This window comes from Tinamus guttatus, unplaced genomic scaffold, assembly GCF_059628265.1.
Source record: "Tinamus guttatus ecotype Peru unplaced genomic scaffold, ASM5962826v1 Tinamus_guttatus_pri_ptg000172l, whole genome shotgun sequence".
Classification (NCBI taxonomy): domain Eukaryota; kingdom Metazoa; phylum Chordata; class Aves; order Tinamiformes; family Tinamidae; genus Tinamus; species Tinamus guttatus.
The window spans coordinates 1581586-1653674 of record NW_028288706.1 but is presented as its reverse complement, the minus strand read 5'-3'; the positions used below and the strand labels follow the sequence as shown (position 1 = coordinate 1653674).

At 41.8% G+C, this 72089-nt stretch overlaps 1 protein-coding gene across 1 annotated transcript; it reads right to left on the bottom strand.

Moving 5' to 3' along the window:
- Positions 1 to 55649: 55649 nt before the first annotated feature.
- On the bottom strand, positions 55650 to 68423 carry TMEM114 (transmembrane protein 114). The gene is made up of 4 exons (XM_088523246.1): positions 68240 to 68423; positions 67270 to 67350; positions 58672 to 58809; positions 55650 to 55883 (listed from the first exon to the last, which is right to left on the bottom strand). Exons 1-4 carry the CDS (start codon positions 68421 to 68423, stop codon positions 55651 to 55653), a joined length of 636 nt encoding a protein of 211 aa, XP_088379372.1. The 3' UTR covers position 55650.
- Between the last annotated feature and the right edge of the window lie 3666 nt (positions 68424 to 72089).

The following is a 72089-nucleotide window of genomic DNA, read 5'->3' as shown; positions in this document are numbered from 1 at the left end:
AAAGTGATAACTATTCAAGCATAGCCCTTGACTAATGCAGTTGCTCTTGCACATCAAATAATGTCAGAAATGCCACACTTCATAAGAAAGGGCTATAAAACTTCATTGTGATCCCTCAGCTCAGAAATCCATACTCAAAGAACTAAAAAGTGTTTAAAACTGCTGGAAATGGACGCAGGAATGGAAGATATTCCAGGTCACCTGCACTACCTCAAAAAAATGTGTTTCCCGTGATCAGTGTTTTTCCAATACCATGTCCATGCACAGTAGTTTTTATCTCTACACCGCAGTCTCTGCGCTCCCACACGAGGCGGCTGAGGCTCCTGGAGGGCAGCCAGCAGAGCAGGGGTTCAGCGCAGCAGCGCTGCCGCTCGCCACGGTCTGACGCGTTTGCTCCAAGGAAACCATCCTGCAGCAGCGAATCGGAGCCATCACGAGCGGAGCCCTGTTGGCAGCTGAGATAGGAGCAGCTGAAGAAAATGCAAACACAAGCACTTTCTGCGCAGCAGAGGAACAGGACACCAGAATGAGTCCTCAGAATCCTGGGAGCAGAAAAAAAAAATGCTTTTGTTGTACTTTCTGTGATAAGTGTATGGTATATATTATGTAACAGAAATGGTCATTAAAGGGAAAATAAATCCCAGGCCTGGGCACACTAACATATATGTTTGTCCTGTATGTAAGGACAAGCACCTGTACAAAGCCCCAGTTGTAACTTGCCCTAGACTAGTGTGAAACAAAGCAGCTCCTTGCTTTTGTCTCTGACTGGGACAACTGCTTTAGAGGCTCTGTTGACTAGTCAGTGAGTTAAATAAGAAATTATTCATATTAATTCGCTGTTCTGTTAATCCTCTATTCCAAACAAATGTTGTTGAATGCACTGAGACTGCAGGAAGGGGCTTTCTATCTTTGCTAATTGCTGTTGTCAAAGCACTGGTTGTTCAGGTGGATTCTAGTGCCTGCCAAAGCTCAGAGGTGACTCACAGTGTAACAAACAGAGCCTGCACCCATCAGTGAGGGCAGGCAAGCCCTTGCCATCACACAAGCAGTGCTCCCCTAAGGGATGCAGCACATTTTCCATGCTGAGTTGGGGGCTTCCAGGCCCTGGTGAGCTGCAAGCTGGGTGCTGCTACAGTGGCTGTTTCTAAACTGCCCTAATTTCACATGCCTCTTAAATGTCCAGTTTTCCTGTTTGGAAAATGGAATTGACTAGTTCCCGCTCTGCCATAATGCCTGATTTGGAGTTTGCTCATGCCTTGCCTTTCATTTTGTTCATGCTTCTTGGCCAGCGGAGAGCTGGTAGGGTCAAAATCTTATTTCTTTACAGTGACATTCCCCCCAAAAAGACATTTTGTACTGATTAAAAAAAAATGCAATGAATTCCATTTGCTCCTGTCACAGAATGAGTTGGGGGGACAGTGAGTGACACAATGCACTTCACTTTTGTGAAAGAAATAGATGGGCAGTGGTTTCACAAGATTCTGTGGGAAGTTCACATTATTTACTGCATGGCTGTTCAAGATATATACACAGGATTACCAAGGACACCCTCCCATTGAGTCACTGGGTTCAGATTTGACGCCCTTGCTTTCCAAACTCTTCCTGGGAGGAGTCTGGGTGCATCTGGATCCAATCCTAGTTCCAGACCTGGTCAGTGGTTTATGACTGAGGGATTTCGTGCACAGTGACGTCAGGAAAGTTCAAAAAGGGAGCACTATCATCACTTACCATGAATCTGTCAGGAGCTGGCAAGGATCTCTCAACACCGAGGAGTCTCCTTGAGAGGCCTCCCTGCTCAAGGGGAGATCCTGGCATGCAGGCCTCTGCCGTGCAAGGAGAGCTCAGTGGGCTCTCCAGCTGGCCTCATATTTATGGGATAAGAATAACTTCTAGATATTCTTTCATTTCAGAGGGCTTTTGGCTGATGGATTTACAATTAGCCTTGTCTCCCCGTCAGGATGCAGCCATCAGGGCTGTTGCTGATGGTTAATATCTGAGTGGGGGAAGGAGTCAGGGAGGCAGCCACCAGGATAAGATAATGTTGGTGGTTGACACCTGAATGGGGCTAGGTGTGAAAAGTCAGGTTGGGAAGGAGCACACCCGTCACAGCTCCTCTGGGCAGGCTGTCTACCACAAATAAACCTTAAATCTCCTCTCCCCAAGCAGGTAGCTCCAGTATTACTGTGGCTCTGGTGCCCGCTATCAGCAATAAACAGCCACGTCCACATTGTGCTTCTCTGGAGCCTACCCAATGCAGAGGCAACTCTCCGCTCCCAGCTTTATTGCCCTGGGTTGTTCTCTGCTGTAAGAACAGCTAAATTGCAAAGTCATCTGCTGGATTATGTATGGAGATGCAGGTTGGATACCAAAATGTTCTGGGCAAGGTTTCAAAGCAATGGCAAGGCTTCCTGATGGCAGCAAAGTAAAGGCAGCTTCTCTCTTTATTCCATCATGCAGAAGTAATTTTGATTTTTTTTTCATTAATAATATAAAGGAAAGCTTTATTTTATCACAACAAGTTATCATGAAGTAAATTAAAAGTGATATCTTTGGAAGATTATTCTTTCTTGACAGAGGCACTTTGGTGTCTGAAGTTCACATTGCTCCAAGGCTCCTTGTAGACAACCTGAACCTCATTGCTGCAGGAGCAGAGCTCTGCTACAGCATTGCATTGTACATTTACATGTACAGCTACCTATACATGTAAACTTAGCAAAGCCTCATGAGTGAAACAGGGCCAGGCATTTGATACAAGCTGAAAGCAGGAACATCATTTCAGACTTTCTCTTTAGGCTAGTAGGTTACAATTACCTACATGGTCACGTCCTGGATATTGGTATATTTTTTTTCATCTGAAGGTCTGCTAAGCTACAAAACAGGGTTTACATCTCCTGAAAGGTCTACCTTTTGAACACTGTTTTTTATTAGGACTAGTTTCTTTTATCATTGTTATTGTCCTGGCATGTAAGAGGTATCATCACAGACCAGGGTCCTGCTGGGGAAAATTGCTCTGCAAATGCAGATAGTGCCACAGCCACTGACCCGGCTTGACTCTGGCATCACATTTCTGAGCTAACACAAACCTACTACCAAGGATGGGGAGCCAGAGAAAAGTGAGCGAAAGAGAAAAAAAAAAAAAATCTTTAAGCCTAAAGGACCATGTTGTGTAATATTAACTCTTGAAAACCTTGTGAGGGAAAAACTAAGAGTAGAAAATATCCAGCAGGGAACAGAGAGGCTTCCAAAGCGCCCAATGATGGAAAATTGGTGATTGGAAAATTAATGTTCTTTTACCCTATGAGAAAACTAGCAATGTAAAGTCTTTTTAAATAGCGTTAAATATCTACGCATTTGCCAAAAATTAGTGTGCGTCTATGTAGACATTTACTGAATGGTTTATTGTAAGAAAAAAAATCTTTCCAGACAGTTACTGGACTCTGTTCAGTCATTAAACATTGTACATTGATAGCTTATTGTTCACTTATGTGATAATTTTACTTCCAATTATATCTGGGTAATGAATAAAGACAGTTAAGACTTTAACCTATTTTCAGAAACCAGAGTTCTATCAACATGCAGTTATTTATGCTAATGAAAATAATGATCTTTTTATAGTGCTTGTCACTGAAATGGAATGATGTCCTGCCAACTGTGCATGTTTGCCAGTGGCTACAAATTAATCAGCTAAACTGGAGTGGTAATTGGAGTAAAGACAAGTCAAGGGGCAGCAAGGCCAGCTTTGGCAGAAATGCTTTTGAAGAAAAATGCCCTGTTCAGCCAGCAAAACAAAGGAACATGTTTATATAGTGCTGTTGTTTAATTAAGTCTAAGTAGCTGTTTCATCAAGGGGTCTTTGCCAAGTAAAAACAGGAGGTGATGGGCAGGAGAATCAAAACGTGATGACAGTTGTGTTATGCTGGATTACAGAGCACTAACCCCGCATCAGCCTGATGAAACCGTTTCTAGATGAGTTCATGGGGTTCCAGATAAGAAAATACAGAGGACACCTGAGTGTCCCCCCTGCCATGACTCTGAACAGCCACAGGGCCAGGGAGCACACTGGCAGATGTTGGGTTTAGAGGTTGGTGTTGAGACCCCTGAGCTGCAGGTATGCCACATGCTACCTCGGCTGTCCATGATAGATGTCCATGGGTTCACACACCATCTGTGTAGAGGGCTGGTGTCCTCAGTGCCATCTTCCTTCCTTCCTGTGGTTCGTTTAGTCTCCTCATTGTAGACTAGACAGGAAGGGCAAGCCATGGGAGATGATTGCCCCTAACTTTACTTGAACATCCCCTTTTTTTTTCAGCTGGCATTTTCTTCATCATCTTGACTTCTTGCTATTTGTTCTGCAAGGGCTGTTTGTTTTACTTTGTAGGCACAACTAGTAATTTATTGGAGCAAAACCATGTAACTCCCTAGTCCTTACTAGTCATTTCTTTCTCAGCAGGAGCAGATTCTTCTGATGAACAACCTCTCTCCTGTGAAAGTTGTCTTCTCGTGGAACAAGGGCAGGACTGACTGTGTCTCCTTTATCCTGGGACTCTTCCAATATCTGATGTTTTTGAAAGCCTAATTTCAACAGTAAAATATATAACATACTCTTCACCTCCATGATTGCAAAGCAAAAATTGGAAAATATGACCCCAATGTACTATAAAGGTTCAGAAACCATAAGGCAGAGAAAAGAATATCAGAAAACCTTTGTCATCTTCTTTTTTTCCCCCAGTCTTTCCATGATTTTTACATTGACTTTGTGCTGACAGAAAATTTGGAATTTATCCCACAAAAGAGCTTGGAATCGAGGTTTCTTGGTTATTTTGGTCCAGTCTACTGCAGCTCAGATTTCATCAGTAATTTCAATATTCCTGCTTTGACCTGGGAGAGAGACACAGAGAGGAAAAGGCAAAGAGCTTCGCTGACACATTGGTCCCTGCAGGATCTGACACATATTTCTTGTACATGTTCAGTAAGTGTTTTGAAAAGAATTTTCCTATGCCCGTTAATAAAAGAGACACATTCTGTTGAAGGGTATGTTTTGAAATGATGAGCTCCTTGAGTATTTCTGCTATATAAATAATTAAAAATTGACCCTTTCACAAGGGCTTTTCATTTCATTTTCATTTTCACAAGGGTATTTCATTTGGACTTCCTCCTTTTATTTTGTTCAAACTTGAACAAAATACTTGAAGAGCATTTCCTCAATGATAGAGCAGAAAACATTTTGTTGGAGCTGAGAAACAAATTTCCAAATTTTAGTTTCCCACCCAACTGTATTAAAAGCAAAGCACTTCCTGTGAACGAAGGAAACTTCCCGTTTTCCTTGCAGAAACACAAGATGCTGCTGTGGTCCCACCACACACTTGGCGAGTGCTTTGTTTGTTCTTCATACCTATTTAAGACCTTTCCATAGCCCATGCGGAGGGGCTATACACACACCTGCTGCTGTGTGCTGGTAAAGGCAGGCCCTGCTGCATCTCAGAAGACACGGCAGGTCATTCTCTTGTGAATGTCTTTCATCCTTTCTTTAATAGGTCAACAGTTTCGATCCAGGCTGCATGGGAACAAGCGAAGGAACAAGCAAGCCCAATTTGAAGATTGTTTAACATGGTATCAGGAAGATACTTATCATCAAGTGTCTTTGCGCTGCTAGAACTCAAATCCTATTTCTCCCACAAGATCACCTCCAGTCCAGAGGTGTTTTGTGATGTTGAAATGCAATTGCTGCTCTTGGGCACCTCAGGACCGAGCCTCTTTGTCAGCCTTGTGCTCAGCAGTGGTAGGTGCAATTCTGCTGTCCTCTGTGGTGATGAAGGTGAACTTGTGTAGGATCAGGTCTTATTTGAGTAAAGCAGTGTACCGTATCATATTAAATTGGCACCCCTGACTGCTTTTGTGAGCTTGGTCCTGCAGAGTTCTCAATAAAATGTGGGTAATTATTTTATAAGGTGTATAAAGAGCTTATTCAAGGCACACACTCATTAAGATCTTTCAGTCATCATTAACATCAACCCCTAAAGGACAACAATGGTAATAATGCGATATGGGGCTGAAAACTGTGGCATTTAATAAAAGAGCATTGTGGAGTGATTTAAAAGTACTAAGCATCTCTAGCAGCCTTCCACTCAGGCTAGGAGAATGCAAATGTTTGGAATGAGTTAATGCTCCTTCCATTACATTTGCACTGATTTGGATGCTCATTATTTACTTGGAATGAATTTCACATTCCAGATCAATTGTACAGTGATACATGAGAATGAGTAGCCATTCCAGATCAAAATTAAAATGCAAGGTGATACGTGATCCTTGCTTCCAGCAGCAGAATAGTGACCGCCACACAAAGGGCCTCGGGTGGCTCTTAAGCACCAGTGGGGTGACAAAAGGTCCTGTGTGGGCAGATGTGTGGGGAGATTTAACACAGTGAGCAAGCAAGGGCCACCGCCCGGAGAAGATTGATGTGTGCCCGTTCATTCTTCACAGTGATGCAGGAATAGCTTGGATTAAAGCTTGGGGCTTGGATGGGCTCTTCTGGATTTACACTGCAGTGACTGGGATGAGATCCTGCCCCTTAGCCCAGGGACCATCTCCCAGAGCCTGTGTGAAATGGTCCCCATCCACCGCAGCCAGTCGGAGAGCTCCTCTTGGGCCTCTCCAAGGGGCTGCTACAAACGAGATCGTAGCCCTGAAGCAAGGGACTGGACTCATAACAAAGCTGGGAATAAAACATATGCTTTCCTCGGCTCTTGCAGTGCTGCTAAGCCTTCTTCTGTGACGGATAGGTCTTGTCCAGAAAGTCCTGCTGGAATCCAGATGGGAAAGCAGCACTAGTTCCCCAACCACCTCCTCTTGCGCTCCAGTCTCAACTACCCTCCCAGCAGAGACACTGAATGAAAGGCACTAATTAAGCAAAAACACCAGCCTGCATTGCCAGAGCAGGGGCTGGCAAGAATTATGTAAAGAAAATTAAATTTAGCAATAGGAAGAAGAAAGTAATGAGGGTTAGAAGTTGAGCTGATGGGTATCCAACCATTTGGCTACTCCTTGTTTAGCTTCTCTTTTCTGCTTCCAGTGGTGTATCTTTAATATCCTTCTTCCTCCCCTATACAAATCATTGATGCCCACTCGGGAACACGGCTCCTGCAAGATTTTAGAATAGGGCTGAAGGCTACAACGTTACTGAACAACAAGCAGAATCTGCTTTATTGCAAAGCAGTTAATATCCTGTTTCTAGCAGAAGAGACTTAGAGGAAAAGTGTGTTGTGAGCCTTCTCCCAACACATCCACTGTGCAAAGGAGGAGAGAAACAGAGTTGGGCACAGAGACATCGAGCAAAATGGCTCTTGTACTAATACCTATCTGGAATAAATCTGCTCTTGAAAAGCTCCTCAGTCAAAAAAAGTCAAAAAAAGAAAAGCATCTATTTTCTCAGTAATGTCTCTTTCTCCCACTCCTATCACTTGCTCATTAGTTGTGTAAATCCAATATTGCATGGGAAGTGCAATATGACAAAGAGCTAGTCTTACAATTGTTCAGCAAATGCCTAAGAATTTGGACCATAATATAAAAAAACATAACTAAAATATTGTGGGAATTGAGATATTTCAAATTTGTAAGAACTTTTTTTTTTCAACATCTGATACTAATTTTCAAGATATTTTTCAAGATATATTTTATTAAATCCTTTGGTCAAAAACCTAATTTTCATATGTAAATTGATCACTGTGAGCTGAGAACATTTTATCCAGCTTTCAGGAAGGTCTTTTGCTTGGGGTCCTCAAAATAGAAGTCATGTTGTCCAAACATTACTTGTAATTCTCATACAGATCGGATGAGCGTAAGCCTGAAAGACGGGTTGCCCTGTGTATTCAGCGCAGCTCACGGGTAGCTCCGTGCTACATCCTGTCATGACCACAAAGATGCATCTTGTTGGCATCGCAGCATTGAGAACAGCAGTTTGCAAGGGCCTGAGCAAGGCGCTGCTGTGCTGGGGAGCGCGTGGCTCAAGGCACGGCTGTGGCGGCTGGTGCCACCACTCATGGTGGAGCGATGCCGCTCGCTCCATCCCTGCACTGCCGCATCCGGTGGGGATCCAGCACCTCATTTTCCAGAGATCTGCATCCTTCTCATCATCATTCTCCAAGCTATTTCCCCATGAGCAGGGATCTGATATGGCTCTGGTTCAACAAGGCATTTAGCCATCTGCCAAGCTCATCAGTTCCCTTGCTGGAATTGCTGCAGTGAAAACCAGACGCGTCTCTCACTGTACCCCATAACGAGCCAGATGAAGCTTTCCCCAACAAGAAGATGCCCTTGAGCAAGCCCTGGGGTGCCTGTCCCCAGCAGCAGCACCAGCTCCACTAGGTTCCACTGCAGAATAAGATTTAGTCCTGGAAAGCCACCGTTCCCAGTGTCAACTGGGACGATGGTCCCTGCTGCCACAGGAAAAGCTACTGGGTTGCAGCCTGTCCCCATCCCCACCACTGCTCATTTGGGTGTTTTACTACAGCTGAAAAAGCAGCCAGCCTGGGACAAGCTCTCAACTGACAGCCAAAAGGAATATGCTCAAGGAGTTCGTTGTAGCTAAAGGATGAAGGCTTTTTATTACCAATACAGGAGAGGACTTGCCCTCTCCCGTACTCAAGGAGTTCATTTTTGGATGGGCCATTATGTGCTATATTAAGCAGTAAAGGTGAATGTGAAATATATATATATATTTTAAAGTAAAATGGGGTGAAATTTATTTACCTAGAGAAACATTTATGTGGCCATAGATCGACAGAACCAGGGAGATCATAATACCTCAGGGTGCACTTGCATGTATGAAAAGGTATGCATGAATAAAAATAGAAAGGGCTGAATAACATATATATATATATGCATGCATATAAATCCATGAAATGAAGATGTTCATGCATGAAAATAATGAGTGTATTTTTGCTTAAAGTTATATGGCACTTGGAAAAGACTATAAAAAAAAGTGATGACTAAAGACATGCAGGTGTATGTGTTTACGCACACCTGCATTCAAGACTGATGGCAAAATGTCACAAACTGACTTTACTGCTAACGAAAAATCTTTACATACTTAATGCTGAGCAGTTTTATTGCCCTTTGTCGAACACATCTTTTTATGCTTGTAAAAGCACTTTAGCCATCTCACTCGCTAACAGGCATCTGTAAAACGGGGCCAGTGTTTCTCCTGGAAACATTTTGAAATCTGCAGAGACAGCTGTCATGGGGAGGGATGCTCTGTAATAGCTGCATTCAGACTTCAGATAATTTTCTTAGATACTAAGCTCTTCCAAAATCAGATCATACTGTATGTCTTAACATTAAGACTCAGCCAGACCCTGAGGCTGAATGCACAAGTAACCCCATAAAGAGCTGGAGAGAACTGTTACAGATGCTTTTAGTGAACAAATTACTAAACTGTGCCACGGATGAGCAACTGCGATTTATTGCTGTCTGCGGCAGTGAAACTGTTCTTAAAACAGCAGGAGCACTGCAGGGGTTAAGAGTCCTGAGCTGCAGTCATGCACCCGAGCACGTCCAGCCAAGGGGTAACCTATGCAGCTGAGAGAGCAAAGCCTGTGAGAAATGCCCAGGAAACAGCACAAGGACTAGGTAAAGTCACCCGTATTAACTGATTGCTTTTCTGAGAGCATCTGAGTTTTCCACCTCTGGCAAGGCAATGCCAGTGGCTCCAGGTAGACCATCCCGGGCAACTTGGAAAGGGCAGATGATCGTGAAACGCAGGCACTCCAGTGAGCCCCTCGGCTCTGCAGCACCACTACTGACTTAGCATTAAAACTGAATAACACCTTGCAAATTGTAATCAATGCCACACTTTTTCCCCTTGTTTGAGGATACCTCTGTTTTCTCAACCCACTTTTAACCTGATGGAACCTAATGGTTCAGAGAACAAGCAATTAGCTTTTACTTACCAATGTAAGTCAATAAATAGCACTTTTCAAATTATTGCTTCTTTCCCACCAAAATCAGAAGTCTTTTCTGAGGCTGTAAATCCCTTGGACTTGGACTTCCTTGAGGTTTTCACAGGAAACTCACTACCAGCTCAGTGCACAGTGCAGCACGGGCACTTCCAGCTGCTCTAAGGGCACACAGAGGTATCACAAGGTAACACAAAATACTTCTGCGAGATGGAATGTGTCTCTCTTCCCTTCCTTGTGAAGCCCCTAAACAAAACAAGCACAGCTCGGAAATCAAATACATATCTTAGCCCTTAGCTTCTATTAATTATGTAGTAAAGAAATGCCTGGCCTGGCCCATTTGCACAAAGTAAATTAAGGAAACATAAAATGTTTCTGCTTTTGTGTTAGAAATGGTCCTGGAAAAAACAGACCCCCTACCACAAGAAAGTCCGTGTCATACATGATGTGGCAACACACTGTTCACTTACAGATATAAATAATTATCTAGAAGCCCTCCTTGCTGGCAGAAATATTCGTATTTGGCCATTCTTAAGCAGAGTTTAGTCCAGCTCACCATGGCAGATGAAAGATCCTGAGGGGGTTCTAGGGACTATTGGGTCAGGTTTCTTTTAGGCTTGGGCATCCTAATTTAATTCTTGCTAATGCCAAATATATGAATAATTCATTAGTATTTCTCAGTTTGGAAGTAAACTTCTCAGAATTTAGCAAGTGTGAATGCTGCTGCAGTAAACATATGCTGATTATTTTTTTAGAAGCTAGAAAATGAGGTTACTCCCAAAAAAGTGGGTAAAATAATTAAAATGTAAATTGAAATAAATTATTCACACTACCAAATTTAAATAAATGACTCAAACACCTAAACTCAATTAAGGCATGTTGTAGTTAGAATACCCAGCATTGTATAGCAGATGTACAAAGCCAAGAACTGGCACCAAAAAAGGGTTCACTGTGCATGAATGTTTTATAGGTAACAGAGTGTATATCCTAAGGGCCTTGAATATTACATTAAATTATACATTTCTAATAAAGAAAATATAAATGAATATGGAACAAATGCTGACTTTCAGCTTAAAACACCAAATACTTCTTTTAGGAAAGAGTTTTAACATTGCATAACAGTTGCAATATTATCTTGTTTAATGGCTTAAACACTATTGTCAGCTAAATAGTTCTGTGTGTATGAAAAGGCATTAGTGCCATTGGCAACTCTTGTATAGTGTTATGGAAACCATTCTAAAAAAAGACTACGCTTTATTGTCACTTCAAACCCTTTTGAAATTTTAATAGAAATAACATATTCAGCAGAGTTATTAATTTGTTGTAACTTTTCTTTCTTTTTTTATGGCTCACTTGCTATCTCAAAAGCAGACTAACATGAACACTGAGAGCATTCCCAGCTCTGCAATAGGTGCCTAGTGAGAGGAGGAGGACAGAGGAGGAGAAATTTGGCATGCCCTCAATATATTTTTATTGCTATGGTTTTATAAAATACAACATTGCATGTAAGAGTTTTCTATATGTATCATATTTAAACTTACAGTCTTTAAATCTAAGGTCTTTACAATCTAAATCTACAGTCTTTAAAGATTTAAAGCAGAAAGAATTCTTTGCACTTGTTTTGGATGAGGATTGGGAAGAGCATCTCTACAGAGACCCTGGTAACTTATTGGTCACACTTGGGTGCATGGTTTGACATAGGCGTTATTTGGGAAGGGAAATTTCAATACAAGAGGCTCTTCTGGACTGCCAGCTCCAGCAATTACACCCTCTGTCACATCACATGGGCCGGAGCCACAACTCACCCTCCCTGCAAGTCCCAAGCATCACATCCTCCAAACCCAGCCTGGCCCAGGGAGGTGGTGGCACCAGAACCCTGCTGAGGTCACTTGGTGGCACATTGGGTGACTTACCAGCCCATTGCAGAGCACAAGCCTTCTCCTCATGAGCATGTTTTGCTGTTGCTGGCTATTTTGCTTGCAAACATCATTGATAAAGATGCTTTTGAGGGCAGAGGAGCTGCACTGGCAAGGAGTTACTGAAAAAGGTTTTTTCCCTATGTGGGTTTCAAGATAAGATGTGAGCCAGTTTTGGTCCCCTGCAAGCTGCATAACAGATATTGAACTCAGACCTAATTGCTTCTGCTAAGAACTTAATGAAACCACTGCATGTTAACCATTTTCAATTAAAATATCTAGGAGGAAAAGATTCAAACGCAAGCGCAAGTGAGAAAACACAGTGTGCAGACATTATTGTCCAGGGAAGCGAACTAAATAGGGGTAGTTTCCAAAGTGTAACACTGGGCTTTGGAGAAAGGCAGGAGCAGGGAATATCAGCCCTCAGCTGAAACAGTGAGCAGTCCAAACCTGCACACGCAGACACGTAGAGCATCGTGTCCTCTCAGCCTGCAGGGTCCAAACAAAATCACTGCAGAAACCTGCAGAGCAAGATCTGCTGAGCAGCCAGGCTCAGATCTTCCATCGCCAGAACTACCCCAGACCTCAGGTCAGCCCAGTGTCAGAGCAGCCTTTGTCAGAACCCCCAGGGCCTGAACAATTCCTGTGCAATTCCTACAGACCCCTCCAGACGTGCAATAAGAGGGTTAATATTCTCCCTCTTGGCAGGGGACATCTTAGAGCTGCCCATCCTCATCACGGAGCTTGCCCAGTAGCCCAGCCCGTGGGGGAGGAAGAGGGAATTTGTGCCTGGGTCCAGCTAGAGTGAGCAGCTACATCCCCCGGGGAGCTGCGAAACTCCTCCGGTGGGCTGGCATTTTTCCTAGTTGAACTTATCAGTCTTTCCTTTGGGAAAGCTGAGGATCCTTTGCTGGAGAGGAAGGCCTCCGTGTCAAGAGTGAACACATCAGTTCTGTGAGTGATTTTTCATTCATCTTTGAAAAGCTCTTGACTAAAATGAAGTTCTTATGGCAACTTCTTATATCAGTGTTAGTCTGAGTAGTGAAAGACAAATGGTAATAACTCAATTAATGTTTCTATATTTAAGCAAATTGAACCCTGAACCAGCATGGTATCTAGTACAGCATATAGCAATATTTTAATAAGGTTGGCTTTGTAAAGCCAAAAACAGAACAGTCATGAAATTAAGCAGAAAATATGAGAACTTCGTTAGAACTGTTTTAAAAAGTTATTTTAGTATCTGCACAGAAACAAACCAGGATAATCTTAGCATAATCAACTGAAAGCCTCTGTGGGGGAAGGAAGTTGATGCAGCCATAGATATAAGCCTTACAAACAAGGAAGGGAAAGTAAAGCTGATGGATAATAAAAGAGGACAAAGTGCAGAATAGACAAGAAAAGCTAAAATGAATGGATCACACCTTAAAAAGGAAAGAGTTGTAGAAAACATTTCCGAAGTGACAGAATGCAGAGACCGATGGGTCTATTCCCAAAGGCAAATGCATGAGAATCCCATGAAGATCTGTTATGTACTGGCAGTGCATTTCTCATGATGCATTTCTCGTATGATCATGGTAATATACTTTCTATTCCTACTGTAACTAAAGAGGATATTAATCAGCAGCTATTGCAGTTAGATGTATTTATATCAGAAGTTTGGGTAATTTGCATCAAGGAATTTTAAAGCAGCGGGCTGAGGTGCTTTCCTGGCAGGTAGCACTGGTCTTTTGAGTGACCCGTGTGTAGGGGAGAATTCCAAAAAAATGGAAGAACACTGGTTATTTGTTAGTTCTTTAGGAGGCTTGGAAAAGATGGTCCAAAAATGGCAGAAGTTGTCAAGCTAACATCCATATGGGAAAAACAGCAGCAAAGCTCATGCTTAATTCAATTAACAGGGACTTAGAGGTGCATGCTACAGTTAATGCTGGTCAACAAAGTCTTTATGGAAAATAAATCTTCTCAGAGCACCAACATTCTTAATGAGCTTATAAGCCTGCCTGATGAAGGAAGAGCATTTAATAAAGATATTTAGACTTCAGAAAAACATTTCTCTAGACATGACAAAGTAAAACTATGAAACAAGAATGATAAAAAGAAAATCCATTGCTGGGGTAAAAGGTCTAACAGGAGAAAGATACTCGGCTCAAGTTACCTCATAAGTAACTGGAGAGGTAAAATACACCCAAGGTAGGAACATCTTTGCAGAACAGAAGTATCTATAGTAGAATTCAAGCACTTGAACCTGAAGCAACCCAAATCTCACACATTCCAGATATCTATTTCACATTATTAACAGTGAAGATTACCTAGGAGAAGAACAATTATGACATTTTTCATCAATAGATATTTTATATTAAAGTGTGGATTATTTTTCTACCTGAGGCTATGGGAAGTTAATAACATACAAAATGTTTCAAAACCAGCAGGAACTACAGTTTCCCCTGTTGCTTTGGATTCTCTGCTTGGTTACAACATGCACCTTATGCTTGGAGGTCCTCACTTTCCCTAGGCAGCTTTTCTTCTAATTGCTTTATACTTCAGCTTGTGGCCTTGACTCTCTCCATAGTATCATAAAAGTTGAATTACAATGTTATAAAAGATGCAAAATCTGTCAGTGAACCAAATTTGTAGTAGCAACATTTTGGGTGTCACAGGCAGGCTAGTGAAACTACAGCGCTCCTAGCTTTGTGAATAATGTTTTATTTGCACCTAGATATAACCATCCATCTCACTTGTTTTACATCAAAAGAGAGTAGAAATGACTAATTTGATTGCTCATGCAGAGGATCCTCACACCAGCTCTGGAAATCAATATTCTTCCATACTAGGAGAAAAAAAATTTAGCCAGCCAACAAAATCATACTTCTTTCCCAGCTGAATTTTACAGTTTTTGTCTGTGACTCTTAAGTAGTAAACAGATACTGATCAGCAATGGGGACGAATCAACTAACCTCTAATGGTTCCTTAAGTCCTTCCCTCACTTTCCATCAATAGTATATTTATTGATCACTCAAATACTGAATTCCTCTAGAGAAATTTAGCATCAGAGAGGCTAACAAAAGTCTTTAAAGTACAGAGCTTCATTTGCTCTATCATCATTAGAACCTCTGAAACTGCTCTATAACTAAAAAAAGAACCTTCTCCCAGGACTGTGCTGTCTTGGTGTTGTCATTTTGGCTTCCTAGATAGATCTCTACCTATTTTCAAACCTACTGCTCAGTGCAACTCACCGAATTCACATCACTTTTAGGGAGCTAGTATTCTGCAGGAAGCTTTGCTGGAAGTGTGTTATATTACATGAGAAGTTTTCAGAGGAAATGTCACTGCTGTTTTGCCTTACACTTGTATAGATTTCCACTGAAGAGAGCTGCCAAATAAAAGAAATAAGAAATGAACCATAAGAAATATCTTCAATTTCTCTTCCTCCAATTACTTGGCCCATCTGCTTGTGTATCAGGTCTAGTATCACCTGCTTCTTGAAAAAGAAATGGTTCAAGAGCCCTTTGGCAGTAATCACTGTCTCAGGAACAAGCAAATGGAAAACATGCTGATCTGACCAGCATGCCAACGCTGTACATGTTATTTTGATGTGTTAGTACTAAAAGCAGCAGTCAAACAAACTCACACTGCAGTGCTTAGCTAGAGCAGAACAGTGACAATCCGGAGCCCTGATCCCACAGCAGCTCCAGCTCTGCCTTTCTGCTGTTTGCAGCAAGTTTCTTTGTCTCAGCCTGTCTCTGTTGGGTGCAATAGTTGCTTTCCTATATTTGCAAGCCCTTTAATATTCCCAAGTACCCAAGTATTATCCACGTATACCATACGCACATATGCTGTGTCAACAACATATAACTGAAAAATTACCAGTGTCAGGACAAGGTTTCTATCCCAAACAGCATACAGGATCCTAAACTACACAAGTTTAGATTAGGATTTTTCCTCAGATTTTCTTATTATGCTGTTAGCAAAGGCAAAAGTGTCTGTGAAGCTGTGCTGAAGCATGAGTATGCCTGTATACATTTCAGTGCATGCACCCACATGCATAAACACTTTGCATAAAGTCTGCAGCATGCACATTCACGATTACTATCACACTGCTTAAACAGTTAAATTGTTTTGGATTTTTAAGTATTCAGATGAGTAAAAAAAAAAAAATCTGTATATGCAGCATGCATTTCATATATAGCTACCGCCATACAGACATATGTAGTGCATACAGTACATTATGTTGTACATTGTGTTCAGCATATGCATATTGAAGTTTGTCCCTTCCACTAATGCTTTAACTCCATTGCCTGATGATGGATCGCACTAGTACACCACCGGAGTGATGATGGCCTGGTGGTATATTACCATCATTTACTACTGGAATATCATCACTGGCATATTATTGCAATGTATCACCAGGCCAGCAGCCAGCAGGAACAGAGTCATATCTTCTATTTATTCCTTAGTGATAGTTGCAGAATTAGGGTGACACAGAGTCAGCATATACCTTGCTTCCCTCTTGCTGATATACATACAATATTGACTGGCATATATTTGTTATTTTTAACCTGTTGTTTTCTAGGTATGAATTCATTTCCTTGCTGCAATTTTGGCTTAGACCCCCATCTTGAAGGTTTTGTTGCTAATTATGAAATAACAAGAACCAAGAGAAAAGAGAAAGTCGATTTTGATTGTCTGATTTTTCTTATCTTATACAATTTAGGATGATTTGTGGAACCCTAACTGGGAAATCTACTTAAATGGGAGCTTTAGGAATTTATTTAAATAGTAGGGAATTATGGTATTATACAAAAACATAGCAAGAGTAAGGACTTGTCCACTTTCTATCTATTCACTATAATCTTTTTGTGGATCTGCACTTTAAAGTTTAGTATCTCACTTGATTGAACCCACCAAAAACAAAGTCTGAGAAGCAGTATTTACTCCTGCCCCTCAGACATTCAAGTTGCCAAAACAGCATCAAATATCCACATATTTCAGGGAAATTTAATGTGCTTTCTCAAAACAATGTGCCCACCTCTCTCTGCTTTGCAGAAAGCAAAATTGTACTTATATTAGAGTTGCTCTTCCACAATTGTTGCCTGAAGGATTTTTGAAAACTCTCCTGCAAACATCCCCTGGATTTATTTCATTGTTCCACTGAAAAGCTTTGCTGCAGGCTTTGTATAGAGCAACATCTGCAAAGCAAACCCTGTCTGATTCAGTCAGGAGGACATTAGTTTTAGGTTTTATCCTTTAGTGATAAGGATCCTATCTGTATCCCAGTAGGTTTAGATATGGATGTTGGCTACCTACAGTTAATTCTAGCTATTCACTGGAGATTTGCCTTAATTATCTCTGTTACTTCTGGCCATTATCCATCAGTACATGATATCTTTTTTAGCATCATGCATTGGTAGGCTGAAAATCTCTCCAACAGACCTCTTCAAATTTCCGAAGTTCATGTTTTATATATTGTAGTAAAACTAATATTAGGAGTGAACATTAGAGTTATGAGTGCAGCATATTTAAAAATAGACTGAGCTAATTTCAAGTTGCTGCACTAGCCAAGACAATTACCTTCCTTGACCGTGATTGCTCAAGACAGTGCAAGGGATGGGCAGCCCTGGAGAGGAGACACCTGTGCAGTTGATTGGATTGAATATCCAAACTAGAGATGCTTAATAACAGCACTACATCTTCTCTGCAATTAATTTTTGGCTAAACTCTAGCACTGGGATAGTAGCAATAAACTGCATACCTCTGATGATTCCAAGCAGTGGAACAGGAATCACGAGAGGAGGGACAGTAGATTAGAAACCAGAGGAACATTGGCACTTTGGACAGAAGCACTTTGGCAGGAAGCAGCACTTTTTGCAGCACATATGGCCAAGGAGATCTCCCTGAGAGCACCACCCAGGGCTGCCTTTGGTCACCAAAAGCCTAGGGTATGCTGAAAACAGAATATCAAGTGATATATATATATATATATATGTATATATATCTTCTCTGGAAACAGTTTATCATTGTCAATACTTTAGAATCTCTCCTTCCTGTCTTCCCAAAGCCGATCACTGAATATGCAGCAAACCATACAGTGCAGACCATGTTAACCCCAGCACATGCAGTGTGTTGCTCAGGACAATAGTATACAAAATAGCATCACTTCAGATGATCACCTCTTGATTATTTGCACAAGTGCTGACAATGATGATTACACCCAGCAACAACCCTACGCCAAATGAGGAGTTTGGGAATCCAGGGCCCGCTTGCCAGTTTTCAGCTTGTCCTTACCAAGCACACTGTCTTCTGTGGGACAAATTGCTGTCATAAGCAGACTTTAATTTAATCATGCTGCATGACACATTGCAGAGAAGTTAGTAATAAAACTGCTGAAAGGATATGGAGCTGATGGTAGTGTATATGTTCACTAAGTGAAAGCCCAGCCCAGCCAGGTGGGTATCATTCCTTGACCATCAGTAGCTGCACTCTGATGCAGTCTGTTATCCCCAGAAAGTTTCTGGAGGATGCTACAAGCTGGCATCTTTTCAGAAGGATGTTTAAAACATTTGTCTTCCTTCTCCAAAATCCCAGCATAAGACTCAAACCAGATGGACTGGGAAATAAATGAAGGTTCTGAATGAATCTCATTTGTAACTCCACAGTTTACACACTGCTACCATCTAGTGAATCAAAAGGTAACAAAATCCTCCTCTGCAGTAGGATGACCCATGTCTAGGGGTATGGACCTTCACTGTTTGAGTCACTTGATTTGGCACTGCCTTTAGTGTAAAAGACCATATTAAACACATCAAGCATTTGATTTTGAAGCACAGTTAAAGGAAGTATCAATGACTTACCTATATTTGTGATGTAGATAATTGCATAATTTGTCCAGGATAACACTGAATAAAAGGAATCATTAGCAATTACTGCTTTAAGCTAGTGCAAATCAGCTCAATGGGATAAAAAGGCACATCTTAAGATTGGAACAAAGAGAAGCTTTTCCACAGGTACAGCATTTTCTGCTTTAAATTAATTTAAGCCCTAAAAGAGATGTCTCAGCAGCTTTGGAAAGCTCAGTTCTGCATTAATGCAGAGAGGTTCTCCATACAACTCTGCCAGCTTACCTTCTTGCTCCTGCTGGAGTCTTGCCAGAGGAGGAAGGAACAAGTCACTCTTGGATCCCACTCAGTTTTTTGCTCTTATTTCGGGGGTGTTTCTCCAAATTAGACAGGGATCTGCTAACTCATCTCCCAAGCCTGTCACTGAAGTGTCAGCACTAGCAACCAGTGCTATTAAGTTCCACATAAATTTTGACACTTGCTTATGCAGAGTCAGCATTTTATTTACTCCATGGCATGCTTTTGCTTGCCATCTGAATCCAGTACAAAGTCTTGAGATTAAATGTTCTTTATTGGCAGTATTTGATCCTTCCTTACTCTGTTCCGTTAGAAATCTCTAAATTGATCTGTGGGTTAGATACGAAAATAGGTGGCTTTTTTGCACTCATCTGTCCAGTGAATTTGTCCAGAGGTGCAAAGCATAATTAGAGAGTGCACAGAAGTAGCAGAAGGGAATTTTTCAGGACTTCTCAGAATGAAGGCATCAGTCTTGCTATTATTCCTCTTAACCATCTCTAAGCATAGCTAAAAAGAATGTAAGCAGCTTGATTAGCTAGTACTAATAATACTTATAAAATACTTTCATATCATGCTTTAATCACTGTTACAATATTTTTCACCATTAATTTCATATGTAGTTCAAAGAGGTTAAATGTTTTCCTGAGTCAAGTTACTTCTCAGCCTTAAAATTAAACACATTGCTGGGGCTGGGCCTACAGCCTGAACTCACTTCTAGCCACTCTTCCTGCTATTCTGCTATGTACCAGGAGAAGAGAGTCCTGCTCGTAATGAGAAACCACTTTTTTGGCAATAGAGATTCCTTGTATTACAGCTTATTCTGAAAGATCTGCAAACAGTTTTGTCACATGTTGTAATTACATCTTCCATAAGTTTGATGTTTTAGAAAAATATTTCTATGTTATAAAAGATATGCTTTAGTGGAAGAAAAAGGCTTCAACATTATTAGTTTCAGCCATTTTGAAAATAACTTTAAATAGCCTATTAGAGAACAGAACATTGAATGTTAAATAAAACCCTTTTTTCCTGAATCTGTGATTTAGGTCATCATGTAGTAGGTCACTTTCAAAATACAATTGCAGTAAAATCTGTGAAATCAGTGTGCACAAGTCTCCTTGCACCGTTCTCCCAGGTTCCTTAAAAGCTGTTTTAAGGAATCTTTAAGCATGTTAAATATGCCCTCCAAGCAGCTGATGCAACATCTCAGCAGCTTTGTAGGGCTGCCTGTGCCCCACCGAGCCTCCTGTAGTGGCTCACCCATATTTATTATAACTTATATTTCATGTTGCTACATAAAACATTATTTTTCTTTCTTCAGAGCAAATGGATGGAATCTGTGCAGCAATTTTGAAATGCATCTTAACTTCCAGATCAGCCTTTGAGAAATTAATTTCCACTTAGTTTTTGGAGTCATTCCAGCTCATCCTCATGAGTGAAATATGGGCATCAGAAGGTGGAACAGAAAATACAAAGCTAATGATCTGATTCATGTTAGTTAGTTCTCTTTTAATCCTTTGAAAGATTGCATTACTTGTCTCTGGAATTTCCCTTCACTGGCAGTTTTTAAAAGAAATACAACAGTATTTGCCATACATTATACATCAAGATTAACTCAAGAAGCAAAGATGATCTTTTCAACCATCCCTATAAGCCTCTCATAATTAGGTCTATCAGCTTTCAAGGACAGGACTCTCTTGTTTTTAATAATAATTCCCCATGAAATTTAAACAAAGTTTCTCAAGGTAAAACTCGAAAGGATGAAGAGACTTGATCTTATACCCCTTTTGCCCTCATCTTCTGGCTGGTTTCAGAGCCTTGAGCACACAAGTGCTGCAAACCTGCAGCTACCTCGATCCCAAAAGTGAACATTGCTCCTTCCCAGCCAGTCTTGCACCACGACTTCCTCCAGCCTGGTGTGTCTCGCCTACAGCAGGGATAACACTTAAATCCAAACACACCTCCAGCTTCAAGTGTTATTGGCTTTTCCTTCAGTTTTTGCATACCTGCATTGCTTTCAGCTGAGACACCTACAAGATTTTGGCATGGAAGATCCCTCAGGAAGGGGAGGCAGGAGTCCACGCTCTCCTCTTCAGCTATGTTAGACTGATTTTGCAATACAAGAGGTGCAAGAGAGACCTGGCAGCTGAGCTTGTGCAGATATATTGGGAGTTCTCCAAATTTGTCATTAGCAGGTTTAAGAGCCAGTGAGACAAGATCTGCTGAGAAGCTGAAACCAATGCACTGTGTCTTGGTGGTCCAGTAGTGAGATCAATAACCTGGTTCAATGAAAAGAAAGTTACGAAGCACTGCTTCTGACCCCAAATTTCCTCTTTGCAGCTCCATCAGCAGTGATGCAACAATATTGCACTAATGATGAATTATCAGCTGTTTTGCCACAATGCAAAGATGAAAAATTGTTTGATGTCATTAAATGGACAGTAAATTTACAGATCAGGCAAGTTTTTCCATTTACTTACAAACAGGTACAAATACTTATTGAAATAATTTATAACAGCATGGAACCATCCCAGATATCATTCTCCCCTTTCATATTTACAATCTTAGAGAATGCCTTTTGAAGAAATAGTATTATGTCAGTTAGGTAAAGAGTAAAAATTTAAGAGACCAGTTGTTCAATTCTGTTCTAAGAGAATTGAAAGAACTTTAATATTATTTCAAAAACTGGGATGCCAAATTCAGTCCCAGTACTCAGAAGCTGTAAAGGAGAAGAAATGAATTTGCTCATTTCAAAATCATAAGGAACATATCGGTTTTTAAGTAGATGAATATTTCTTGTAAATAGCTAAATTATTTCAGTCTTTGTTATTAAAGATCAAGATTCAGCACAGACATTCATCATTTCTTTCAAAACATAATTAATGTTCAGGTTTTCTCATGCTTCTTCCTCTTTTCTACCACTCATAATGACACAGCTAGTGAGACCCTTATGCTATAAAGGCATTAAATCAGAGAGCCTGTGTTTGTCCTACTTTCTTCACTTTCTACATTCAATTCCACACTTAATAGCAGCAAAGACAAAAGGAGACATCTTCAACACGCAGGCCCTAATAATATCCCTCTGGGATTACCTGCAGCTCAAAAACCAAGATTTAAAAGTAATAGTCACATTAATATTATTTCACAACCAACAGACAAATCCTCATTTGTTATTCAGGAGCTCATCACACACCTCTTAAGGAGCAAAATACTGCAGCACGTACCCGAAATGGTAACGCAAAGTAAATAGTGGAGGAGCAGCCAACAACTTCATAGCACTTTTAAGGTAAAAATATTGCAGGTATATTTGCTAAAAGAGTAGGCAAATATAGGCGTTGTGTCATCCCTGCCTGACACAAGGCACTGTGCAATAGTGTTCATTATCTCTAACTACTGCTTAAGCAGATCCTAGGTCTTATGCTTGAACCTTGGTCTAGATGCCAAAGCTTCAACTGAAGCCAGCACATGAGTATGGCAAGAGAGCATAAACTTCCTTAGTTCTTGTTATAAATATGTAGCTGGCACTAATTAAAAAAATAGTAGGAGAATAGTGCTGGAAAGCATCAGAGGAAAGTTCTGCCATTAGTCTAAGGCCATGTTTCTGTAACCAAGCTGTTTTTTACTTTGACTACATCAGATAAAATAGTGTGCAGATCTTCATCTGGTGTCCAGCTGGCCCATCTGGGTCCAGCTGATGCTCTGTTGGTTTTTACCAACAGGGGGGGGAAAAAAAAAAAAAAAAATGTTTTTGCTCTGGTAGTGGGATTTGTTTTGGCATATAATTTTAAGGGAAGTGGTAAATTTGAATTTATGTCTTAACTTTGTTACTCCAAATGAAGTCTTTCTCTTGTGATGAATACAGCCCCTTCCTTGAAGAAATTCAAACCTAAAAAACTAAGCTTTTTGCCCACAGCCTATCAGAATAATTCTGTTTTCTCTACAGAAGTAAGCTGTGTAGGACTGTGTAAAATGCTGCCTTCCAAGCACACAGCTATCCATAGAAAACCCATGGTCAGGATGGACTGCAGGAATCCCTTTCAGGCCCAGACCCCAAACCAACCCCTTTCTCTTGGCCAGGAGTGGGTGCACAGGCAGAGCTGGTCTCCAGCCACTGTTAATGGCCAACAAGCCTCAAGCTTTGAAAAGTTCAAAGCAGAGAAAACAGCCCCCTGCATGACATCCATAGCAGCTTCTGCTCCATAGCTGTTCACATTTAGACCCCTAGACGTGAACTCCAACTAGAGTAAACACGTAGGCAGTTCATACGGCAGTTACTGTAGAAACAGAAAGGAAACTTTTACCAGTGTTTCTCTCATTTCCCAGTAAATAACAGCATCTCCCCTAGAAACTGTATCAATATATAGTTGTTCAAATAGCTGCTATTATAGGGGTAAATGAACTCTCCCGATAGACCTGTCAGCCTCCCTACTGACAAGAAGGCTTCCATGCAATCCATATCCACATTTGCTTTGGAAGTAGAAGACTGACTTTCCCTTCCTTTCCCCCCTCCAGCTATATTCCTGTAGCTTTTCTGGTTTCCTCCATCTATTCTTTTTCGCTTGTTTTCAGAAGTTGCTCAAATTGTGACAGAAACTTTTGAGATATCCTAGTAATTGGCCTGACTATGAGGAAGGGAGAGGTTGAGAGTGACATTGCAAGGCAAGAGAGCCTTGAAAAATCACATCTTGAGAAGCTTGTCATAAATAGACTCGCGTTAGGTGGGTTTGTGATATATGTGCAATGCTATGTAGAATGAATATTTTCTCCCAACTCAAAGTTTCCACATGTATTGAAAGATTCATACATGAAATCATACAAAAAGCTGAGGTAACAGGTAAAGGGTATTTTTGTAACTATTGCAAACTTCTCTCCAGATCAGAGAGGGCATTAAATGCACAGCTTGTTTGATCAGAAATGTTACATGTTCACTAGATGGAGACTCAAATGCTTAAGAGTTAACCTAAGCACTCAGTCTCATTTTACCAGAACTACCCAGATACCTGGAATTCATCATGTGCTTAAGAAGTTCCATCACATCAAGCTTAAGACAAAAAAAATAAATAAATAAAAATGAAATGTCCCTCAGCTGTTACAAGCCAGAGGTGCCCCCTTGACTCATCACCCCCACATGGCTTATACTCTGGCTATTTGGGAGGGAGACAGTTTTGCACACATGCTAACATAAGGAATTGAAAGCTGCTTGATGTCTTTCTGCACAGATTCCGGAGGAGCCTGACACACACCGAAACAGAGCACAAAGGAGAAAGGGCCCAAGAACTGCAGGCACAGAGGTGAACAGAGGAGATCTGCAAAACAACAGAAACAGAGATGGGCAACACGCTTTGAAGAGTCAGAAGAGCCAGAGGGTAGCAGGAGAGAGAAGCTGTTCCTGAGAGTAGGCTCAAATAACCCCCTTAATAAAAGGAAATGCCAGAGCAGCAGGGGAGAGGGAGCCTTTTTCCTACATTTAATAAGAATAGATAAAATAATTGCACAACTACAACAGGGTTCATTCTGCTGACCATAACAAAAGTCAGTTCACAATCACGTTGTGCCCCGCCTGATTTTAATTTCACATGACAATGCTCTGTCACTCCTTTCCTGATGTTCTTGTCACTACAGGTGCAGATGCCTGTGTTATCAGTTTAGCATTAACATCTCACTGCAGATATAACATTAGAGCAGCATTCTCCATAGAAAGCACAACAAAACAGTCCACTTCAGCTGTTCTCATTCATTCTAAGCCCACACAGAAAAGGAGTGTATTATCTGGAAGGGTGTTTAGTGCACCCAGCCCCAAAACAATAAAGGTTTTTATGCACTGGCTTAGTGTTAATTCCAGTCTGCTTAATCACATACTTAAATTTAAGACTCTATGTAAGTGCTTTTCTAAAGTGAGTACCAGAGTGCACATCCCACACCGAATCAAGCCTGTACTAACTACATGATTTGTTGCTCTATTTTGGGTTCATTTAATAAGCCTCCTCCAATTCACATGTCTTTTCATATCTATAGTTTAAGGCACTTTTTGATCCACACACAGAGTTTTTCACAGGAGGGAGATTTTAGACAGAAGCTGATTCTCACTCAGTCCCTGACTGTATTCAGGGACTCACTTAAGAGCCAGCAATTAGCCCAAGTGCTCTAATGAAGGCGCAGGAAGGAGAGCAGCACCACAAGACTGCAGGAAACACAGACATGGCAAACACCCACATGGCAGGAGCAACTGGGAGAGGTCAGTAAGGAACTCCTGGTCCATTCAGTTCTTTGGGCTCATTGTAGGGACAGAACCCAGCTGCTGGGACCAAGGCTAAAGGAGCTTGCTCTTTAGCTGGCCAGATCCTGCTTCTTTCACCCTTAGATAATAATTAAAAGAGAAGACATGTTGCTCTTCAGAAGTATGTTTGCCTAATGTTTGATCAATTCAGAGAAGAGCAGCTGAGTGGACACCAATCCCCTGCAGCACAGGGACACTTACCTTGCCCTGCTGCCCTGCCCAGTAACTACTCCAAGGCTTTACGAGCAGAGTGACAGGACTGGTAACTCCAGCAGAGTTCTGAGAAGCAATTCCTTTGCATGGACAACAAGGAGCAGCACCCCAAAGACTGACTCAGTTCATAGTTTAATGAATGCAAACACAATTCTTGAATGAAAACTTGAATGAGCAGGTGAACCAGGACTCAAGGGTGACAGGGCACAGTTCCTAAACGCAGCAGGCAGAGCACAGATAACAGGATCCAGTAACAGTATAAAGTGATGAGACATATCCAAAGCCAAGCTAGGGAGTCACAAGCAGCAGGAGACAGTGACCCACCTGGAGACAGGAATTCCCACAGCTTAGCTGAAGCCAGGGCTCCCCTTTAACTGGGATTTATAGGTTACTGGGTGGCTGCCCCAGGTGCTCAGAGCTATTAGGATCATTAATGCTCTCAGGGCCCAGCCCCCGGCAGTGTGAGAAACCACAAATGGGGAAAACAGGGTGTCCTACACACATTATTATGTGGCAAAACTGCCAAGAGGTTAGGAAAGAAGGCAGGGATTTTTCACTTCAGCCTGCATTCTGGAAAATTAGATTATTTTCACGTACTGCTTAAATGTTATTGAATGAGTTAATGAACACAGAAAATCCTTGTTTTGTCTCTTTTTCCCTCTCTCTCTCGCTCTCTCTCACCAGCTTTATCTATAGCCCAAAGGAAGGAAATGTTAACATAATCATTAATTATTCTCAAACCTTTCCTCTTTGCAGACATCAGCTTAGAGCGTAAATGAGGAACAGAACTCAGGGTGCCTGAATCTCCCCAGCCATGCCAGTCATCCGCACGGGTATCTGCTTTCCCATAAATAAGGATGCAATAACGTAATATCCCAACCTACTGTTGGATGCTTTCTGAAATGATTTCTGGTTTAGAGTTAGCCTTGCTTTCTGTAAAAATAACTCTACCTTGTGCAAAGTGCCACCTTGTTACCCAAACTGGGCTTCTGTTGGCTGGACTTCAGATGTGCTCTATGGTGGGACTCAATGTTGTCTCTTAGCCATCTCCCAGAAGTATGATTTTGCTGAAGGCACCAGTGAAGAAATAAAAACTTCCTGATTTCTTTGTTTTATTTTTCAGTTCAACTGGCAGTTGTTCGAAACAGATGAAAAATACTGAATTGTATCTGGGGATCTCAGTGCAAATAAGGGATGGGTAGAGATCAGTGATTTTTGGTGTATTCAGTTTGGCTCCCAGCTCTGTAATTTATTTGACGATGGCCATCACATATGTTATGCATTACTGAGTGCTTGTTTGTGCATGTGTATATAATACATAACTTTTTGGTTTGACATTATGATCGAAAACCCTTCAGTTTGATGAATGAGTGCATTATGCAGTGAACAGTGAAACTAGTCTTGATGAGTCATTGGCAGCCTTTTCCCAACTTTTAGAAGGCATCCTCTCCTCTGGGCTAGAAATCAGAAATGTCCTCCCAGCACGTCTATAGCTGTACAGGAGTTTGTGACTGCGACATGTCAAGCCCAGATACTAATTCAAGCCTGTCAGTTACTCCCACCCCTTCATCCCCTCTACATGCACCCTAATATACATGTGGAGGATCAAGGGATGGAGGCAAAGTCTCTCAGGGTTTACTTGGATTTGCAATGCATCTCTTTCATGTTAATTTTCCTTTTCCTTTTTCTTCACCTGAATTCACTCTGACGTCTTGCCACAATATTGTCAGTCTCAGGGAAAACAACAAGCCAAAGCAGATGTGCTGAACACATGGTGACCAACAGAAGCAGTTCCCAAGCAAAGTTAGCATGCGAAATCATTCCAAAAGAGAGATGTCTTATCCAAAAAATAATCTGCATCTGCTTCTGTTCTTTGGTAAATTGGAGAGAAAACAAACAAAAAAAAAATCACCTCCATGTCTAAGCTTACAGTTCAAATTTATACAGCTCTAAAGTTGGAAGTGTCATGGAGTGATTTTAGGCAGTGCCATTTTAATGATTTTTTATTTTGATTGATAATGGGGATTTACAATGTTTTTAGTGCTTTTATAAATAGTAAAACATTGCAAAGGGCCCGTTAGGTTTTAGAGTCACAACAGTTATAATGTGTAACTCCAAATTTCTGCTGGTGCCCTAAGAACATGAAACCAGATAAAAGCTAGCATTCTTTGAAAGCAAGCTATGGGTTTCCAGTGGGGGAAAAAACAAGGGTCATTTCGTTAGTAATTGTTTCTGTATTCATTTTATTTGTCCCATAGACATTAGATGACTAATCTCCAGTTGGGGTGTTGTCTGACCCAAAGGCCACTGATATAGAAATATAGCAATTATATATTTGTGTTGTTAATTCCGTTCCTTTTGAGGTCTGCAACCACCAACATGGGAGACCAGGAAAGTTGCCCTCCGAAGAGCAAGACACAGCTGGTGAGCTCTGAATCTATGCTCGGCTCTCCAAGGAGAGAGCACAGAGCGAAAAGCCTTGGATCTACTGAAAAAAAAGAGGAGAGAGACAGCCTGGATTAATTTTTAGCTAAAGTGGATAAGACCATTTGCTATTCCTCCTCACAAGGGAGTCCCTCCCCATTCTTTCTGCTCCTCTGTTGGTGCAGAAACCTGTTCTGGACTGTTCTGGACTGTTCAAAATAAATAAAACAGGCACGGAAAGGAAAAGACAAAACAGTTCAAGTAATGTAATTGCAAAATCCATGCCCATGTCTGGGAGCAGGAGTGGCCAGGAGGCTCAAACAGCCAAAATATACAACCTCTGAACTTCTGACAACTTGCACAACTTCTACATAAAACCCTGAGAGATTTGTCCATTGCAATGATTTGATTATCCATACATTCGGATTGAGTGTGCACCACCTGTTAACATACAGAACAAAACACTTCCACTAAGAACATTTGGTAAATAAATGACTTGGAAAATATTATTAAGCTCAAAACCAACATTTTACCGTGTTTGATTTGCCACCAGATGCTGTGGGATCTGAAGACAGAGGGGGAAAAAAAAGCTGAATAGTAGCAATGAAAGAGTAAAATACAACAAGTTTTGTGAAATTATGGTCAGAAATGAATACAAGGCTCTTCTTCTACCCTGGACAATGTCATTTGCAATAAATCCGGTCTGTTCACGGAGAGTAAGCCCTTCTGACAGCCTTTGCCACAGATGCAAAGCATGTTGCAGCTCAGGGAAGCAGCCGAGTGCGTTGACGTGACACTGCTGGTGCCCTGCCCCAGCGCTGGCCAGGACGATGTACAGACAAGTGACAAAGCCACAGCCTCTCCTGTTGAAGACAACTACTGAGCCTTCAAGGAGCGTTTCTTTTGGGAAGATGGATGTCAGACTAAGAGTGATTGTTAATGATTCTGGCAAAACTTTCATCTTTTTTCCCCGTTTATTTTCTTTAGTTGAGGAAGAGGGACTGTTTATGTAACCAAGCAGTAACAGTCCCGTAAGATGCTTCGCAGATATGTACAGCACTTTAGTGTTCAGAAATCACTCTTTCAACTGTTTAGCATATGCAAGTCTCCTTTGAGGATGATCAGTACATGTGATTCTGGGAAAATTACACTAGACTTTTCAGTAGCTTGCAAAGATCATGGTGAGAAATGAGTGAGAGCCATAGAAAAGAGATGATAAGAGTTGTTTTTGGCCAGCTGTCTTCCCAGACCCTCCTGCTTGGCACCTTTTCACCAGCAGCTGAGTTCATAATGACTCAACACCACCATTCCAGCCCAGACAAGATGTTCAGGAGCCCAGTGTGCATGGTTCAACCATTCTCCTGCAGACTGGAAAGAGAGTTTCTCTCTGCAACATCACCACATATCTAGCACAGGGGAACTCTGCCTCTTCGAGCATGGAAATTTTAGCATCCTTGAGGGAGACCACGAGGCGTTAGTACTGCTGAATTTTCAGATTATTCTTATTCTACACCCGGACTCCAAATCCACACATAGCTCTGGGCATATGTAGCAGATTGAGCTAATCCACTGAACTCCCTCAAACTGAAATATGGACATAGATGTTACCTTTTAAACTGATACTGTTTTCTCACTGTTCTCTGCACTGCACTAAAGAGGAGCACCAAAGCACACCGCTCAGCAGCATGTTTCTCAGCCCACTGAGCTGGTAGGTGAGGCCCATGTTAGTGATCCTGCCAGTTTGTTTTCTTGCAATTTTTTCATCACATTTCTCTGTGGTTTGAATCAAGCTTTACTCCAAATCAAACCAACTCCAGCACTAAGAGGCAGATCAGACCTCTTCCAAATGCTTCACTTGATATGTGGATAAGTGCTGGGAAACAAACCTAGCTTTGTTACACAAAAACACAGACCCTCACCAGAGTCTTTGCCATTTTCCAAGCCACATAGCATAATATATGGCATTTTGGTCCCTCCAGAAAGATAAGGCTAAGAAAGCCTATTTCTTCAGGCAACCAAGTTCGTGAGCTATCTGGTGACCACGGAGAGAGAAGGTTGAGGGGTTTTTTTTGGTTGGTGGTGGGTTTTGTTTTGTTTTTTTTTGTTGTTGTTTTTTTTTTTGCTTTAAAGTGAGAGCAGGATGAGGTTATATGACTAGCTGGAATCAATGCAGGTTCTTAATGATGCATGAAATGAAATATTGCTGTCCAGCGCCCAGTGAATATTCAGCGTTCTGCTTTATGATAGATACATGGGCTGTTGATGTGACGGGGAAGGAACAGCCTGCGCACCAGCTGCAGGCTCTGCCCTGCTCCCTGCCTGCGCTTTGCAGCGAGGGGGCTGCTCTCTTATGCTGTTACACGCTCTTCTTTAGGCTAACACATTTGGCAGCCAGTTAAGTGCTTTAGCCAAGAGGCAAATAGAAACATTTTCCATGTTTTGGCTCCTGCTTTGGGAAAACAAACAAACAAACGAAAGGATCTTACAGGACTTCTAAACAAAAATATGCCCTTATCTGGGACTTCCGTGGTTTGGCCTGGCTTATTTGTATGCTACACTCCATTTTTTGCCCTTTTAAGACCTCTGTAAACATTACCAGTTGAAGCTGAATGGAGATGGATTAAAGCAGTGCTCAGTCAAGCCCAGTGTATCTGTAGTTCAAAGCTTTTTCAAGTCAGAAGGGAGAAGCAGCTTGGAAGGGGCTGAGTTACTGCTTACAGAAGATGGAAGGAACTTCCCTACCTTTAAGAGATATATCCTGGAGCCAAGAGCAGGGAAAGAGGCTGTGAGCAGAATATAAGCTGTGTGTAGTTCTGTGTTGATTTAAAAACACGTGATGGTCTTCTTGGAATCATGACTGCCTTTTAACAGCTTTAACTGAACCTGTTTTATTATGCCAGTATCATCTTTATCACCTTGTGGAGCAGAATTCGGGGTAAGGATGAGAAATAGGACTGAGATGTCAACTGGTACAGAGTAGCAGCCAGGCAGGGTTGGGCCAGTTCTGGGGGGAGCATGTGGGGGAGAAGCAGTGGGGACAGGGCACAAGCAGCTGCTGCCTCCTCTGTCTTGCCTAGATCAGCAGGGCTGCTCCATCCGATGAACTGTTTGAGCCATCAGTGGTTCCACACCACACACCAGGAGAATCGGTTCCTGGTGCCTTTCATATTTAATGGTGCTCACAGCCCCCCATATCCATCCTGTTCCTGCTTATAAATAATCCGGATGCCCCTTCTCATGGCCGTTAGCCAGGCACCCAGGACAGAACACGCTACATGCTGAGCCTCAGCTTTTCCCCTGGTCAGTTCTGCAGCCAGGGAGAGGCCGCCAAGTATTCGTGTCGTCCAGTCGCCCAGTATTCCCTCTGGGATTACATGGTTATACAGGGGAAAAGCAGGACTTGGCAGAAACCTGGCTGGAGTTTCTGCTTGGGGGCACAGGAACAAAAGCAGGTCTGAAAGCAGGAGAGAAAGAACCTTTTTCCCCCAGGACAAGTGCAGGAAGCCAGAAAAGGAGCCATTCCTGCCCTGTGATTTGTGCTCTCCTGTCCCTTTACGATCGTATCTTCTAGTGTTTTGGCTGGTCTGCACTAATCCCGAGTGCCTTACTCCTTCCAGCAGGTCCTACTCTCCGACTTCAACTTTATCTTCATCTTTTAAAGCAGCTTGAATTGCCATTTCAGACTCTCCAGATTTATGGTTAAAATTAAACTTTTGGCAAGCCTCTGTCACCGCATTGCCCATTACTGTGGTACAATATAATGTAATTAATGTTTTTATGTTTAAGGAAGAAGAGGCACATATGTTCTTCAGCTGCTGATGAACAGATTTATAGGTAACACATCTGAGTCGGTGCCCATGTTTAGATGTTAGCCTGACAGATCACTAATCATTTTCTAAAAGCTGTGCACCACTGCCCTCCTTCTCCAGATCTGCAAGAAGGGATACCACAGGGAGATGATAGATTTCAGGTGACACAAGGGGAGGAAGAAAAACATCAGTAAATGTTTTAGCATATCTATCTCTTCATAAGCAGATGTTCTTGTTTAACACGTACCATTAAGCTATAATATATAATATTCTTAAAGGGAAACCCAGCCTGCCCATCTTAGGCAGTCTGCAAAGGCACCCTGAGCAGCCAGGGCTCTGGCCTCAGGACAAGTCCTTGCTGAAATAAATCCTTCCAGTAAAGAGGAGAAGCTGTCGCTGCCTTGCTTGCCTGGGAGGGCTGAATTTTGTGACTTGGATCCTTTCCATTCCTTGTTCTCTTACCTCAGGAAGATCTTCTAGGAGGTGTTTTTCAGAGCATTGCCCAATTTCTTTGTTACAAAAGGGGTATATGCATGTGTGCATGCACACGTAGCCTCCTAGGGTGGCAAAAAAAATTTACACTGTCCTTGAACAACACTAGCTTTCACTAGCTCTCTTCAAACCTTCGCTCAGCTAGCCAAGATCGGGCTGGTATATACTGCCTTTGCAAAATGGAACAGGCTGGAACCAAACCCAGACTGGTAATCACATCAGCAGAAGTGGAGTATAGAAAGGAAACTCAAGAGAAGATCAAAAGACACAGCTCTTCTGCAGCTTACACTGCTCTTACCAGTGTGCACTCAGCGGAGGACTCATTAGAAATACACTGATGATTTTCCCTGAAGTCTTTATAATAAAAGTCTGTATGATGTGTTTGATAGAAGCAAATACAAAGAGATTTAAATAAGGGAAACAAACCTCTTGCAAGAGAGAAAAATGTGGAGTTTCTGCCTTCTTTTCACCAGTAATGTTTTGCGCTTATTTTGTGTGTCTCTGCAGACTCCAAGAGACTAGGTGCCCCAGGAACTTTCTTGCCTTTGAGTTCTGTTTGGAGGGTAAAATAGAAACATATTGGCAGCAGGGAAAGATTCAGAGCCCCAGCCCACTCTTCTTCACATCAGAGAGGGGAATTCCCCTTAATTTGAATGGTTCAAGATGAAGTTCTCATTGAGGGATTTCATTAGCCTAAAAAATTCAGTGAGTCTTCTCCTATGCTTATAGCTGGGGGTAGTTTATGTATTTGAGTGAGTTGTCCTCCAAATCCAAGTGCTCTTTCAGAGCTCGGAGTGCTCAATCCATTTACTACTGATTTAATGGCACTAAGAAAAATATTGCAGTTTAACAAAATTTTTGCATAGAGCAGATTTGTTAACCCATACTAAAGCCCATTGTGGACACTCTCATTCAGAATTAAAATGGCTTTAATTCAAGTTAGTATTTGAGTTAGATCTAAATTAAATTTGAATTTAAATCATTAAATCTGCACGACGTTTTACTGTGGTTTACACAATCAATATTAAGTTCATTCCCTTCATTAATTTGTATGACTATCATTCAGCCTTTGCTTACTTAAAAAATATATCTAATGCATTTATTAATATTATAATACTCAAACTGGGTTATTCTCAAAGAAGGAGGGAGCTTGGACTTTAAAGATCTTTAAAGTTTAAGTTTCACAACATCAGAGTGCCTTGTTCCAGAAACTCATTTCATTCTCATGTACACTAAGGGTAGGAAGGGCTTTAATCCCCTTTAAAGACCTCCTGAGCTTGGCTCTTCTCTCGTTAACATCATCCAGGCAACCGCAGAGGTGGCGCGCTCCCCTGGCAATGCCAGCACCTCCACGCTGTCCTGCTCGTGGATGCATCTCTGCCACACAGATTGGAAATTACCTTTGGAAATTAAGCCTTTTTTTGTGGAAGCCCCTGCCTGCTTTCCTAGTCTCGGAGACGCCGGCCATCTCTGATTAAAATCCCACCTGCCACCGGGTTTCCAAGGAATTCAGAGCGGATTCATTCTACAGCACCAGAACCAGATGCTCACAGAAACAGCTTCCACTCTCCCAAGGTCTACTAATCATTTCAGGAGACAAGCATAGAAGAGGATATCTCTGCTGACACTGGAGAGCACAAATGTTGACAAAAATATGAATCTGAATTTTCTGACAGTAGGCGATTGTGTTGCTTGGGAAGGTTTAACAGACATGCCATTCAGCCGCCAAGAGCCTGTTTAATGCTTCACTTTGAGTATTTGTATGATCTTTAGGCTTGTCAATTCTGGGAATTGCAGTTCTTTAAGAGCAGTTCCTGTAATCCTGCTATATACGACATAAGGAAAATACAATGCCCACTTCTTTTTCAACCTGGCCCACTGGTAATCCAAAATGAGGTGGCATCTTCTTTCAAGAGAGATTGGTAAATCTTTTTCATATTTTTGCAGGTTTATAATGCACTGGTGCCAAGTGCCGATCACACCAGACAGGCATGTGGAAAGCAGAGATCTGTCCCATGAGGACGTGTCCCTGTCCCGTCTGTGGTCTCTAGAACCATCGTACCACTTCAGAAGGTTTTTACTTCAGGGCTATAGACTTGAAATCATATATTAACCAGTTTTGTATTGTTTTTAATTTTCAGTGTGCTAGGCAAATTTAGTTTCCAATAATTCCAACAAAATCAATATCTTTTAATATACTTTTCTCTCAGCAAAACTATATGTGGTGTGAATTCATAGATAGTCATAGGTCTACTAGAATTACTGTTAGAGTAAGATAGTTTTTTTCTACTCTACTCAGGTGAAGTTCTAGCCTATTTCCAGCAGCAGTAAACAAATATGTTACCCTTGTAAGGCTGTATTTGTGTGCTGCTTGCTGCTGGAGCTGAGGGATCTGAAATTCCATGGGAATGCACAGAATATGATTAAAAATTAAATTTTGTAACTGCTTTATATGTTCAGCATTAACATTGTCTTTTGTTGTTTACTAATAGTGATAATTATGTGTTGCATTACTCTAGGGTATGCTTTGTAGCACCCCTGGGAGGGCTTTTATGCACAAAATAAATGCTTCTGTATACATAAAACTAAATTTTGTTGAGATAAAGTCTCTGTTGGTTTCATTTCCATGTAGTTCAGTTTCACTCTCTTCCTCAAGACCCATGAAGATCCTTTTAGAATTTCTCTTTAATCGGCATTTTTACTCGTTCTACCTCTGAGCTGCCATTTATCTGAGACCTCTCATCTGCCCCCATGTCATCCTCATCGCATGGGCAGACCTAACCAAGCAGCTAATGCTCCTACATCGCCGGGGCCGCCTGTACCGGGCTGTGCCGGTGCACGTCACCCTCAGCTGGAAGGGCGCCTGACAAACACACGGGAGCCGTCACAGCGGGACCGGCGCCTGCTGATCTGTAACTGATACCCTCCCAGGGCCCTGCTAAAACAAATGACTGTAGAGGCAAATCTCCCCACAGTAAATATGCCGGGAGACACTTTACATACGCACATGCTTTATGATGAGAGTGCTGGAAATGGCTTTCAGCCTGAGACGGCCAAGCTGGGCCTTCTCGTTTTGATGATCACCTTCTCTGGGGGTCATTTGTGCTCTTCAGTGAGGGGTGGGGTGGAAATAACAGTTTAGCTGTAGGTTAAATATGCATATAAAAATTACAATAAAAAGATAGGCCCTAGTGATGGAGATCTGCAAGTTTTCAGTGACTGTGGGCACCAAGTTTCTCAGCCTAACTTTTGATTTCAGTTCAATAGTAATCTAACTTGTTCACAGGCAGAATGTGGTAAAATACTCCAAAGTGAGAGAATATTCAATTCTTCCTCTAGAGTGATGAACACAGTGAAACTCTCATCAGTTGACTAGATCAATTCGTATTTAGTAAAGCTACCATGAATGCAGTAAGAATACTGCTGCCATATATACCTATTATAGAAAAGTCTAGTTATGATTCCTGGATGCTTTAAAGTGGGCATATTAATCCATTGTAGGTACATTGAGGACATTATTGGCAATCCCGTAACTTTCAACAATAACAAAATAGAGAAATTGAAGATAAAAATAAAGCTAGAGGTAGTAATTGTCTGAGCATGAAATGAAAAAGTGGATCTTTGTTATTCAAAACCCCCATGAAAAAAAATACATAGATTGCTGACTATTATTTATTTAGGATTACATTATAGCTATTATTATAATGATGGACATGAAGTTCTGGAGATGAGTGACCGCCTGCAGTTTGTGTTGATGCTCAATTTGCTCAAACAGTCAAATACCATGCAGTTTGTGCCAGCTCGCTGCTTTACTTCAGCTGTAAAAGATATTGTGTAACCCAACAGCAGCTTTTTAACTAAAAATAGGTATGTTGCCTAGATCCAATAGGAAACTGGTATTTAGTGATTACAGTACAACGCTTTCAGATTCTTTCTGCTGCTTACAGCTGAAAGAACAGCTTTCTTGGCTGCAACAAGCAGGGCAAACATCCTTAGAGGAAAGTTTAGTAACACGAGCAATCTCAGAGACAAGGCAATCGGGTAAACTCACGACAGCCATGGCTCTGCACAGGGCTTCCCGCATGACCCTTGGCAAACCTTCAGATGTGGCTGAAGAAAGGCTGAGCACTCAAAACTGCTCACGAACAGTGGCAGGTCCAGGATCCAAGCTCCTATGAAAATCAGGCTCTTATTTTTCCGCATTTGTCACTCTGATGCCATGCAAGTGTCTAAGGGGTCTTCATACTACGTCAGGGAGCCAGAGCAAGTCCTCACTTATGAGCTCTAGCTTTAATTGAAAGGGTTTTCTTTTCCCCATCATGACAGATCACCTGTCCAGTTAGTGCAGCTCTCTGTGGGTAGTGGTACCTTCTGTTCTGACGGAGAAACGGGGAGGCAGGACTCGTGGGAGCTGCTACTGTATCACCTTGGGGCTTTGCACAAAAGGCTTTGCCTCTGTGTTTCAGTGAGCCTGTCTGAAATGCTTATATCACCCAAGCGTGGTGATACTTAATTGTCATTTCTAAAGTGCTTTTTTTTTTGCCAGAGAAATAATCTTCCAGAAATTAAAACCACAGTCAGTTGCAGCAAATGGTGGCTGGGCAGAGAGAAAAGCTCTTCAGATCCTCCTTGTCCCTGCTCAGGTGTGGAATGTTTTAAACATCAGCATGTAGAGAGGTTTCTTATTCATTAACAGCCTTACTGTGTGATGAAAGGGAAGGCAAACTCTGCGACCATTTTGCTGATGTTAAGGATTTCATACACATAATAAATTATATGTGAACATTGCTGCCACACATCCATTCCCGAATTCAGCCCCTCGGGGACTCAATCATGCTGCTCCCTCTGTAGCTAGGAATATCAATGTGCTGAAACAACGAGCTAAATCGACGTGTATCTCATCAGTGGATGTTATGAAGATAACATAAAATGGGAGGGAAGGAGTGTGGACCTCACTCCCTACCTGATCCGGGGAGAAGGTTACCGACCTCATCATCTAATGTAATAAACACCAGCCAGGTAGCAGCCAGCACAGAGCCCTGAGCAATACGAAGCCCCACGGAATGAGATACAACACAGTACGTGCAACTTTCATAAAGATTTCCGTGTGGGTAATTTTTGCTTTTCATAAGGAGAAAGGAGGAGGCTGTGCGCCCTGCCATGAAATATGGGCCCAAGACAGCGAGCCTTTTCCTACAGCACCCTCGTGTGCTCTCAGCAGCAAATGTCACTGGGGGAGCGCAGGGTCTTTCAGCAACACTGTAACTTGCTGAAAGAACTAATTTAAATTAAATAGGACAGCCAGTACATATTAATTAAGTATCAATTGATTCTTAAAAGAGTACTTATTGAAGGTTCTCAAGTTGGGCAGGGATAAATCTGACTGTCATGTAATTAATTCAGAAAGGCACAGGCAACAAATGCATATTATGTTCTTTCCCTTGGAATATTAACTTGTAAAGAATGTTTACATATCCAATTAACATTTAACAAGATAACCTTATACTACATTAATTAGCTATCTGCTAATTAAAAATGTACCAAAATTAATATAGACATTAGGCAAGTCAACTGTATTACTGCTTATGCAAAAGGAGAAAACAACAAGAAATACTCAGAAAAGCTCTTTGAAGCATAAGATGGGAGAATCTTGACTTGTCATGTCTCACTATTGACCCTGGAAACCAGCATCTGGCCAGAGTAAATCATGTGCTATAGGTCTTATTTCTGCTTTTTACTTGTTGTACCTGGCTAACGAATTGCTCTCTGGACACCTTTAATCCCACTGCTAATGGTCTGAAAGCTTTGGAAGCCTTACAAAATTAGACTTGATGCTTCTGTTTATGTTTGATCTTAAACAAGGTGGATCAGAAGGAAATGGAGATTTTCTGAGCTCTGTCTGTGAGAGAGAAATAAAAATGAATACGAAACTCAACTGTTGTTAAACTAAACACTTCGCTTGACCTCTCAGGTGCATGAAAGCTGCAAACATCTCACCAGTTGCTCTGGACATCCTCAGATATCCTCTCTGTGACTATAATAAAACAACTGTTTGGTGCATAGTGAAAGGAAAATGGGTGTTTGTCCCTGTGCTTTGCAGGACAAAAGCAGTTCTTGCTTACTCTTACACTGAGACATTAAATAATACTTGTGTTTCTGTCTTCTTCACTGACGCTATGGTTTGAGCACTTGCCTCTAATTCTCCCTGTGAAGAATTATATCCCTCTGCTAGAGGACAGAAGAACCAGGGCTGGTGTTCTGAGGCAACCTGCCTGGCTTATACAGCCCCTTTTGCAGTAATTGCAGCTAGCTGGAAATTTAGGCCTGAGAAGGTTCTAAAACAGTCTGTGACATTCAGAAAGGTTGCGAATTGCCCTATTTTTGAAGGAAATAACTCTGAAGAGTATATCAAAAAGCACCATGGCTTTGTCTCCTCTCTTGTCCAAAGCTTTTGCTTACACAGACCCACATAACAGAAGCGCAGCTTTCAGCCAGCACAGAGATGTGTGTGGTTTTTTGCGCAGATATTTTCATGTACTGTGGGAAAGTGGCTTGCACTTACTGGTTTGACAGTTGACTCAGTTACATCTGCATGCATTTTATTTGCAAGTGTGTATTTTCACATATATATTTGCACATGCACACTCATACATATACACTGTGTATGTATACACACACACACACCTCTGAATGTTTTCATATGATTATTCTCCTAATCCAGAACTGTAACACCAATTAAAGTATTTTAAGATACAGTTGATCTCTTTAATACCATCATCAACCCATTTACATTCAAACATTACAATATTCATTTCCCATCTCATTTTAATCACAGTATGGATATAATTTAATCCCTTTTTTAAGATTTTTAAGACCCATGTAGTTCAAACCCTGATAAATAATAATAAAAGTGCCAAAAACAAAGCACTGAGAGAATTTATATACATATATATATATATATATGGACAAATTAAATCAATCAGTAAACACTGAGATGTAACAGTGAAAAGGAGAGGAGGAAGATGCCACTGAGAAGGAGCTGAGATGGGAACAGGGCAAAAGGTGGAAGGTGTGTGAAAAAAGTAATCGAAAAAGCTGAAAATAGAAAGTGATTCTGCAGCATTTAAGAGTGATCAGCAGAAAGACAAGGAGGACCTGGGAGGGAAAGACAGATGTCATGTTCTTGTAATGGAACTGACTGTGCTAATACCTCTGCTAAGCCTCTCAGCACGCCCCTTGTAAATGAGATGTTTTCAGAAGCCTGAAAAGAATCAACCCAAGTTGACTGCCTATGTGGTTAAAAAGAAGGAAAAATTTTTTAAAAAAAAAAAAAAAAGAAGAGGTGTATTCTGTGCCTCTCTGCCTCCTGGTGCTCCCTGAGTCTTACAGGAAAGCACAGTCCTGCTCCAAAGCTTTTTCAGTAGACCTGCGTGAAGGAACCTGTAAAGACATTTGAGAAAGGAGAATAAACTGCAGAAGGGAAGAGTTTGAAGGAATCATAAGAACACTGGTCTGTGTGAGTATCGTTCAGGCGCATTGGTGACCTTTGAGCAAATAGTTCTCTTAAGACAGACACTTTGCTTTGAGGCATATGGAGTCCATTCCTCTTACTACCCTGCATGAAGTTCACATAAATAAATGGTCAGGAGCCATCTAATGTCACCTATAGCAGGGCGATAGTGAGGTTTACGAGGAAGCAAGAAGTCTGAAGACAGAAAAAGTGTTCTGTAGATTGAGACCCCACCATAGGAAACATTGAGCTTCCAGATAAAAAGCACGGAAGCAGTTGAAAGAAGTTGAATTTGCATATGGACATGACATGGCAAATAAAGATGAAAAAGTAAAAAAGTAAAATAACCAATATTTACAGAGACGAGAAGGATGATGTCAGAAGTTCTGATCTGCCTGAAATACTGGAAAAGATGTCCAAACTAGTGAGCCAACAAAGAAAAGGATCATTATGAAAAAGTGCATGAGCACACTGAGGCAGTAGCCACCAAAAGGAAGAGACATTACTGTTAGCAGTTTAAAGTACTTGACACATAGGAGCATTGCTTACTGCTAGAAAAGCACGGACAGGTAAGCTTGATGGATGTTAGTACAGCACCAACATTTCTTCAGGGTGAAGAAGGAGAAAGTCAATTTGGGCATCAAGCACTATATAGGCTAGAATATTTTCTACCAGTATAGCAGATTTCTTTGAAGAAGGTGAAGAGCTAGAGGGCAAGCTGAAATTAGAAACAGCCTCCACATGAAACCATCAGAATGCAGTAAGTCATTCTTGTAGCATTACTGTGAACAGTGAACTAATGAGTGCAGGAGAGGGGCACTGCTGCAGTAGCTTATTGCTGGCAGAAGAGTCATTTCAAAGTGCTGAGCAGCTATAGATGCAACATGATGTGTCCAAGAGAGCAGGAGATCAGGAGCCTAGAGTATTTGCTACAAGTGTCTTGACACATACAAAAAGGAGCCGGAAAGACAGACAGACAGAAAGAAAGCAAGCAAGAAAGCAAGCAAGAAAGCAAGAAAGCAAGAAAGCAAGAAAGCAAGAAAGCAAGAAAGCAAGAAAGAAAGAAAGAAAGAAAGAAAGAAAGAAAGAAAGAAAAGAAGGAAAAGGAGCTTTTGGCTATGTTCGCTAGAAATGGAACAATTCTGTGACTGGCTTTGGGCACAAGGTGGATATGCAGACCGATCACAAGCCCTTCCATATGAAGTGAAGGATCACCTAGGAAATTTAGTCCTGGTGGCAGACTTGGTAGAAAGGATATCATTTTTTAGAGTGTCATGGAGAGCAAATAGCTAGGGGTTATGTCGCTGTGTAAGATGAACATGACATTGCTCCAGAGTTTTAGCTAGAGGAGACCATTTTTACTTATTTTATAGAGGGAAGGGAAAAAGAGATTAGGCAGGCCTTGATTTTTCTCTCTCTGAGTCACTAAATCTTGTTCTAGAATTGCAGATTTGAATGCACCCCAGTTCTAAATCCTACTCCACAGATGTTGCAACTGTCATCTAGGACTTTATGTGATTTTTGAGCCCAAGTCTAAAAGGGTAAACAACCATTCTTGAGGAGAAAGATGCAGAAGAGTAGTTTTGTCTGAGGTCTCGTGTGTAACCTTAGAAAGTTACACCAGCTTCTAGGAAGACAAGCACAGTTTTGTCTTTTGTCTTTCACCAAACCTGCTTTAAAATTTTATGATGATCTGAATATGATTTTAAATTTTATGATTTTATGAATAAAATTTATTCATGATCTGTTCAAAAAAAGGCAGTGTTCTTCTTTCATAGGTTCTGAAGTCCTTGTATCTTTCTTTCGGATATTCTCATTATGTATATGTTGGAGTGAATTTCAGTTCTAGATTTTTGTTGGGTGTTTATATTTGGATAATTTCAGGTAGTGAGCTGAAGTAACTAAGTCATATACTAGTCATTTTTTGTTTTTAATCCAAGCCAGTCTGTTACCTTGCACTATCGATTTGAGCTTCTGTCTCCCTGGATGCCATGTTTCCCAACTAAAAAACAAGACATAATGATAGCTACTTTAAAGATGAGTCATGAAGAATATTATGTTCATGTTTGTAAAATACTTTCAAGACACTGTCTTAGCTTGGTTTATAATCCCCCTGCTATTATTAGATGTTCTATTATCCTCATTTATGCATGTATATTTTTAAACAGATGAAGTAGACAGGCTGATACTCAAGTTTAAAAGATAAGGTATGTACATAAATAACTCCTTGGTTCCTCACTTCTCAGTTGATTTGCCCATATTCTTAAACTCCCACCAATCAAAAAAAAAATGCACACTGAGAGATTTTTAATTGCAGCTCTACTTTAAGGAAGCTGTAAAATGATCCTAGAAACAAGGGGCCTAGAGGTGCACTGGAAAGACAGATGAATAACAGCACTTCATCCATCTAATGGTTTTAAACCTGGAATAATGTGGAGGAGTAAATTGCTTGGGATTTTTTAAGTGTTATTATTGATTTTACACAAATCTGTGTAAACACAGGTAATCTGGGATTTCAGGCCAAATTAGGTGTGTGTAAGTGTCTTTTCCTAGAACCCATTGTGTAGGTATGGTCTCTTACACATCAACACAGAGCTCTTGGTTGGAAGCTCTCTGTAGTCCCAGAGGAGACGATAGTTATTTGCTCTTTATTGTTACAGATGGCTGCATTACCAGAGGGATTTAAGGACATTTAGGCACAACACATGCACTCTGTTACTGGGTGAACATGCCCTTTTGCAAATTCATCTTCCCCTCTCAGTGCTGCCTAGAGAGCTGCAACTTTCAGGCATTCCCTTATCTGCGGTTACCGAGACCTGTTCTATGGGAACAAATAATTCTAGAGGCCTGTCATTTTCTTCTCCAGCTGCCATCTCGCCTTCTAGTCTCCTAAAGGCCCTGTCACCCTTAATTACAGTTTTCTTTGTGATGGAAACCATGGGTCAAGAACCAGACAGGTTCCAGACTTGCCCACAGCAGAATTCTTTTCACTTTATTCCATGAGAAAAGGATGGCAGGAAAAACAGGAAGACAAGGGTGAAAATGCAGATGTACTACAATAGGCAACTACAGCACATGTGAAAGAACATCAATGTCTCTCCTGTTTTATTTTTTTTCTCAGTAACTCATTTCTCCATGTGGAGCTCAGGTATTCTAATATTCCACTCAGCGATCATGGTGTCATAAGCTTTGGGCTGAACTAAGTACTGTCTTTGTAATATTGAGGAATGGATTTTCATTCAAAACTCTCCAACCCTACCTATGCTAGTTATAGATCCTTAGCTCTCGTTTACTTCAGTGGAGCCTGAGTTCCTGTCTATTCATTAGGAATTCCTTCACGCAGACTTTCAGGTGCTCACCATCCATACAGCCTTTTCTCCCATTTAGGCATCTACATGGAAAAAAAAAAAAAAAAAAAAAAAAAAAAACAGTAGCCAGTCTTAGGACAGCACTCAGAAACATCTAACACATAAACCCTTGGAAATTTTGACTGTGCTAGCAATGCTAAGTCTATTGAGGAAGCCAGCTCTCAGCAGTAATGTTTTGGTTCTGTAACAGGACTTAATCTAATCTAAGGATATCAAGACAGTTACAAGTTGCTGAGGTGGTGAAACAAGAAAAGATTTTGTAGAGACTAGCACAGATGTGATAACGAATTCCTTCAAATTTCACAATGAGAGGGTTAGACTGGGCAGAAGTTACATTAATCATTTTTCAAGTTCGCCATTTTGGCATCACAGCTCATACATTTTTCTCTGATTGAGTCCAGTATTCAATGAGGAACTCAGCAAAATGAGCAAACCTCACCTGATTGCTACTTAGAATAATATTCAAACCAGGTCTGGCCAAGAGTCAAGCCTCAGTCACCATGTCCCACACTATGATTTGTAGCAGAAGTTGAGTATCATTTTCATTGTCAAACTTCGTGTCAGGTACAGTGTAGAGTGATGCTCATATTTGAATATAGTCACTCTATGTAGTGACTCTGCTGTCACTACATTAAACAAAAAAAGGCACATTTTGAAGTATCATATGCCTTATCTCAAAAACAACGACTATAAGAAAATGTACCATACTTCTACTGCAAGATTATGTGTATATGTTGAAACTATGTTGTGCTTGTTAAGGACTTCGTAAAGACTCCAACTACCTTCAGTGGTCTTTGGATGAACCACTAAGTGGGGCGGCATATACAGATCAAGATTCAGAGGAAAGTTTAACTGTGCACCTTCTATTTTATAGCACTTTTAAACCAATATTTACAATAGCTAGCATCAAGTGATTCACTACTTAAAATGTCTCTACCCTACTGACAAACCTGCAATTTGCCTTCCATCTTCAAACTCTGAATGGTTATTTTTGGCCCTATCTTTTTTTTATACATATTGATATTTAACTTTTTTCAGCATAGAATGTATATTGACAGAGCCATCAAGAGAACAAACACATTAAACCTAAAACAACAAGCAAAAGTTCTAAATTATACAAAGTTGGACCTAAAGCATATATGCTGAAGAGCTTTAGATAGAGGGGTCTGCAAACAGATCCTCAAGCTTCCATTTGGGCTCATGTAGCAAACAAAAACAAATCTTGCAATTAAATAGAAAACATAAATTTATAGTACTAGGTTAGAGTCAGACTCAGCTTCCCCGGTTCCAGCCATTCTGCTGCAGTCAGTGAGGACATGTGAGGATGCGTGGGGATGTGTGGGGACACGAGGGGATGTGTGGGGGTGTGTTGGGACACGTGGGCATGCGTGGGGATGTGTGAGGACGTGTGAGGACTCGCGGGGACATGTGGGGAGGCATAGAGACATGTGTGGATGTGTGGAGACCTGTGTAGATGCATGGGGACACGTGGAGATGCATGGTGATGCGTACTGACATGTGGGGACACGTGGGGATGTGTGGGGACGTGTGGGCATGCGTGGGGAGATGTGGGGAGCGTGGAGACGTGAGGAAATGTGGGGATGTGTGAGGACGTGTGGGGGCGCATGGGGACATGTAGGGACGTGTGGGAATGTTTGGCGACATGTGGGGATGTGTGGGGACATGTGTGGATGCATGGGGATGCGTGGGGATGCGTCGGGACATGCGGGGACGTGTGAGGACGTGTGGGGACATGTGGGGATGTGTGGGGACATGTGAAGATGTGCGGGGATGTGTGGGGACATGTGGGGATGTGTGAAGATGTGTGGGGATGCGTGGGGATGTGTCAGGACGTTTTGGGACGCATGGGGACACGTAGGGATGCCTGGGGATCTGTGGGGACATGTGGGGACACATGAGGACTTGTGGGGACACATAGGGAAGTGTAGGGATCTTTGTGGATGTGTGGGGAGGTGTGGGGATCCATGGGAATGCATGGGGATGTCTGGGAACACCTGGGGACATGTGGGGATGTGTGGGGACGTGTGGGGATTTGTAGAGACCCAGGGGGATGTGTGAGGACATGTGGGGACGCATGAGCTGACTATAGAAGGCCTCATCAACTTCAAGTCAGGTGGCCTGACCCTCCACAGTGTCTCCCACATTAGCCTGCTCTCTAACCCTTACCCACAAGCTCTCAACTCGCTCATCATCCACCCCCAGGTTGAGCTCCATCTATTCCAGTTGCTCTCTCACATAAAGAGCAACTCCACCACCTTGCCTTCCCAGCCTGTCCTTCCTAAAGAGCACATAGCCCTCCATGACAGCACTCCAGTCGTGTGAGCTGTCCCACCATGTCTCTGTGATTCCAATGAGATCATGACGCTGGGACCGCACACAGATCTCCAGTTCGTCCTGCTTATTCCCCATGCTTCGCACATTGGTGTACAGGCATTTCAGGGAAGTAATTGAGCCTGCAGGTTCCTCAAGAGGGGTGAAAGAGGATCCTCTATAATCACACCCTATCCTCACTTCCCCACTATCATACTCCTGCTGGACGCCATCTGACCTAGGGTGCGCGGTACTGTTCACCGTGTCTGTATGACACTCCCCTTCCCCCTTCTCGCCTATTTTAAAGCTCTCCTAACCAGGTTGGCCAGCCTTTTGGCAAAGACACCTGTGCCTCTCTTGCTGAGATGGTTCCCATCATTCCCCACTAGCTGGTGGTCATCAGAGTCCCATGGTCATAGATGCCAAAACCCTGTTGCCAAGCCCAGCGGCACAGCCAGTTGTTAATCTGCCATATCCGCCTTCTCCTCCGTGAATCCATTCCCCTCGTTGGCAGGATAGAGGAGAACACTACATGGGCTCCCATACCTTTGATGGCCATCCCTAGGGCTCTGAAATCTCGCTTGATATCCCTCAGTTCCCCCATGGCATCATTAGTGCCCATGTGAAACAGTACCAGGGGGTAATAGTCAGACTCCTGGACAAGCCTTGGGAGCCTTTCTGTAACATCCTTTATTCGAGCCCCAGGCAAGCCGCAGACCTCTCTGGATAAGGGGTCCGTTCTACATACTGGTGCCTCTGTGCCCTGTAGCATGGAGTCACCCACGACGATCACGCCGCCGCTTCTTCCGGGTGCTCTTTTTCTCTTTAGGGGGAGCAGCCTCAGGGCGTGGACCTGACTGCCTCTCTGTAGACAGCCCCCTAGATTGGCCTTGGTTCATGACCTCCTCTATCTGATCCCCAAGTTCCAGGGCCTCGTACCTGTTGGATGTGGTCACAGGTGGAGGTGAGGTGGGCTGCGGAAGGGTTCTCCTGCCACCTCGAGTGGGGACCTGTTTCCATTGTTGATCGTCCCTCAATACTGTTAATTCTGCCCCCTCTGCCCTATGGCAAGAGGGTACTGGATTTTCAGACTGAATCGGGGGGTTCTCAGAGTGGCTTTCCTGGGAAGACTGCAGAACCCAGCTCCGCCAGTCTATTTCACATTCCCTGGTGGCCCTCAGCCTTTCTACCTCCTCCTTTAGCTCCGCTACCAGGCTGAGCAGGTCGTCCACCTGCTCACATCTAAGGCAGGTTGTGTTTTCTCTACTCCCCAGTAACACGGAGAGGTTCAGACATTCCCCACAGCTAGAAACCTGGACCGCTGCATGTTTCTGTGGTGATTCAGTATGCATGGCCACAGTCTTCCTGGCGGAAGCTCTCTTCCGAGTGGAGACCATGGCTTCACCTGATCTCCTGCTGGTGGAAGAGTCTTTTCCACACCTGGGAGGAGACTCCCTGCCCCCTGCCTGCGCCAACTGCCGCGCTAACTGCCGCACCTCGCCCTGTCCAACGCACCACGCTCTGTTTGCCCGCTCTGCTCGCTGCGCTCCTGGTTGCTCGCACTCCCTGGGGCAGCCTTTGAAATCCTGCCTGCCCTGCCGGCTCCGCTCCCACTGAGTCAGAGCCGCCTCTGGCCCGGAGCTCAGCACTGTCCGCGCGGGGGTCGGCGCTGGGGCTGCCTCTCGCTCTCTACACTCTCATTCGGCGGCTTTTGCCGCAGTCGTTCGCCTCTAGACAAGGTGCTCCAGCACGAGCGTCCACTCCAGAGCCCTTCCCTTCGAGATCTGAGTGATGTACTGCACATCAGTCATGCAAAAACTTGAGTCTGTCTAGAGCTGCCTTGCTAACAATTGCACAAGCAAAATATTTGCTATTTTTTTTAACCAGTAAAAATCAGATATTACTGGTTTAGATGACCATTCTCTGAGCCCGGCCAACAGCAGAGCAAAGCATAACTCTGCTCTGCTACAGCCATGCCCGGAGAGTCAACTTATGGCCTACAAGGCACAAGAGCTAGCAGGCACCAGGACACTCTTATACAGCAGCTGTGGCTCTCCAAGGCCCCACATTCTTTGCCAAGACTTCTAGTTGAGAAGACAATCTGGCCAACTGCTTCTGTTGGATTTCTTTCATCTGCTATTTGTAGGGAAGAAAACAGCTGCAGGTCAAGTACACTTAGGGCAGTACAGCGGCAGGAATCACCTTGACTGACGCCTACTATCCTTAGGTAGAGGCTCAGACATCTGAAATTACACATCCCTTAGCAGCACAGGAGCAGCACACAAAATGGAGAATAATAGTTGCAGGCAAAGGTAACATCATTTTCTCACAAAGTCTGAAAATGGACAGGCAATCTCAGTCCTTTGCCGTGGATTCTAGACTTTGATTCACTTCTATTTCCCTTCACTTCTTCACTCAGTTCGGCAATCTTGAGGCAACTGTTTTGATCACCAGGCTGTGTATGTTTTCTCTTTTATAAATCATCCCTGTCTCTGTAGGATGCAGCATTACAGCCCAGTTGTTTGCTTCAGGAAAGGGTTTCCTTCCCTCTGGCAGTAAGATCTCTTCTCATGTTTGTGGATCTGGGCTTATGAAATAAACATTGGTGTAGTAACCTCAAAAACAAAACCTCCTTGCTCTTGTGCCGCATGAAGAATACTGGCCTGATTTTAGGTATCTCAAAAGATTAAGACTATGGGGGAAAGTTCCAGAGTATTTTCTTTTGGGAATTTTCTTCCCCTTCTGTAACATGGGATCTGCAGCAGCACTCAAATCCTGCATGCAGAGGCTTACCTCTTCACACAGCTAGAGAGCTGTGCAGATTTCTGTGCCTGTGCAAGCATTCCTAGAGCAGTAAATAACATGGATGCCTTTCAAAGGGGCTTTGGGAAGCTGGCATCAGATTCCTGTTAACTTGAATAGGACACTAAGGAGGAAAACAAGAATTGTTTTTTTGTTGTACTCAGACATGGCCATTACTGAAAATCTGAAAAAAAAAAAAAAAAGGTATTCGTGGTAGACTGTGGCTCAGTTCTGCCCTTGCTGGGAGTATTTCTGGGTTTTTAATGGCAAGGAGCGGAAGCAGGAGCAGGAGCCAATGCTAGTTGGCTTATATGGCTGGACATTATAGAACTTTCTTAGGAACAATGTGCCCTCTAGAACATCATTATTCACACGCCTGGTTTTAACTGCCTTTTAAGGCTTAACAAACTCTCAGGCTCTTTAATTCTGAAATTACAACATAATCCTCCAGAATTCCCCTTTCATTTGAAAGTGAGGAAATGTCTCAAATCTCATTTGGTATACATTGCTTTTGCAATAGTATCTGGGCATCTAATAATTTCTATCCTCACAGCATCTCAGTGAAGCAGGGTAGTGCCTCATTGCAACAAAACCAAAGTATGAAGAAGTTCAGTGATTTGTCCCAAGCCATATAAGGCTGATGCGAGAGAAGGCAATTTCACCAGACTGATGTTTTTGTCAGTCATTAGCCAGGGCTATTCTTTTTTTACATCTTTAAAGGAAAGAGATGGAAAAAGACTTTCTGCACAAGCAAATGAAAAAGGAAAAGAGGGTAGATAAAGCCTCCCTTCAGCCTCGGAAAAAAATCCTCTTGACTTTTCATTCAGCTCCATCCCGTGGTCTGTAGCAGTTTCTTCCTGTGATTGAAAGTGCAAAGAGAATGAGTTCTGCTACCGGTTCACATAAATGAGTGCTCTTGTGATGCCTCTGTATGGAACAACAGTGACATGTAGTGGCTAGTCCGTTAAAGCACAGCAAAATAGAACCGAGACTGCTGTATCACAGGGGCTGTCACTGTTCAGTGAATTTACATTAATACATAAAGCTATCAGTTGGGTGACTATCTCATGATAATGGTTAGTAAGCTAGTTTGGTGAAATACCGAACTATGCATTACAAAACTGAGCTCAAGAACTACTTGACTGATTTCTTTCTTTCTCATGCAACAGTGCTATTTAGAAGGCAATCGCATTGCAACCTGGTTTCCAAGTTAGCAGAAAATATTTGTATTGACTAGCAGCGCTTGCGTGGGTAGCAACTGAAAGGGCAAGTGGAAATCTCTGAGTATAATGAAAGAAAATCTGATTAAAATGTTTCAATCTCTAAATGTGTCATTGGGGAGGTTTCGTAAAATCATCTGTCCAACTTTACGCAACTGAATAGGAACATTCCCATCAGAAAAGGAGAACTATGGCAATGGATATTGGTTAGTCCAAGGTCATAAAGTTAATCTGTGGCTAAATAGGATTTTGGGGATACATTTGTCATTTTGGAAGACCATGCTGTTTTCTGAGGGCCTTCAGTATTTTAATGCTTGTCATGTTGTCTAAATTCCAAAAGAATTAGGACTTATGGGGGAATTTGCTATGCAAGCAGTTTGCCCTCTATAGGATTACCTTCTGAAGTCCTTGGGAATCTGTTCTCAAAGCCTGTCCCAAGACAGTGGGGTTAATCACAGCGCTGGCTGTCTTTGAAAAGACGCAGACTTACCTGTGTCGACTTCAATCCTCTTCCCAAACAGTGAGTACACAGTTAATCAGGCTTCTCGAAATAAAATGGCAGAGAGGCAGCTTTAGAAGGAGTGGATGTGGGAGTTACTACCTCAATAAAGAATGCAGGATTGCTCCGGGTAGGATTGATGAGCTCTAGATTGTGTGTGGGAAGAGGCTGGTGAAGTTTGAGAGGGCAGGTTGAATTATAGGACAGACATCCCAGTTGTTATGGTGACAGAGCTGTACTGCAAGGGCCCCTTTGCATTGCTGTTATTGCCAAGAAGGAGGAGACGAGGAGAGCTGGAAGGTGAGCCCAAGACACATGCAGAGGCGCACTTGCTCAGGAGAATGTAACTCACAGTAGCGTGTCCCGGGATTTAGGAGTGTGGAAAAACTACAGCAGAAGCTTAGAAAATGAAGAATTAAGCATGAAGCAATTCTGTGGGTGAAGTCTGAATGTGAAAGGGATTGTCTTGGTTTCTGTTAGCTGAGAAAGCATGCTGGGGTCATTTCTTGCTTTCTTTGGCTTCATTATTGCCCTATACCTGAATTTTGAGAAATAAATATCCTATTTACATCTTTATATTGTTCACTGTATTACACATGTCCTTTCTTCGTAATCTTTCCAAACAAAACAGACCTGGTCTATTCTGTTTCTCCATATGTAGATTTTTTCCCTTTTCTCAGAATTATCTTCAGAACAAATCAAGGTCCTGTCACCCTGGATGGGAATTTTGCGACAAACGGGAAGGAGATACACCTGCCCAGTTTTTTGGCTACAGATGTTGCCATACCTGTAATGGATTGTGTTTCCAAAGAGAAAAAGCACATAACAGAACTCAAAACACTTAGTTTTGTAGGTGCTACAAGCTTCTTTTGCTTCTACGGGTTTCTGCCCGACAGTTATAAAACCGTTTTATGTGTCTTTCTGCATAATTAAATGCTTCACTGTACAATACTAGGCCAACGGGAGCTGTGACAATAACAGGTTTATGATGCCAAAGGGTTTTCATAGTGCTGATGCAGCCAACTCCAAAAGGCTATGGAAAAGAGACTCCTCCACATTGAGTCTCTCTGTATGCTGCAGGCATTACCGACAACACTAGCTTATAAATATTTGAGGAGTCTGGGTTGGATAGCACAGAAATACATCAGCCCCTTCAGCAACCAGATGTGCTGTCCAGAAGCATAAGCCAAGAGCAAATTCAGTTCAGCCACTGGCAGCCAAATTCATTTTAACACCTAGGGAGCATTGCACAGAGAGAGTCCATGACAAGTGTTTGCTTTGTCCTTGGCAAAAATGAAAATAGTAAGATAACTAGCCAAAAACTCTTCAGGGAACTGCTTGCCATCTCTCAACCCCCAACCAAGGAGTCTTCCAGCTAGCTCTGAAATGAGTGGTATAACAAGATTATCACAAGGACTGAGGTGCCACTTTTAAAAACAAAGCTCATCAGCTCTAGTGTGCTCCAGTAGAAATGTTAAATCCACCATCTAAGGCACCACAGGCATGGACTGCAGAGGTGGTGCACTGAATAAACCTTTCAAATCTGAAGAGCATTGGGAGATGACTTGAAAGAATATATATTGAAGCTTGGCTGGTTAGCAATAGCTCATGATAACTTGCAAGCTTAGCATCCCGTCAGGGATCTTCTTTTCTGACATTTTTGCAAGTATTCACTTCAGTGCCTTGTTCTCAATAGCAATGGAACCTGGGTTTTTTCAGGTGATAGTGTGAGAAACCAGGTCATGCATCGCAAGGGATTTCAATCTGTCAATCCTGCTTCCGTTACTGTGGGATATGACATTGCATTTCCCTTCCTTTGCTTGTAATACTTGGTACCTCAAACCTGCAGGCTGAAACCAACTACTGTTTATCTGTTTGAGGATTGTAGTATAGGAATGCTATTTCCTGCAGAACTCTACTCACATTTTCTGGACCAATCCTGAAGCCTGTTCAGCTCAGTTGTTCAGTTCTTAGACAGTCTGTTGTATTCAGGAAAGCTCTCTATTTTTCCTATAAAGATATCTATTTTTCCCTTACTATTTTAAGCCTCAAATGCATTTCAATTTGATAGCTTTGACATTTATGCCAGAAATGCAAACTAAAATCCATGCTGTTTGGTCTATTCAAAACTTAATTGTCTGCAAAATGGCTGTAGGCTCCTTTGCTAAAGAATAAAGTAAAAAGATTTAACAATGTCTTGTGATATTTTTTAAAAACAAGAAAGTTCAACGCTATGTTTCCCATCATTTGACAATTTAAGGTGACCAGATGCTAGGAGCTGCATCCTAAAGCACTAAGTTACTGACTGGAATTTAGCAGTTGTTAAATGAGACTCTGTGCACTACTGAAAAAAAAAAAAAGAGGTAGGGTCCAGTGAGCATAGAAGTCTCCTCTGCTCTTAAAGTCATACGGAAAACAGCATGTGTTAAAATGGTTTCTTTCCAAATTCAGCCAACTGCTCAGTGGTGCCACAAGATGTCAGCAGAGACTGCTGATTCTGTACAAATCTATTAAACTACAGAAGATGAAAGCGTCCATAGTCCCCAAATTCCAGCTATGGTCACTAGCAATACACATACTTCACCAAAGCAGGATATAGCCCAGTAGTGGAGACTGCCCCTGCTAACAGCAGCATCTGCCACTACTGCATTTCCTGGCAGTGGTGGCAGATGGTGTCCTGAAGGTGACAGTAACACAGCTGGGAAAAGCAGTGGCAGAAAGTGGGAAAGAGCACTTTGAAGACGGGTTAGTGTGGAATCCTGCAGGTCAAATGTGGCCCTCAAGGTAGCACTTTTTGGCCTCCAAATTTTTTTGGCCAAATCACTGAGCGTTTTCAATTGCGTGGCTGATGAACATGTTCATTGAGTCAAATTGGGAGTGCTGAGGCTCAGGAGAGACCCTCTTGAGTATGGTTGTGCTGATTCCAAGGACAGTAACGCATGTTCGAGAAAATGTGGCCGCAACTGGATATTAAATAACTGATAGTTTCAGTATGATTAAGAAATTGGTAAGAACACTTGCATTAAATCAGATGAAATCCTCTCCAAAATTTTCCCTTTCTAGTCTAATCCTTCAAATTTCATAGAACTATTCCATACTTTTTTCTTTTGGTATTCTAAATGAATTTAAGACAAATTAGGGATTATACAAATCTACGGGGCAGGAAACACTTTTTATTACTATTGTGCTAGGGATTGCAAAAAGCCAGAATGAGAAATCTAATAAATCCACAGAAATGCAAATAACTAATTCAATGACAAATTAACTGGATCTTTGTGATCTTTCTTGATCATCTGAGAATTTTTATTGCAGCTGCATACGTATCTGATAAGTACCTACCACATATGACACAGGCACTTCAAAAGCATCATATTAACTGTAGAATAGATCTGCAGGAAAAAAAAGTTGAGAAATACGTATTTTAGATCTTTCATATTTTTGTAAATAATTCCCAGCTATCATTTTATTTAATTTTTCACCATTCAAAACCACCATAAAAGAATATCCATAATAAACATTAATATGCAAATTAATATACAAGAAGTGTGATAATGTTAAATAGCTTCACCAGCAACTAAAACACAGAGTTTACATTTTGCATAAGACATGTAAAATAATTCATTTAAGTACATGGAATTTGTTTTTCTTGCCAGAGCTGATTTGATTTGCTTTAACTCATCAATTGACTCCACTGTACAACCCCAATGCAAGGAAACATGGAAAATATGTGAAAAATTAAGGTGAGAGCTATTGAAAAGTACAAATTGTACTGGCTGTTCACAGAACTTATACTGCTCAGTCACCTAACTTCAGAATATCTGACTTGATCCTCATGACAAGAAAGGTCCCCCAGCTAAGGCCTGGGTTACAGAAACTCTGATTCCCTATGACTTTGGGCGGTTGAATCCTTTTCTGCCTCAGGTCTCCATTCACAACATGATAATAATGTTTCCTGAAAGCTGTCTCTCAGCATTTTTTTTCTAAAACACTTGGTATGTTGGGACTAAGGTCAGAGCTGAGCTCAGTAGATACTTCCCTATGAGTAAACATGCAATTTTTGGCACAAGAAACAATGAGAAAATTATTTTCCTGTTTAACAGAGGTAGGTAAATTATGCCTTTTGCACTGGAGGAAGCATCTTTCCACTACAGTAGAAATGGCAAGGGACTTGCCCAAGAGTACAGTGTGCCTTGTTGACACAGCTCAAAACACAATTTGGGCTCCTGAATCACAGTCTTGAAGTAGAATACGCAAGAACTTTCCAGAAATTCCTGATCTAGTAGAAACATAGTGGAGCTATTAACTCATTCAGGTCAGCCCAGACCACAGCAGTTGGAGAAAAAAAAATAATATCAGTGGGACCAGATGTAAACTATCTCAAAAACTATTAGCCAGAGGGGGAAAAAAAAAAAAAAAAAAAGATTATTTGCATGTAAGATGAAATTCAGGTGTCCTAGATGACCAGTTTTATTCAGGTGTTTTTAGCACAAGTTAAACATCTTTTAGCACAGAGCGTGTTATTGATTTCATATAACGAAGCATCATCAAAATTGCTAAGTAAAAATTGGAAAACTATCACATAGGTTTTCTGGGTGACTAAATGGAAAAAGCAGCTAATAAGTTAGAAAAGATAATTATGGGCTTCCATGTAGTCTGACCATCTGTCAGGTTGGGACTGGCTTCAGCAGTTTGTTAAAACATCTGAAAAGCAGGGGTGGCTTCTCTTGAAGCAGACTCACCATTACACTGCACTTCAGCAGAACTTCACCACAGCCACTATTGTCTGCAGGATAACTAATATCAAGTCATTCAAGGCATCCAGACTTTATATCCCTTCATTTTATCATAGCACCAAAGCTTATTTTGGAGATGGACTTATTTCTTTTTCTTAAAAGAAGAGTGTGACTGTGATGGAGGAGAGAGGACAATCTCTTTGGAGAGACATGAGGGAAAAGAAAAATAAAGGAAAGCAAGTAACACCAGAGTAAAAAGTATGTTTATCTCAGTAGATTTTCTAGCACTGTCCTAGTGCTGGGGATTCTGACTGAAGTTCTTCAAACAGCCTGAAGTATTTCCTATTTCTATCTTTACCTGCAGTCTTATTTGTACAACAAAACTGCCTCAAGGTGTGAATTACTGATTGAGGATACTTACCTTAACACTGCCTCCTTGGTTTCCAGTATACATATATTTGTATTATACCTCTGTGGGCCTCCAAAGGCTGCAGAAAGGTCACACATAGTTAACAATTTCATCAGTTTCTGATGAACAAAGGCTGTCAATATGTCTGAGACCCTGGGCTTACTTCATAGGAGACTCAGAAAAGAAAACCAAGCCTAACTGGACTGTGCAGTCTGGCCTGCAAAGCACTCTGAGGTACTTTGTTATGACAGTAGAAAGGAGAAGAGAGCAAGAAATCTGTCATCTTCTAAGCAATGAATGGAGATGTCTCATGAGTTGTCAGCTGAAATTGCTTTGGAAGTATTAACAGTATAATGCACTTTCTTCTAAAGTCACAAAGCGTTCCTTATTGAGAGCATTTGGAATATTTTACAGCTTTCTCAGAATCTTTGTGTTTTGTGAGGGGAAGAGTTTACGACAACTGTCAAGACTCAGTCACAGCCCAATCGCTTCATGATCCCTAGGGAGCAGACAGACCCAGTGATCCACGTTCCTGGGCCCTGCAACGTTCCGCAGGGCACTGCTGCCTGCTGTTCACAACGTCTGCTCACGCTGCCGTCTCAGGCCCACTACTCTTGCTGCCAGGAGGAACACAGCGCCGGTGAGCACTTCCGCAGCAAAGGAGATCCACACCAGTGCCAAAGACCAGCCAAATCTGATGTCGATTTCCACCAAGAGATCCTTACTCCTCAGCAGGCAAACCGCTTCCTTGAAGGCAGCAGCTGAATACGCAATATAGACGCTGATCCCAGTAAGTGTGACAAGAGCTAGGAAAGAAAAACATATTCAGCTAGTTAGGATCCCCTGCAGAAATTAAAACTACTTAGTCTGACACCTCTTGGGGTTCCTTTAACATTCCATTTTTATCTACTCAGGCAGGATTCCTGATTAGCCCCCTGATTAGCCTTTCAAATCTAGTTGAAGTTGTTCTGCAAAGGCAAGAAGAATGGAAGTAAAGTGAGGGTTAGTTCTGCCCATTCAATTTGATGTATTATAATGTACTGTAATTGTTAAATACTAACTCAAAATGTTTAAGCCTATAAGTGTAGTCTTTTACAGATATCTAATATATATACATATCTGTTTGCAATACTGTGTTATAATGAATGCTAATTTCTCACTGCTCTGCACTATGTACAGTTGTCTCCTTTTACATGAGAAATCCCATGGAGAAAAACATCCTTGCACTTCAGGTTAGTAATTTGAATTTAGGTTGGTTTCTAGTTTGAGGCATCCTAAGTTTTGATTGCTCTGTGTAAACATATTGGTCCTTACTGCCAGGTGTTGTGAGATCCTGGCTCTTCAGCACTTGTTAATAATTGATCCAGAGATATCACTGGAGCAGATTAGAAATGAATTACTGAAGGCAATTGATCAAAGAGATAGTTGTTTTCAGAAGAAAGGGCTGTGCAGAAGCTGGCCAAGGTGGGAATGGCGCGTTTCAGAAAGGTAGGTGGTAGATTATGTACCTGGCATCTATGACAGTCAAGAATATGAACCTCACACCTGTACTGGATCACGGGCAGGAAAGAGGAGTTAGCAACTCCCTGAAACAGCAGACTGGCCCACAGCAAAAGATACTGGAACACTTTTAGGACAAAATAGTGCCTTATCTTCTAAGAGTGATCTGGCTTTATGTTAAAGTAAAGTACAAGTCGAGGTGTGTATGCGCTTTTGTCAGGAAGATAAATTTAAATAGAAGGAAAGTAAGAGTACTGGATCATCCAAGAGTCAAAATCCACATTCACATTCCCCATTTACACCATACTATTATGATTGTGTCTTACTCTGTGCTTCTCTATACTTTGTGGCAGCAGAAATGCAAATGACAGTTTTGCTGAAGTTTTCAACAAGTTTTGTTGGCTTCTGTGATCTTTCTCAAATGTGGCCATATTTAGGAGATAGGGAAGTAGAATATCCTGGATTTTGGAACACATCCTTTCCAGTATTTTCACAAAACCCAAACTGCAGTTTCTGGGACTGCACCATGAAGCATTTTTTATCTGGAGAGCATTATCTGATCAATACCAAACTTCATGAACTAAAAAAAAACCTATAGAAATGTGCTTAACTGTTACATATAACAAGCCTCAGAGCAGCTGAACCAGCCAGACCACACTGCTTGAGCAGGAGGATAATTTGACCTCACATCAAAGGCCACTCTCCAGTCTTTCCACGCTGTCCTGGGACACAGCATTAGTTGCATCTTCAGAATAAATCTAACACCACTCCTCATACCATCTCTTCCTTCCTTGCAAACCAAGGTTCTTGGGAACGCATGGTCCTCCATACCTCAGCAGGACAATTATGCTCTGTACTTCACAGCTTTTCATCTTTCACTTTCTATTTACATCAGATTCCAAATTGCCTAAGTACACCTTTTTTAGTGGATATAGCTTTTTGATGTACTAAGGAAACAGAATTATATTTTTCACAAAGGAAAAACATAAGGGGGCTGCTTGGTCTTTGTAAAAGCATTTCAGACTGCAAAGGTCAGCCAAGACTTGGAAACAAACAGCTGCACATTTATTTCCAGCAATCTCCAGTCATTCTCTTCATAGAAACAGGACTGTATGATCAGGTGGTAAGGACCAATGCTGAGGGTTCCATTTTCTGCTGGAAAAAAAAAACTCTGTTTCAAGTTTCATTGTGAAACTGAAAGTCTATTTGGGGAAGAAAATGGAGACATATTTAAGTTCAGTTATCCGGTCTTGCTTTTAAATTCATAAACGGCATTCTAAAACACAGACGGTTTTGGTTACCACAAAAAATAATGACAAAAACACAGATTTTAAAAGAGTTTCACTCAATTCAGAATGAAATGTTACACTTCAACTAAAATAACTTTTTCGGGTTTTTGTTTGTGAGCATTTCAAAATATTAAATTTAACTTTACTAATCTGAATAAAAACAACAAAAATAAGAGCAAAACAGAATTTCCACCCCAGCAAAAGGTTGGTTATGTGACAGTGTCACTAGGAAATGAAGACAGAAGAGTCCGGTGCTAGTAGGTAACAGGCAGCCAAGACAGCAGCAGCAGCAGCAGCGGATTTTGGGGGATTTTAGTGTATTTTAGTGGATTTTGGGTAGAGTAACTGCACTCTTCTTCTATGCGAAGAGTGCTGCCATTCTTAGTCCAGCTAATGACAGAAAAAAACGAAGGGGTTCATGTCTAGGCTGACTTTACAGAGCAGTGTTTTCAGGACCCCTGTCAGACTACTATGGGTTGAGACCCACTCCCGTCACACCTGTGTTTGGAGCAAGGATTAGGACTCTGTTTGTTGCTGTTATGAATAAAGCCCCATCTCACTGGGGTTACAGAAGAACTCTCATGTCATTTTACAGCAAAGATAACCCATATTAAATGTACACAAGTTCATCATATTTGTCAAATAAACCCCAACAGGAAAAGAGTTAGACACGAAGTGATTGAACACTGGCAGCATTCTGAAAGTAGATTCTTGCCTAACTCTTTTCCCTAGAAGGCAAAATACTGTTTCCCAGATGTAATTTTTTACTATCTAAAATGATTAAGCCAGGAGTTTGATATGGTACCTCCAAAAAGAAAAAGCAGCCCAGTCATTACAAGCAGTAGGTAGGCCCTGGCAAGAATACTGATGAATCCAGTCATTCCTCCAAAAATCATCAATATCAGGCTGAGGGGCATCAGGATGACAAATGTCCCGTGCATGTCTGAAGAAAAATGAAGAATGTTATTATCGTATTATGGTGTCATTAGATGCATCACTATTGAATGTATAGCCCTGATCAGGCTATACATTCAGTCTTACTCTACCAGGTGCTGCACAAACAAGCAGTGGGACAATCTCTGGAGTTTTTAGTTTAAATAGGCAGAACAAATAATGCATGGAGAAAGCAGCATCACACAGAGCAAACCTCTCACAGATCACAGTGTTTTAAATAGAGACTAGTAAGATAAAGGGTATGTCTACATGGAGATGTTCAAGCAATTAGATTGTTCCCAAATATCCAAGCTAACAAGACAACGGGTGGTGCATTGTCTATCAGGTAGCCATTGGCAACCTTAACCAAGAGCATCCCTGGTTATCTGAATAATAAATATCACAGTGAATGGTGCTGCTCTGTTTGGGAGGTGATATCCAGCAGATGCTTTGGTTAAACCATTTATTTTCTCTTATGTGTTCTCTGCTGAATTGACTAGTAAATTGCTGACCTGCTCCTTCATTGTAGCTGAACAACAGGTTGACATTAGAAGAAAATTTTCCCATCCAGCTCTGACTCTGTTATTTTTCTATACAGCAGTTCCACAGTGTACATTAACTTATACTGGTGGCTTCCTCCTATGCTGAATGTTTTAAATTTGTCTTTATTGATCTCTATAACATTTTAATAGCTGTGCAAACAGTGGGTTGCTGTGTATTTTTTATATCATGCTGTTATTTCCATTACAAACCACGTCTGTCTCACTGTTCTCTCTCATGCAATCAAAAGCCATCTATCCACAATACTTTCCTAGAACAATAAGAAAAAAATATAGTACCTCCAGCTTCCAACATCCATTTATTTCATGGCAGAATCAAGATCAGAGTTACTGAGAAAGGAAAATTTAAATACCATTTTCTGAGGAGTTCTAGGCTTCTACCTTCCATTTAATTTAAGAGGAACAACACCATAACATTAGCTGGACCTCAAGGAAAAGGAGTAATTTATGAGATCAGAGTTTGTTTGTGATCAGATGATCAATTTTTTAAATCACTAACTTGTCACTGAAGTGGAGATACACCAACTTTCCCTGGCTAAGGATCTTGCTTGGCATCTTCAATACCATGTTAAAGATTTGACAGAATTGTAGAACAACTTGTGCTGCCTCTGTGCTTTGCCCTTTTGGATAAATTAATTTACTCCATTTCTTTGGAGCTGTGATCTGTTAAGTACTGCTCTGCAACACCAGCTTGATTTTGTAATTAGGTAAAGATTGATTATTACCTTGCTAATAAAGGTAAGGATTATCCTCCTGTTACTTTCTATACAAAGAAGAATCTGCAAATTGATCTTCAGTTTTCCTCTTTCTTGGAGGAAGCAATTGATGCATGAAAGTAACTTCTTCCCCAGACACTCACAGCTACTATTGTAAATCCACTGAAGTGATTTGAAGAAAGTTGGTGTAAATTGAAAGGAAAACTACTCTAAGGCTAATAAATAAAATCAATACACCTCAGTTCACTTCTAGAACAAAACAATTAGAATGAACTTAGTGGGCCTGAAGGGCCTTGTAGGATGTCAGGGGCTTATATATGTGCTTCTTAATAGAGTAGGAATCCTTTCAAATATTCCCAGTGAGTTAACAAAACCTTTAAAAACTATATTCTCACAGCAAATGAATTCCATACACTTCCCCATCAATGCTAGCTGATACACGGGAAGCAGAATTCAGAGTTCTGCAGTAGAGAAAGGATTTTCCTCGGTTCTAAGTCCCAGGATACTTTCTAAGTTTTCCTTCAACATAATCACCATGGCTCCTGCTGTTGGCTAAGGAACACAACGTGCCTGGAGCTCTCAGACACTACCAGTCAAATCCATCTTTCAGCTTAGCAGGTTGGGACAAACCATTATGTCCCAAGTGTCTGCAAATCTTAGTTGAGTACCAAAAAGAGAAATAATTATGGAAGTTAGTTCTGGAGTTTTATACGGTCAGGATGGTTTGTCAGGGATATGATGGGCATAATGTGACAGAACAGAGATCTGCCACACAATCTAGTAGATGAACAGACCTTTGGGACGGGGGAAGTCCAACACAATTGGTCATCTCTGTCCTCAGACCTGACTTTTCTGGGAGGCAGCCATATAAGTAAGGTCATGATTGGGCCTGTGCTGTGTGATTTCCTAGATGCCCCTCACTAGTGAGGCAGAGCTGCTGATAACAAACTTTACCTAGGAAAGTAGCACTAGCACTTACTGTTTCTTTGAGTGTCATTATTGTAGCTTGGTGTCAGCTAATGCTCCTAGCACTGTCACCTTAGCTAGCACAAGAGTGGGTAAAGAAGATGCGGCTCCACATGTAACCTTTTCTTTTGTACCATAGGAAACACACGTCCATACTAGATTACCCTCCTGCTTCCAGGTGGTTTAGCAAAGTGACAGAGGCCTTAGATTACACTAAGCTATGTCACATCTGTGACTGTCGCTTGCAAGATCAATATGACTCTGATTATTGCTCCCTCTCCAATGAAAATAAACTTCGGGGTATCTTATGATTCACCTGCAGCTCTTTTGACATGAGATAGTTAATTGTGCTGTACTTGGTTAGAGTGCACTTTTATCACCCTCATTGCTCAGGTTCAATACCCAATACCTTCTTCTGCCTCTTCCATGGAACCTGCAACTGGGAAACTGATTTGGAAATGCTGCCATGGAAACAACTCAGGAATCTGAATTCCTGCCATCTGGCATATGATATTATGCCATTAAATTCCTTGATTAGGACAGAATTAGTTTACGGAAGGACATGACTTAAAATATCTTTACTGTACTTCTGTCTTCAACAATTATCTGTGAGAAAAATCCAAACAAACTCTGCTGTCAAACATTTTCTTTTTTGTACACTGGGTTGAAGTATATATTTATGTATATCATACATCATTCTGGTGACGTAGATCTAGTATTGAAAAAACACAAAGCATTTTGCACAAGGAAGAGTATATGCACTGTGCCATAAAACAGTTCTGGTTTCCCACATCTATTTCTGAATACCTCACTTGGTTTTCAGTGTGGTCCATGAGAGCAAATAGTTTAACTCTGAAAATGCTGAAACAAGATGACAATCATCTTTTTAATCCCTTTTTTGGTAGCAAAGAATACTTTGCTAGATTTGAGTTCATGAAGCTTTATATCAACTAGCTAAGGGTGTTTTACTAGAGCTCTGACCAGCTGTCTATAGGAATGTCATCTGCAGTGTATGTCTAGATCTTTTGTGAATCTGATAGGTATTTCTAATTTACCTTCCAAGACAGCACTTGATGAGAAGTAGCTTGTAACAGAACATTGTAGAAAGGATTAGAAAATCAGCTGACTGCAGACCTAGCAGTCTTGTTAACCTCCTGTTAAGAACATGCTATAGCTTCATTGTTTTAAACTAACTCCACGTTTGCTCACCTTGTTATAGGAAATAGTCTCTAGAAATCTGTAATAGCCACTCCATCAAAAATACCCCAAATGGAAGCAGCTCGGAATAGCTAAATTAAGGATCTGTTTATCTTCCACAACTCTAAATAGCCAGAAAGCTGCACAAAAACCTGTAGCTCAAATAGGATGCAGGTAGCAGGTAAAAACCCGGTGGGTCTGTTTTGTAAAGGGCTATGAAAAAAAAAAGCATACTCAGAAAGTCCGACCTGCTGGAAAGGAAGGAAACAACTCAGAGAAACGGAGAGCAACAGAAAGAACTGCTGTCTGCAGCCAAGGCTTCTGAGCCAGAATCCCAGGGACACGAACGCTTCAACTACCTCCCATTCAGCAGAGAAGTGATGATAGCAGAGGAGAGCTCCCAGGATTAGGGTGCCCCGGGATGCTTAGCTGACTTCTTGGGCTTTGGGCTACATGTTTCAGTTTTCTAGTCTTCTCTAGTCACAAGTCCCTAAGCAAAACTGAAATCTAACTGCAGAAAGTAAAAATATAATTATGTTTTCATTTGCGCACTGAAATAAATCTCTGATACTGGGTGGAATTATCAACGGACAGCAAAGCCGTATGGATCCTGTTCTACTGCTGTTATACTATTTGCAAATGAGAACATTCATCAGAAGCGGCCAGTCATTAGTGCTCAATGCTACAATTACCTCAGACTTTTGTATGCATGCACCACAGCATTTTCTGTAAGCACTTAGGTAGGTGCTCACTGAAACCTCTTTGAATCACCACTCCACTGTTGCTCAGAAAGAAATCAGATCATATGAATTAAGCTAGAATTTCTATATACTTCATTTTGGGCACACTTGACTTGGACTCTCAACTGGCTGCTGCAGCTGTTGCATTATAATATCCAAGGTGCTGATAATCGTTGCTACTGCAAAGATGGTTTCCCTGCAACAAACGCTCACCTCCCTGCAGCTTTATGGTTCCAAGAATATCAATGTTGTAAAAAAGAGTACTGTGGGGAGAATAAGCAGCTGTGCACAGTCTGAGTTTCATAAAAGAAGAAAACATTTTCTTCCAGTTCTTTGTAAGTGAAAACCACAGCCATTATCTGATCACCACTGGACGGCTCGGGGATAAGTGAGAGCACTAAGTGATGTGTATCAGGAAATCAGCCACGGGCTGTGGTGTTCATGTCATTAATCAAAAACACAAATCAAGACTTTCAGGGATTTAGTTATGCCTTATAGGCACCTAATGCAGTTTGTTTTGTGCATCAGGAGCAAACCTACTAAGGTAGCCATTAAGAAATATCAATATTTCCTTTCTTTCAGTGCTCTTTATAGCACTGGCTCCAGTTCTGCAGTGCATATGGGCCCCCAAACTAAAAAATGTAAAAAGATGAGATCCAGAAGAAATAGTCTGTTTTCTAATTTTCAATCTGTTTGCATTTTTGGACCAAAACAGCCTCTGGTATACTGGTCAAATAATACAAGCGTCTTTGATGTGACAAGAGAAAAGAAAAGAGCTTTGTGGGCATTCAGTTTTAGGCAACAAGCATTAGGGGAGAGAGAGGGAAAGCTATGAAAAAGGTCCCTGCAACTTAACAAATTCCAATATGTTTTGTAAAAATCAACTTCAGTCGCAGCTAAGAAAGGAGATAAAAGGATGTAAATGAAAGTGATTTTTATGTTATCAGGCACAAGTCATGCTCCTGCCATAAGTGAGACATGCAGCAACAGGTCTCTTGAGTTCCGAAAGTCAAGTTCATAGATTTTGTGAAAGGGAACATTAGTATCCAGGCGAGGCACTATTTTCTTTTTTTTGTTGTTGTTCTTCCAACAACCAGTCTGTCCTGCAGGAAGTGAGTGCTTGAACCAAGCCCAGAGTACAAACTGATTCATATAAGAAACATTTATAAATTGTCCATTTTGTCACATATTACATTGGTGCTGTCATCAGCTAAATCCATACTAGTATTCCTTCCATGCACAGACTTCCTTCTCTCTATCTGACCCTTGACACTTTAGATCTGATTTTTAATGTTATATTTCTTGTCCTGGAAAATGGCGTAGCTGCCCAGGACTCCTGATGCCGTTTCCTTTCAAGTCATTGCAACATCTTTCTATTTTCATTTACCGAGAGCTGGAATGGGCTCATCATGAAAACAGTTCCTCTTGCCTCCCTCAGCTGGCCCAGGAGAACACATGGTAAGACAAGATGTATTCTGTGCCTTTGCTGACACATTTCAGTTTTAAAGGTCACTTCTAATAGATTGTCTTTAATTCTAATGGTCATCAAAATACCGTAATCACTGCCTGAATTGTAAAAATTGGCATTTTCATTAAGCAGAAGCAGGTTGTGCATTACAGTGTCTTATCAGATGACTCAGCTGAATTTATTCTGACTAGATGATCTGGTATGGTTGAATCTCTCCACCGCCTGTGGAGAGATTAATGCTATTTAGATGAAAAAGCCTATGGCAGATATGCAAAAGAAAATGGGAACACCTCACCTGTTTACACTTATGCCACTCTTTGCCATTATGTATGTGAACTGCCCCTGCAATTCCAGAAGGTAACAGAAGTAGTTTGGCTTTTCTCTGGTTTGGTTGAATAGTTTCTGTCTGATCTCTGCGGCTCAGTCACTCAGCTACCTGGGTTAAAACATCGTCTGGAGAGGCAAAGTACTAGATAGGGTCAAGCTGGGTGGCTAAACATGAGAATATATCAGATCTTTCAAATCTGCTGCTGGTTAAAACACATTTGTAAACAAGAGCCCAGAAACATAACTGGCTTTGCAGTTTCTGCATGGAACTGACAGGCTTCCATTACGCCAAATTAATGGAACAGATGCAGAAAAAGGAAATAAGTCATTTTATTTCCTCGGAGGGATTTCCATTGGGAAATACATCTTTTCATGTTAGCTCATAAAGTCTTACACATTTTCCCTTTCCTGTTTACCTCTACAGTAAACTTTTTTTTTAAAAAAAAAAAAGCACAAAATCTAGTGGTGGGTGTCTACTGGCATCTTTCTTTAGACAGCAGCTGATGTTTTAGAAGAACATAAAATTATCCCACTATTCTGCAGATCAGCTGAAGAGAGCAGAGGATGAGTGGATGCACAGGACAAGGCCTGCTTGTGCCTAAGCCCTTTGAGAAATTGCTCAAGAGTACTCTAGCAATGAGAAAATACGTCATACTATCAAAGTTAACAAAACTTAGCTCGATCTCCTGAGTAAAGCCAATGCTAGCACAGAATTTTAACTTGCACACCCAATTATTTGTCAGGAGTTCTATTTGAAGCTCGCAGTAAGCCTAAAAGGGAATTGCTGAAGATGAATGGGAGAGCAAGTCAAAGAGTGGAAGGACAAAATGTGAAGGCTTTTCAAACCCTAATGAAGGGTTTGTCCTTGGGCACTGACCAGCACATCTGTATCCACTTAGGCCTAACGCTTTGTACACAGCTACAGGTTTTCACCTGGCTTTTTGGTACTTTTTGGTACTTGCTAAGACATGCCAGGAAGAGTACTGAAATACTTATTCTTCAGAATAAGTGATGGAATTCCTGATGTGCGACTTAAGTGCCTGCATTAGGAGACAGTCCTTCTAACACTTCATATTAACAGGTAAGAAACAAACTTGGTGTCACCAAACTCCTTAAATTCATCTGCCAATGAAACAGTGAGAATTCAGCATCCCACAATTGCCCTGTAAAATTTTTGTAAAAATGTGTTGTAGATGAAGATCTAAGATTGTCCCAATCTGCGTAAATATTATTCAGTAACTATACTGAGAAACTACTTAAAAAAGAAGTATAAGGCTGAAGCAGATGTTAGTATCTCTGCACTTGACAAATCTTGACTCTTGGAAATTACCTGTACTTCCTGGAAATAAGTCTTGACATTTCCTGTGTTCAGCTGCTAACGTTGTGGGTCTGCAGCCTCACCAAACTGAAAATGCACATTTTTTTTTTTAAGTGCAGTCTGTGGGACATTTTAACTAACCTTAATAAATCCTGTTAATGAAACTCTCTCTGACCTTTTACCTTGTTATTTGGAGCAGGTTACCTCTGATTTTCATAAAATATGCAAGTGCTTTTGCAGGCCTGAAGTCTTTGCCCAGTAGCTTTGCCAGAAGTGGTACTTGATGCGAGAAAGAGCTACAGATTTCTCTGAGGCTTCAAGGAGTCTGTAAACATAGCTTTGAACCCAGATTTTATTCATAGTCAATATTTCCTTACCATTTCATGACAACTGAAGAGCTGTCTTTTGTTTCTAAGCCAGCACCATTTTAATAACAAAAAACTCTGTATAGTCTCTAACTCTGTTTTGGCAGAATCCAGCATTAGCTGAACAGTTGTAATCTAAAATCTTATTTCCTAAGAAAAATTACAGATGTAGCTTTTGCAAACATGAACACAGCTTTTCAAATGCTAATACTTTTGTCCCAAAATCTAGACTATCACTACCATAATAGTTGGTATATCTCACATCTGGTTAGCAGATGCAATGCAATGCAAATTGTAAACATCAAAGGATTAAGTGATTAAGTAAACAATCATTTTGACTTATCCCTCTCTGTCCTAGGCAAGAAAGAATTGCACCTTCGCATTTGAAAGCACCGAGACTGTGTCATCAGCCATGAGTCTGTCAATATGTTCGTACTGCTCTTCCAGTTGCTTGCTAGGATTTTATTCCTACTAAAACTTCCAATTCTTAGTGCAAGAAAACTATAAGAGCATGAGTATCCCAAGGCTTATTTCATCACTTTTGCTGCATTTATAGATATATCTTGAGATTTTTCTCCAAAAGCCTAAAGAAATGTCAAAGGCTACCTTAGAGAAACAGCTGAGTTTGAGGGAAAAAATACCGTTTTAAGGCACCCAACAGAAGCATATATTCTGCCTGAAAGCAAAAAATTACTAGAATCAAGAGAATCTCAGAAAAATCTTCCCCTCAGAATCAGAAACCTTGTAAGTGGCTAGGGAGGGGAATAAAGAGATGGATGAAAGTATTAAAAAATATATAAAAAAGTTACTCACATAAAAGCTGTCTGTGTGAAGCAGTGATGTTTACACTCTCATGCCAGAAAGGGTTTATCAAAGGGTAACACTTGCTTCTAACTGACAGAGAAGGAAAATAAAAGTTAAATGCTAAAACATTTTTAATGTACATAAAACAATTCCTTTAATATTATCTACTTTAAATAAAGTCCTTCGCAGGCAAGGAAGGAGAGAGGGGGATTTTCACTACTCAGCATTAGCCAATTTCTGCTGCCGTCAGCCCAAGCGCTAACTACAGAAGACAACAGGGATCTCCGAAATTCCCAAGGCCCCAAGTCACAGGGAACTGGATCACTCCCTTGGCCTGCTCCTTCATCTGCCCTCCACTGAAAGTCACTTCATCTTAACTCTGTCTGATGTACATTACATTATATAATTATATTAATACTGCTTATATTACTTGCAAATATAAATTTATATACTATATAATATATAGCAGAGAATATTATTTATAATTTTAAATAGTTTAACGCACAGGAATTTTGCTTAATTTAACCTAATTCCCTCCTCAGTCAAACAAAAAGAGACATCTATTTCCTTCTAAATATTTAATGCTTATTAAATTAGCTTGAATTAAAAGTTAATAGAAAAATGAGTTTACAGCAGTAGTAAATTTTCCAAACACATCTCCTTTGACAAGTAATAAGATTTAGAAATCTGACATGCACCGGAGGGAGGAAAGAAAGGAAAAAAAAATGGGTAAATAAGTCAGAGAGGAGCCTGGGCCCTGTTTCTGAGGAGGCTGTAACTGCAGAGTTGCACGGTATTTTCAATAAAACACAGCAAGTGCTACTCCCCGCCCCAAAGCCGGGGGGCTACAAGCTCTTTTTTTTCCCCACCTCGCCGTTCCTTTACGGTAGAGGATAAATAAGTACCCCCACACGCACACACACACACGCGTACACGCACCCCAAGCCCAGCATTCTCCCCGCGCCGCCCCCGCACTCACGCCGGCAGGTCCGCCAGAGCCCCGAGTGCGAGCTGAGCGCGTCCGTGCCGTTGGCGGCCGCCTCCAGCTTGGAGGCGTCGATGATGTACCAGAAGTCCGTCCCGATGGCCACCACGAGGAAGACGAAGCTGGAAGCTCCCACCAGCACGACCAGGAGGGACAGGGCGCCCAAGCTGACCCTCATGCTGCCGCTCCGCGCCCGCGGCAGCGCCGCCGCGCCGCGCCGCGCCGCTCCCACCTAACGGTCCGGCCCCAACGGCCGCAACTAACGGCCCCGCCCCAACCGTCGCTCTCGGAAACCTCCGGGAAGCCTCGGGAAGGAGACGTTTCTCCCGTCCTTTACCTGGAAGAGAGGGATCTGGCGTAATCTGACGGCGTGAGAGAAGACGGTGGCACGGCGATTCCTGCGCCGCTTGGTAACTTCCTGACGAAGTCTCCGCTACAGGGGCTCTTCCCTGCGGGCAGGTGACAGGCATTGAAACCTGTGCAGCGCAAGTGCTTAGGTAATTCCCAAGGTACACACATCCTCAGCGGTTAATGCGTTAGCATTAGCATAAAGCACTGCTCTGCAGTCACTGCGATCTGTTGGAGAACAAGGTAAATTGCACGAACCTGGCCTTGACTTGAAGGGAGCACAGAGCGTTTGCACTGCAGCTTTACTGGCATAAAATAAATCGTGCAGGTAGTACCAAGAGGGCAGCTTGTTTTATGGTTTGTTCTTATGCCTGATCATTCCAGGCCTTCCAGGAAGTTTTAAGAAACTCACTAGTCTCTAAGAAAACCATTCACATTTATTCTCTGGTTCAGACACAAGGCAGAATGTGTCACATCACTACCACACCATAGCAACAGGCTGCCACAAACCACTAGGGCTTGAGCAGCAGGATCACTTGAAAGGAAAATGCTCCTTAAGGCAATGTGCTTATTTAAATGCAGTCATCCTCAGTTCTACACTTTCTGCTCCACAACAATACCAAAATGTATACGTTGTTGGAGTTATCTTAGCCTTTCCATTAAGGAATATACTGTTAAACCAGCTGTAGCACTATTTTGAGTTCTTACTGTATGTATACATATATATATATACCTATATATATATGTATTTCCAAGACATGATACATAAAAGGGCCAGTGTAGTTATACAAACTGAGCAGCTATTATGTGTTTGTAGCAAGATTTATGCAGCAATATAAAATGGTCTGTTAGAATAAATGATGAGTAAGAATGAGGCAAGCTATAGGGCACATGAGTCTTTATTGGGACCTTAAGATTTTTTATGTTTTTTTTTTTCCAAATATATTCGCAGGTTTACTTAAAAGATTTGCTTGGCCCACACATACCATATACTGAGCAGGTGCTTTATCAGTTTTTTTTTTTTTTTTTTTTTTTTTTTTGTAAATGTATATGAAAGGCACTGGGCTAGGGGGGCCCTACAGCCTTTCGTGCTGCCTCCTGTGCTCTCCGTGCACGCTGGGCCAGGAGTGCCCTACAAGCTTTCGTGCAGCCTCCCGGGGCCTCCGTGTTCACTGGGCCAGGGAGGCCCTACGGACTTTCATGTGGCCTCCCAGGGCCTCTGTGCGCACCGAGCCAGGGGGGTCCCACGGGCTTTTGTGCGGCCTCCAAGTGCCTCCATGTGCCCTGGACCGAGAGAGCCCTATGAGCTTTCATGCAGACTCCAATGGCCTCCGTGCGCACTGGGCCAGGGGTCCCTACGGGCTTTCGTGTGGCATCCCAGGGCTTCCATTTGCACTGCTCTGGGACCTCCCTACAAGCTTTTGTGTGGCCTCCCGGTTCTTCTGTGCACACTGGGCTGGGGGGGCCCTACAGGTTTTCATGTGGTCTCCTGGGACCTCTGAACATACTGAGCTGGTGGGGTCCTGCAGGCTTTCGTGCAGCCTCCAAAGGCCTCTGTGTGCACTGGGCCAGGGGGCCCTACAGGCTTCCATGTGGCCTTCCGGGACCTCTGTGTGCACTGGACGGGGGGGACCTATGGGAATTCTTGCAGACTCCAAAGGCCTCCATGTTCACAGGGTCGAAGGGACTCTACGGGCTTTATTGCAGCCTCCCGGAGCCTCCTTGCACGCTGAGCCGGGGAGACCCTATGACCTTTCATGCAAATTCCAAGGGCCTCCATGCGCACTGGGCTGGGGGTTCCCTACAGGCATTCATGAGGGCTCCCGGGGCCTCCCTGTGCACTATGCCGGGAGGTCCTACGGGCTTTAGGGCGGCCTCCCTAGGCCTCCATGCTCACTGGGCCAGGGGCGTCCTACGGGCTTTCGTGTGGCCTCCCGGGGACTTGGTGTTTCCCCACAAGATCTTTACCCTGTACTTTATAGCCATACTCCACATGGGGCTCTGCACTTCATTCCTGCTCTAACCCCAAGGGGGGAACAGGGCACTTTGCCCCATCAGGGAAAAGGAAGACTGAGAGACAGAAGTTGCCGTGACGGCAGACTTGTCACTACCCTGTATGTCCTTGTGTGTGTGGTTTGCAGCCACAGACCGTAGGCGGGCACTATACTTCATCAGTGCTCTAACCCTAACCCTAGGAAAGGGGGCTACATGTCCACAGACTCATCAAGCCAATGGAGGACTGAGAGACAAAAGTTACCGTACGGCCAGAGCGGGCATTGCCCCACATGTCCTTTTGCATGTGCCTTGCAGCCACACTCCACCTGGGGCTCTGTGATATATCACTGCTCTAACCCTAACCGTAGAGCGCTTTAACACCGCTCTAACCCAGCCCTAGGAAAGGGGGTGACATGGAACTTGTCCCTTTAGACCACTGGGAGATGGAGAGACAAAGTTGTCATACGGGCACGCTTGGTGTCATCCCGCGTATCTTTTCCAATGTGCTTTGCAGTCACACTCCACATGGGGCTCTGCACTTCATCACTGCTCTAATCCAGCCCTAGGAAAGGGGGTGGTGTGGAACCCATCCCTTTAGACAATGGAAGACTGGGAGACAAAGTTGTCATACGGGCACTACTTGCTTTAAAGGCATTAGTAAAATTAAATGAGTGTGCAGTATTTTGGGTTTTGGAATAAAATGTACATCGTTTTGTTTTATGCATGCTTTTTAAAGTTGTAATATTGTGCTTGGAGTGGAGAATATATTTTTCAAAGGCTCCTTATTAACTGTTTAGTGTAATGTAAGAGTATCTAGACAACCAAAATGGAAAGGCAGTCTTTACAACTGTTTCACTAAACTGACAGTTTTTAAAGAAGAAATCAATATACTGTAATGAATAATGGTATGTTGGATTTGTGAGTCAGGCTCATAATTTTTAATTTGTTTTAGGACTTATTTTCTTTTTTTTTTTTGAAATGGAAGAACTAATCAGAGGAACAGCTGTTGCAATTGAATGGCTACATGATCCTATCCTTCCATCTGCAAAGTTTTAATATAATTTACTACATAGGTGTTTTCTACATGGATGAAGCATATAGCCATTGGCTCTAATATTGATTCTTACCCATTACAATTATAAAGAAATTCTGAATCTGTGTTTTGTATTTATAGTTATAAAGAAAATTATCTTGGCTGCCTTTTAAGCCTATGCTGTGATTCTGGAAATAAGCAGTGTCAGTTCTCTAATATTATAGTGACAGCAGTTGAGTCTCTCTGTTCCTGGAGAGCTCTTGCAGCATCTGACTGTGGTTTTACCCTATATCTGACACCTTTGAACACTTCAGCTACTTTTGTGATGGTTTAGAAGTCAAATCAACTGCCTTTTTGTGACTTGTTTTGCTGCTAGTTATCAACTGTTATCATAGTGGTCTAATGATCATGGGATAAGGGCGTAGTGAGCACTGAATAAAGGCACAGTGAGCAGCAGAAACATGTGCC

Bases quoted from the DNA above. Each gene is read 5' to 3' on its own strand.
- TMEM114 (XM_088523246.1), bottom strand. From the start codon at position 68,423: ATGAGGGTCAGCTTGGGCGCCCTGTCCCTCCTGGTCGTGCTGGTGGGA. The intron at 58,810-67,269 runs GTGAGTAACTTT...ATTTTTCTTCAG, and splicing joins TTCACACAGACAGCTTTTAT to ACATGCACGGGACATTTGTC. The intron at 55,884-58,671 runs GTACCATATCAA...TTTCTTTCCTAG, and splicing joins GCTGCTTTTTCTTTTTGGAG to CTCTTGTCACACTTACTGGG.